A 60,948-nucleotide genomic window follows, 5' to 3' on the forward strand; every position below is an offset into this window, starting at 1 on the left:
TACTTTTTGAGATATACTGCATTAAATAAAATATACTATAAAAATTAAGTTCACCTGTTTCTTATTACTAATCAAAAGTATGGTTACTAGAAGATTTAAAATTCCTTCAGTGTCTTGCACTGGGTTTCTATGGGAGAGCCTGATCTGTGAGGAAAAACTGCTGACGTCTAGAAGTCAAATCCCATGAGCCTGAAAATCCACATTTCCTAAATGCAAGCTGATGGTCCCTTTATTTCAAGTCATCAAGAGATACAGCAGGATTCCATTAACACAAAGGCCCCTTCAGGATTTGACTACTTGGGTTAATGGGGACTTTTGAAGAAGCTTGGCTTTGTTTTCATTCTTCTATCATCTGGCGATGCTTTGCCTGAGGGGCTGAAAGCCCTCCCAGAGACGTACTTGGCCTCCCCCTTGGTTCCTCAGGTGGTTATTGAATTTCCACAGGTCCAGGAACCAGGCAGAATGGGAGAGCATTGGGAGATAGAGGGCGGGCTCCCTGTCCTGTCCCGGAGCCCCTGCCCTGACCAGGTGGCTTGGCGGGAAACCGCTGTGCCCGGGGCAGTGTCGAGGCCAAGGTGGCCCTGCTTACGCTTGCAGGATGGTGGGCACTGGGGGCTGGCCTGCTTGGGCACCCAGGCCAGCAGGTACTTGTGGCCCAGGTCTTAGGCCAAAAGAAAGGGCTCTGTGTAATCAGCATGAATACAAGGGACCTGGAGCTGCTGGGAACTGAGTCTGAGATGGAAATATGAGGCTGTGAGCGAGGGTCAGGAAAGACCAGCTCCCACAGCCTGGGGACATTGTGGAGGCCAGGCCCCAGAAAGGGGTGCCCCAAAATGGGGTCAGGGTGACAAGGAAGACAGAATGAGGGGCTCAGTGTCCTGGAGACCTGGCGCCAGGTGGACGCAAGGATGGAAGGAGGGGCTGGGTTAGGGAGACTTTCTCATGTCTTCCAAAAATCTGTGAAAGTGAAAGAAAGTGAAGTTGCTCTGTTGTGTCTGACTCTTTGTGACCCCATGGACTGGAGCCTACTAGGCTCCTCCGTCCGTGGAATTTTCCAGGCAAGAATACTAGAGTGAGTTGCCATTTCCTTCTCCAGGGGATCTTCCCGGCCCAGGAACTGAACCCGGGTCTTCTGCATTGCAGGCAGACACTTTACCATCTGAGCTACCTGGGAAGGACCACCCCCCTGCTGGCTGTAATTCTGCCATATTGTTTTTATATAATTGGAGAGAGAGGAGAGAGGAAAGATGGTCAAGGAAAGGCAACGTTTCTTGGACACTTGGCCTTGGATATAAGCAATCTGCCCCCGGCCTTGCCTGGCTGTGGTCATTCCCCCCTGACCCAGGGCTGGGGATCTGGACTGGAAATTATCCTCTTCAGTTTCTCATGAAAAGCAAAATAGGATTTCATCCTCTATTTATTCCCTCTTTCTCACTGTGCCAACGGTAGGGGAAAAAAGAGAAAAGGGTATGAAGAGCAGAAAAGGATTCACAAGAGATTGTAAGGCTGGAAAGTGTGTAAGAAAGGAAAACAAGATAATGAGATGTTATTCATAATTTGCTTTAACAGCAACTCAGAAACGCAGGTCAACCACTTACGAGAGGGAAGTGGGCTGCTTTGTGTGAGATACTCCAGGGATGGACTGGCGGGAGGCGATTTAGGGTGGGAGCAGGGAAACCATGTCCCCAGCCAATCCCCCACTGGGTTACGGGGTCTCCTCAGCGGAGAGGGGGTTGCTGGGGGTCTTGCCCAAAGCCCAGAGGAGCAGGGGCTGCCAGTGGCCATGGCCGGGGTGAAGGGCCCCCCTCTTGGAGTTCTTCTTCCATCCTCAAATCATTGTCCACCGGTGAATGCACTTTCATCAGCTGCAAACTGTATTTATGGCTTCTTGGAATTTTCCAAATGAAGTAACTATTTTCTCCAGACCGTTTTCTTCTCAACTGAAATCGGATCCCCACTGTCCATGGAGACAAACAAAACAGCATGACATCACCCACCAGGGAGTGGTCACTTCAGATGCAGTAGCAGCTTCATATTCAACATCAGATGGATGTGATTTGCCTTGGGGAGGTCTTCGCATCCTGCCCTGGCAGAGGAAGAAATGGTCCCTTGAGCTTGCCTTGAGGAGCTGGAAGGGGGGAGGCAGGTGCACGAGGCAGGCTGCAGGGCGGGCCTGGACAGGCAGGGCCTGGCAGAGAGATCGGCCTGCTTCCTCTCTAACTGCAGAGATGCTGCTCTGGAAGTCATCACGGGATTCGCCCCACCTGCCAGGGACACCAGCTCGTGTCCCTCCTCTTTCAGAGTCTGATGCTCAGGGGACGGCAGCTGGGCGCAGAGAACAGTGACCTGGATTCAGCTTCTGTTTTGCCTTGCAGAGTTTCTGAGCCTATTTCCCCCTCTGAAAAGGTGGGGAGGGTAAAAAAAAAAAAACAAAATCCCCGTTCTGCTCCCCTACAGAGATGCTCTTGGACCAAACGAGAGAGGATGAATCGGGAAAGCAGAAGGCATATTGCCCTGTTCTTGCCCTCAGATCTCTAAAACACTCACATGGTGGTGAGCTGTAGCTGGGGGGATTGGCAGGGGCATGGATCCACGTCCTCTTGAGCTGATAATAAAGGTATTATTTAATGAAAGCTCAAAGAAGAGGGGGAGACTGACCAGTCGCTTGGGCACCCGGTCACTCCGGCACCCGGTCACTCACCGCCTGAGGGCCTGCCCAGTCACCAGAGAACAGAGGTAGTCCTGTCTCTCCGCCCGCAAAAGCTTTTTAAAGTGTAGCCCGGGGCTGCCACAGTTCTACGTAGCAGTTGGCCTAAAGGGGAAGCACTCACATAATTATGCTAATGACTGAAGAGTTATTGCCCACCAGGCCCTGGGCTGAGCTGCTCACAGGCACTGTCTCCTTCAGCCTCCAGTTAGGGTTACTATTCTCAGCTAACAGATGAATGGGGCAGGGAGAGGGGGACGGTAACCTGTCCGAGGCCACTCCAAGCTAACTGTGGGCTAAGGATCCAAACCAGGGCTGTTTGACTTCAAGGCCCAGGTGTTTAACCACCACACCATTCTGTCTCCTAGTCACACACAGAAGCTGTCTGTGGAAAGCGGTGCTTTATTTTGTTTTCATGTGAAGCTGGGAAATGGTCAGGCAGGGAGACCAAGTTAGGTGTGTGTGTTTCCCTTGGGTGCCGAGGGTGGGGGCACCTCCCTTCTCCTTTCATATCCATCGTTGCCCCTCAGAAGCACCATGTTGACCTTCTATAACAACTTAATTTATCCAGAAATCAGGAAATGTTCTGTACATGCTCTAAAAGGCTGACATTAAAAATAAGTTGACAATCCATATTTATCCCACAGCTGAGAATGCATGAGCAGTTGGAAGCCAGTCAATCCTAAAGGAAATCAACCTGAATATTCATTGGAAGGATGGAAGCTGAAGCTGAAGCTCCAATACTTTGACTACCTAATAATATGAAGAGCCGACTCACTGAAAAAACCCTGATGGGAAAGATTGAAGGCAGGAGGAGAAGATGAGATGGTTGGATGGCCTGACTGAATAGACATGAGTTTGAGCAAACTCAGGGAGACAGTGAAGGACAGGGGAGCCTGGTGTGCTGCAGTTCATGAGTCTCAAAGAATCGAACATGACTTAGCGACTGAACAACAACAAAGCCAGTGAACCTGTGTCAGGCCACTGTCTGGGTCATTAGGACTCCATTTAAGACAATAAAGAATTTCAATTAGCAGGAGAAAAAAGGTTCAGCCACATAATTTTAGAACCGGAATAGTTTCTTTCTAAAAAGAATAATCCTCTTGATTTAACAGAAGTTGTATTCCCTGTAGTCAAGAGGTTGACTTCCCTGGCAGTCCAGTGGTTAAGGCTCCACCTTTCGATGCAAGGGACATGGGCTTGATCCCTGGTCAGGGAACTAAGATACTGTGTGCCACGTGGCACAGCTGGAGGGGGAAAAAAAAAAAAAAAGCTGTGTTTTGAGCAGGATCAGATGTTTAGCTTGCAGCAAGAGAATTGTGATTTTGGAGAGTGGGAGGTCCCTTCTACTCATGGCTTTCTTTGAGTGAGGGCCAGAGAACAAGATCATTACTTGCCTTCTGAGTCTCAATCTCTCTTCCAACTATAGCTCAAGATGTGGGCAGGGCAGTCCTTAGCAAAGTCTAAGGTTTATCAGAAGGGAAATAAAAGAGCATTGCTTCCTTGCGTTGGAGGCTGGGGCTGCCACTTACTATAATGGGAATTTCAGAATGGCTGAAGGTTTGATGAAGCATCTAATGTGTTCCCATTTCAGACTAACACATGTATTTTGAAGATCCTAAGAAGTACAGGAAGTATAGTATAGAAGTATAGGGTTTCTAGACTCAGCCGTTAAAACATGTTTGTAATTAGGCAAGATGATGTCTTGACAGCGCCAATGTCATCACAGATACAAAAACCAGGAGAGAAAAGTCTTCTGCTTCCTAAACAGAAACCAAGCTCAATTAGAATGAAAACATAAGCTTCGACATTCTCATTTTCAAGTTATAATCAAGGGTACTTCTAACAGAGGAATCCCTTGTAAAGAATTTAGCAAATGTGGTCACCAACATCTGGATCTTTTCTCACGGAACTCAGTGGAAATCACCCTCTTGAGTCTTACAGGGTGTGCATTTGGAATTTTAAAATGTCACAGTTGGTTATAAAGGTATTTCCTTTCCCAGTGTATACTTGAGATGGGACAGTTCAGAGGTTATGAGCTGAGATATTTCCCTTCTCCCTCTCAGTGGAGAGGTTTCTGGATTCAACCGACAGCTGAAAGGCTCTTTCACCAAGGAGGAGCTACCAGAGCAATGAGAGGATGCATGGAAGGTTCTATAAGGCCACTGATATGAAAAATAATGGATGGGGGTTGCAATTAATAAAGCAGTTGTTAAAGCTGCCTCACCAAGTCAGAAATTGCATAATACTGTATAGATCATTTCCTCATAAAAAGTCAGTCAATAAATCACATAATTTATTCTGCTGAGAGAAAAGAAGAAGTAACTTGTATTGAGTCCCTATAAAGTACTAGGTACTTTCAGATGTGGTAACTCAATAGGAGAAGCAAAATGTTCTAATGGCTACATGCAAAATCACTGGAATTAGATTCTTGCTTTGGTTTACTCTATGACCTTAGGAGACATACTTCACTTTTTATTAAGCCTTGTTTTCTTTATGGAGATAACAACAGTATCAACACTTGTAGGGTCTAGTATACATGCAAACACACAGTACTCAAATAAGACAGTTTTATTATTCCTTTAATTTTAAGTATCTTGGGGAGGGTATTATTTCTGTCTTACAGATAAAGAATGACAGAGACGCAAAAAACCCAAATTATTTGAGCAAGGTCAGTCCATATTAAGCAGTTTTGTCCAAGAAATTCTCCAGGCAAGAACACTGGAGTGGGTTGCCATTCCCTTCTCCAGGGGATCTTCCCCACCCAGGGATCAAACCTGGGTTCTCCAGCATTGCAGGTGGATTCTTTACTGTCTGAGCCACCAAGGGAGCCCTAGGTAGAGCTGGGATCTTGTAACTCCAAGTCTACATGTTTTCCAATATAACCATAGCCTGCACCATCTGATCCAAACTGGAACTTAGACTAACAAATGAAGTTGGTGAAATGCAGAACTGATAATCTGATTAAATGTCTCCCTTCCCCAAATCAGGGGCTCTATTGAAGTAAGGGAGAATCATCTAGAACTAAACTTACAGAGTAAGAATTTAGGGATCCTTATATTTTATTTTCTTCTAAATTTGAGTCAGAGTCTAAAAGAACAGCATGTGCTGATGGAATTGTACTAACTAGGACTATCTACAGTAAGTTACAGCTTTTGGACAGCTTTCTGTGCCAGTGACCTAGAAACTATTTCAAAACCTATTTTTGTTTCTTAGGGGCTGAAATTTCAGTAAAACAGTCCAGCCAACTGTGACCCAGAGTCTTCAAATTTAGAAGTTAATCTCCTAAGAAAGGGAATATTAATTTTTATTGTGACAAAGAATAACCTTCTGATAGCCCAATTATAAGAAGAAATAACTAACTCTGCAATGCCACACTTTTAAATACTTGCAATTTATAGCATGAAGATGCAAGAGAATTAGGCTAGCAATTATCCTTGAACCTCCAAAGAGGAATTTGGCTATGGACACACATACGGAGTAAGCATTCTGCAACACTAATATTGCATACCATATCATTTTCAAGGGATACAACTTTAAAAAGAGAAAAAGAAAACAGTTGAAATTTGCTGAAATATATTTACTCATAAAACAAATATATGTATACATTAATTTGCAATGATTCTGTCAAATAAGAAAATTACTCACTTATGTTTTTTAAATCTCAGGAGTATACTTCCTATTGCACATTTCAGGCTGGAATTATCCTTGGTCAGTCAGTGCTTACTATTAAGTTGATCCTTAGACTAATTGAACATGAAAATATAACTCAGAATTAAAACAAAACAAAGGGCTTCCCTAGTGACTTAGATGGTAAAGAATCTGCCTGCAGTGCAGGAGACCCAAGTTTGATCCCTGGGTTGGGAAGATCTCTTGGAGAAGGATATGGCAACCCACTCCAGTATTCTTGCCTGGAGAATCCCATGGACTGAAGAGCCTGGCGGGCTACAGTCCATGGGGTCACAAAGAGTTGACATGACTGTGTGACCGACACTTTCAGAAAACCAAACCAAACCTTTAGGGAAAAGAAAAGGGGAGAAGAATCTAGGCAATATCCCTAAAAAGAGTGATTCCTAAGCAGATACAGTGACAGCGTAATCCTGGTGTGAGTTCTTCTATCTTCACACATTTTTCATTTTAAAAATGCTTCCAAAGATGGGGGAAAGGACACAAAGGAACACACATTGAAGAGCTCAGTTAACACCTGCAAGACATCTCTGATACACTAGGGAACCAGGTACTGAAGAGCCTTATCGAACACCATCAAGCAGGGCATTTTATAACTCCAGGGCTTGAGTTTACAAATGGTCCTGCAACCACTGATCTCCTAACTTGAATGAAAAGCATGCAGCAGTACTGAAGACATCGTTGTTCCAATAAGAAATCGTGGACTTACCAGTGATAAAGTGGTACTTTGGAAACTTCTGTTTACCTTTCTCACAGCATCTCCACAGTGTAAAACACTTCACAGGCTTCCCAGGTGGTGCAAGTGGTAAAGAACCCGCCTGCCAATGCAGGATACATAAGAGATATGGGTTTGATCCCTCCAGGTTTGACCCCTGAAGGAGGACGCAGCAATCCACTCCAGTATTCTTGCCTAGAGGATCCCATGGGCAGAGGAGCCTGGCAGGCTACACTCCATAGGGTTGCAAAGAGTCAGACACAACTGAAGTGACTTAGCACACACACAAGACACTTTATAGATAAAGTCCATCATTTGATGTGGATCTTTTTTTGGTTTGTTTGTTTTTAGAAGTAAAAAGATTTCTCACTTAAAATGTTTGTCAGGGGAAGATGATAGTTGGACTTCCCTCGTGGTCCAGTGGTTAAGAATCCACAAAGCAAGTATCCTCCAATTAAAAAAAAAAAAAAAAAAGAATCTGCCTGCCAGTGCAGAGGACATGGGTTTGATCCCTGGTCTGGGAAGATTTCACATTCTATGGGGCAGCTAAGCCCGTGTGCCACAAATACTGAGCCTGCACTCTAGAGCCCATGCTCTACCACAAGAGAAGCCACTGCAACGAGAAGTCTGCACTGCAACTAGAGAGTAGCCCCCCCAACACTTCCTGCAACCAGAGAAAGCCCATGCGCAGCCAAAAATAAAAATAACACCTTGGGCTTATGACAGTATCAGCCTACAAAAGCAGGTCAATATTTTGGTTATTATTGTTTTGGTTAATTATTAAAATACACAGAACACAATGTGAAGCTTATCTTTATACATCTAGCATCAAACACTTTTTTTAAATCAACTTTTATTGAAGTATAGTTGATTTATGATGTGTTAGTTTCTGATGTATGGCAAAGTGAATCAGTTATACATATATCCGTCCACTCTTTTTTAGATTCTAAATAGAATGGAATTTAGGTCATAGATCATTACAGAGTACTGAGTAGAGCTCCCTGTGCTGTACAGTCGGTTCTTATTAGCTATCTATGTTATTAATGTATATAGTAGGGTGTATACGTCAATCACAATCTCCCAGTTTATCCCTCCCTTCACCCTCCCCCTTGGTAACCGTAAGTTTGCTTCTACATCTGTGACTCTATTTCTGTTTTATAAATAGCTTCATTCATACCATTTTTAAGATTCCACATATAATCGATACCATATATGTCTTTCTCTGTCCAACTTATTTTACTCAGTATGACAATCTCTGGGTCCATGCACATGTTGCTGCAAATGGCATTATTTCATTCTTTTTATGGCTGAGTACTATTCCACTGTGTGTATGCATCTATATGCGTGTATATATATGGTTGGCACAGTGGTAAAGAATCCGCTTGCCAATGCAGGAAACACAGGAGACATGGGTTCAATCCCTGGGTCAGGAAGACTCCCTGGAGAAAGAAATGGTACCCCACTCCAGTGTTCTTGCTTAGAGAATTCCATGGATAGACGGGCTTGGCGGGCTGCAGTCCATGGGGTCACAAAGAGTTGGACATGACTGAGCATGCACATGCACGCATGCACACACACATATATACACTTTTTCTTTTTTATCCACTCCTCTGTCCATGGACATTTAGGTTGCTTCCACATCCTGGCTATTGTAAATAGTACTGCAATGAACATTGCAGTACATGTGTCTTTTCGAATTATGGTTTTCTCTGGATATATATTCAGGAGTGAGATTGCTGGATCATATGATAGGTCTGTTTCTAGTTCTTTAAAGAAGCTCCATACTGTTCTCCATAGTGGCTGTACCAATTTCCACCCCCACCAACAGTGTAGGAGGGTTCCCTTTCCCCCATACTCTCTCCAGCATTTATTGTTTGTAGATTTTTTGATGATGGCCATTCTGACCAATGTAAGGTGATACCTCATTGTAATTTTTATCTGCATTTATTTGATAATTTTACAGATGTTGAGCATCTTTTCATATGCCTCTTGGCCATTTGTATGTCTTCTTTGGAGAAATGTCTGTTTAGATCTTCTGCTCATTTTTTGATTGGGTTGTTTAACAGTGAGATGCATGAGCTGTTGGTGTATTTTGGAGATTAATCCCTTATCAATCACTTCATTTGCAAATACTTTCTCCCACTCGGTTGGTTGTCTTTCCATTTTATTTATGATTTCCTTCACTGTGCAAAGTTTAATTAGGTCCCATTTGTTTATTTTTGTTTTTATTTTCATTACTCTAGGCTGCTGCTGCTGCTGCTAAGTCGCTTCAGTCGTGTCCAACTCTGTGCGACCCCAGAGATGGCAGTCCACCAGGCTCCCCAGTCCCTGGGATTCTCCAGGAAAGAACACTGGAGTGGGTTGCCATTTCCTTCTCCAATGCATGAAAGTGAAAAGTGAAAGGGAAGTCGCTCAGTTGTGTCTGACTTTTAGCGACCCCAAGGACTGCAGCCTATCAGGCTCCTCCGTCCATGGGATTTTCCAGGCAAGAGTACTGGAGTGGGGTGCCATTGCCTTCTCCAATTACTCTAGGAGGTGGATCAAAAAAGATCTTGCTGTGATTTATTTCAGAGCATTCTGCCTCTCTTTTCCTTTAAGAGTTCTATAGTGTCAGGTCTTACATTTATGTCTTTAATTCATTTTGAGGTTATTTTCATATGTGGTGACAGAGAACGCTCTAATTTGTATTTTTAAATAACATTAGAATGGTCTGTGGGGGGTGTGGGGATGGAGACCTCAAGAGTAAGGGATGGCGTACTTGAGCCAAGAGTGGTAAAGTGGGTTCGCACAGCAGTTCTGCCCTTCACACCTGAGGGACCACAGTCACTGAGTCCTTCCTCGTCTTTTACTCTCCCTAGATGACTTCTAATGGTGCACTGTCTCTAAAATTCTTAGTATTTATTAAAGTTTATTTTTCAGGCTTCATTCAAATGATTCATGAAAATGCTAGAATAGAACTAGGACACTGGACTTCCAGGGTTTAGACTACTACCTGCTTATTCAGCGGAACTCAAATACTTTTTGGAACAGAGACATGTAAAGAAGGTAAACACAATTGCAGCAATGCCAAAAACCGTAACTGCATTCTGAATAGGAGGCAACAAACTATTTTTTCCAATTGCAAAAGGTCAATACATTTAATGTCATTAGTTTCCGGAAAATGACAGGTAATTTTGTGGTACTTCTATCAATCTAAACTAATAACTGCCTAATTAACAACCCATTACCTATTATGATCCAAAAATGACGGAGGGCTTAAATAATACAGAATAGCATAAATTCAAAGTGAACATTTAGAATAGGAAATAAAACTAAAGATGAGGCTATCAAATGAATCAGGAATGTGGTCCTAATAAATCACCATAATGACTAATATTACAATCATTTCTGATGGAACTCCCATCTGGCATTAAACTTGACAGCATCCAATGTGGAAGAGGAATTCTACTTGATCAACTACATAATTCATAGAGAACATAAGATGGAAGCAAAGTTCAGCATAAATGCAGTTTTTTGTGGTTGTAAAAAGCACTCACAGATCTTCATACAGAAGAACTGTGCCAACAGCATCCTCAATAACTTTCTTTAGAATAGATGCAGTGGTTAATACAGTGCTAGTCCTAGAGACAATTCAAACCCCAAGACGACGGCACCATGATTGAGGAGAGGGCGGCATCATGGTGCAATGGTTAGAAGAGACCCCAGTCCTATACTGTCTGACTTCAAACCCCAGCTCTGCCAGTTAATAGCTGTGGGACCTGGGACATTGTTCCAACCTGCCTCAGGTGACTGAGTTGCCCTGTGAGGTGGGGCTACAAGAGCAATCTGCCGAGAAATGAGTTAAGAAGCACTGCATTGTGTTACTATTTGTTAACAAAGACCTCAGTAAAAGCAGCAGTGGTGGAAACTGCCTTCATTCCATTCCATAGTTAGTTCTATCCAACCCGAGAAGCCCAAGGGAGATTTGAGAATACTGCTGTCCAAGAGAAGTTTCTGCAAACACTGCCATCCAAGGACTTCCCGGTGGCTAGTGACTTTCCAAGGTCCAGTGGCTAGGACTCTGCACTCCCAGTGCAGGCTGCCCAGGTCAAGCCCTGGTCAGGGAACTAGAGCCCACAGGCGAAACTGAAGAGCTCGTGTGCCACAGCTAAGACCTGGCACAGAGGAAAAAAAGTGTTGTCCATAAAACAGCCTCTTGTGGCTAATGAGCACTAGAAATGTGGCTAGTTTTGTTTTTAAACATACAGTGCATTTGAGTTTCAGGCTCAGATAACTATGCTAATGAAGGACTGAATTTCTAATTTAATTTAAATGAATTTGAGCAGCCACAATGATGAGTGGCTACGACACTAGACATATACACAGAAAATCTCCATTGTTGCAGAAAGTTTGGACAGTGCCAATCTAAAACAGCTTCCAAGCAACACTGTGAATATGGTTATCAGCTAAGTTTTCTGATGACTGTTAGACAACAAGGAACTCCAGACTGTATTCCCTGACATCTAACTAGAGCATGACTAAATCTCTGTTGCCCAGTGAGCGGAGACCCCTAATGCCTGACGTGGAGCTGTCTGTTCATGATGTAAAGTGAGGAGAATGAACGCATGAAGGACTGGACAGAATGCCAGCTACCAGCACTTTGAGGGAGGCCAAGGAGGTATCCACAGCAAGGCTGAGATCCTCCCTAGAAAACTGTTTTGAATCAACTTCAGAGCCCAGAGGAATGGGCTTGATCCCAAAGTTCTACTTCATCTCGCACAGCTGGGATTGTCTCAGTTTGAACAATTTTAAAGGGTGCTTTAGCCAGTGCTGGCCTCTTTTCTTCTCCCCAGTGTTCCACTAACTTTGAGAAATGCTACTTCCTGGTATACCCTCCAAAATAAACTACTAGGAAAAGGTAAACCGAGATGATAAAAGAAGCTGTAGTAGGCATCCCTGATAAAAGTGAGTAACAATTGCTGAAATTAATAGAATGACTTAGTATAAATCATGTAATATAAAGGAAAAATAAAGGGAAAGTAATTGATAACAAAGTGCGTATTTCAGTACGTGAGTGCCCAGGCACAGGCATACTAGAAGAAGCAGTGAAGTCATCAGCGCCCACTCACAGGGCTATGTGGGGGACTCAACCATCATCACTAGCACTGCTGTCAAGAATAAGGTTTTTAGGAAGAGGTAAAGTTCCTGGTCGAGTTTTGAACAAAATAAAGAGTGCTGTGCTTAGTCACTCAGTCGTGTCTGACTCTTTTTGACCCCATGGACTGCAGCCCACCAGGCTCTTTGGTCCATGGGGATTCTCCAAGCAAAAATACTGGAGTGGGTTGCCATGCCCTCCTCCAGAGGATCTTCCCAACCCAGGGATTGAACCCAGGTCTCCCACACTGCAGACCGATTCTTTACCATCTGAGCCACAAGGGAGTAGAATCTCCCCTCAATTATGTTGCAGGTGTATTCTTAGAGAATTTTGGGCACATGAAAACCGTATGAAAAAATACCTTGAAATGTAGAGTTAGGTTTTAGGCTCGGATAACAAACTTAAAAGAAAAACACCCCTATGACGACCAGCAGAACATTCAAGAATCGTATGGAATGTGGAATGGTTCTTCGTTGTGCTAAACTGTCGCAGGTGCTGCAGGACAGAAGACGTCTACGGGCCCTGCCCACTGACTGGCAGCAGCGCCTCCGATCATTTCTAAAACCACTGGTCCAAGCAAATCACATTAATTCCACCAATCTCATCCTCCCCATGATTGATACATCAATACAGGCCTAGTCAACTGGTGCATGGCACTGGCTGGTCTGAGAATAGGGTACACGTTGTAATGTTGGCCAATGATACCAGGAGGAAGTTTGCTGGGCATTTTGCAGGAAAGCTTCCTAGGAGAACACCTAAGGAAGTGTTACTCACTCCGTCATGTCCAACTCTGCGACCCCATGGACTATAGCCCGCCAGGCTCTTCTGTCCACGGGGATTCTCCAAGTAAGAATACTGCAGTGGGTTGCCATGCTCTCCCCCAGGGGATCTTCCCAACCCAGGGATCGAACCCAGATGTCCCTCATTGCAGGCAGATTCTTTACCATCTGAGCCACCAGGGAAGCCTACACCTAAGGAAAGACAGTTTCTTTTCTTATTCTCTACACGCTTACAAATGGATGTGAGGCCTGAAAATTCTGGACTCATCTCAGAACCACCTGGAAAATGAAACCAACAAATGGGAGGACAAAGTGAAAAGCACGGAGGAACTGAGCTAAATTTGGATTCTGTCACCCTTGGGGTCTACTCTACCTCTGGGCTTCCGGTTACATAAATCAATTAATTTCTTATGGTTTAAGCTGCTTTGAATTTGGATTTGACTTCTTGAAGCTGAAAGCACTTTGATACATTCATAAACAACTTCACAAGTCAAAGACTGAGGCCTGGTTAAAATAACAACAACAATAAAAAGAGAATATTGTTGTGTATTTCTATACCAAGTGGTAAAAAAGAAAGCAACTATGTTTTTTTTTTTAAACCTATGGTGTATGTGAGGCAGGCTGTGCTGGTGCATAAGACTACAGCTCTTATGTCAAGGAGCTGTAGTACAAGACTCTAGTCCTTCCATCCAGCAGCAGACATATGGCGGAAGAATGGACAGCACGTTCACACACATGCAGCCTGTTGGAGGAAACGTGTGAAAAGCACATGCTTAATCTGCAAAGAAAAAATACACTTATGATAAAAAAACAGTCTTTGTGTTCAGAGAGTTCTACAGGGTGCACTGTGAACAAATAGGAGAGAAAAAATAGTCTAAGTCCCTGGTCTCATGAAAACTATCATCAAAAAGACCCCCCCCAAAAAAAAATTCAGTTGACCCTTGAACAAGGGTTGAACTGCATGGGTCCACTTATACGTGGGTTTTGTTTTTTTTTATTAAATGTGTACAGTTCTACAAAATCATCTACTGTTGGCTGAATCTGCAGGTGTAGAACCATGGGTACCAAGGGCTCACTATAAAGTTACTCTCTGATTTTCAACTATGCATTGGTCAACGCCCTGAGTCCCTAAACCTCATACTGTTCAAGAGTCAACATACATGTTTACTAAGTATGGTAAGTGATGAGGAAATCACAGGTAGAGAACTGGGCAGTCAGATACAGTTAACTGTGTTAGGTTTTCTGAACGTGCCAGGATCTGAGCTTCAAAATTATGGGTTAGAAACCCTGGGAGGTTACAGAAACATGGGGCATATAGGAGGAGGAAAAGGTGTGTTTAGAAACAGGATTGAAAATTTTAGTAGCATGTGCTGCTGAAATGGCAGTAGGTACGATTCTAGATGGTTCCACCGCCAGACTCAGGTCAGACAGCAGGGTAAAAGCAAAGAACAAACATATAATTGGAGATAGAGCCTGAAGGTGCAATCGCTATTCCACTATGGCCTGTCTGACCTTAAGTAACTGACCAATTACTCAACCCTCACAGTGTCAGTGTCCTCATCTTACAGGGAACATAAGGATGATCATAAGGATTAAATGATAGTGAAGTCGCTCAGTCGGGTCTGACTCTCTGCGACCCTGTGGACTGTGTCCATGGGATTCTCCAGGCAAGAGTACTGGAGTGGGTTGCCATTTCCTTCTCCAGGGGATCTTCCCAACCCAGGGATCAAACCCAGGTCTCCAGCATTGTAGGCAGACGCTTTATCATCTGAGCCACCAGGGAAGTCTCAGGATTAAATGAGATGAGGCTTTAAAGTGACCTGTACAATTGGGAGGTGCTTAATCATGGTAGTTATTATCACTTTTGGGCTTCCCAGGTGGCGCTAGTGGTAAAGAACCCACCTGTCAATGCAGGAGACCTAAGAGATGTGGGTTTGCTCCCTGGGTCAGGAAGATCCCTTGGAGAAGGGTGTGGTAACCCACTCCAGTATTCTTGCCTGGAGAATCCCACTGACAGAGGAGCCTGGTGGGCTATAGTTCATGGGGTCGCAGAGTTGAACACGACTGAAGTGACTTAGCAACACTAGCATTATCACTCTTAAAACCCTAAGCAATTCACCCAAATTAGTGTCAGAACATTTATAAGGCAAACAGAAAGGAAACTTGATACACATATTACATGGGGTTTCAAAAAAAGCTCTTTGCTTTTTTGAACAGCCAACTGGAACCTATTTTTTAAAAATCCTAAATTAAAAGAAAACAATGATAAATAAGAAAATAGATTGTGATTAAGAGATTATAAATATATTTATTGGTAATATTATTGAATACTGAATGCAGAGAACAGAATACAAAGAAATCAACACTTAAAAGGAAACATTAATCTTTAAAAATGCAATATATTTACATATATGTTAACCAATTTTGCACATCTGTTTAGAGTTACAAACAAATACAAAGCTAATTCCAAAGCTTTTAATTTGAAGTGTTCTCCATTCTAACGTCCACTGCTTTTTGCTGTATTTACACCAAGTATGATTAATTTTGTTTGCAGCTAATCTAAAAGCAAGAGGCTATGAGCTGACCCTGAGGCAGTTAGGTACATCAGGAATTTCAGAACAGCTCTTTAAGACAGGATAAAGTCACATGAAAGAAGATGCCTCAATCCTAGATATATAAATTCAGAAGAGAAAATAGAAGCAAAAGGAATCACAGAAATACCAATTCTGTTCTAAATTATAATTTCTAATTCTAGCAACAATTCAATTAGCAGCAGCTTAGAGGACTATGTTCTAAAAAATAAAACCATTAGTTCTTTCACCACAATTTTCTGACTATACCTAATGAATAATTATCAAGTCTTCATATCTTTTTTTTTAATAACCCAATAATATGATATAAACATAGCGGAATCATTAACAAGAGGCCTTCAAACACACTGCAGAAAGCTTCAATATAGTTTTGGGGCCAGATTTCAATTTACATAATATTACCATTCATAAAGACACCTGGTACAATACTGTTCAGCACTGTTAACTCAGAAATGCTCCATCCATTCTTTCCATCAGGGAACAACTGACATGGATGGGATTGTTACGACAATTCTAACAGGGTCTCTAAAGAGGATTGCACATAAAATGAAAAAATTATGAACTATGATATAATCATGACAACACAGCTAGCTTATAGAACTGAATTTTTCACCATAATAATGGTACTACAGAATTACAGTGACATTAAACATCAGAAATATTTATTCCTGCTAACTACTGAGTAGAAAAAGTCTTCCAACTGTATTTTTGATGAATAGGATATCTTTGAAACAAACACTAGGGGGAAATTAAAAGTTTCTCAATTGAAAATTCTCAAGGTCATTTTTCACAGATATTAACAACAAGCAAAGCAACTTACAAAAAAAATCAAGCTTATCTTAAAAACAAATAAATATAAGATCAAATCAATCATTTTTGAGGAAAATATAGCTCCTTTTCAAAAGTTCTGTTTGGTTTGTGACTAGACTTGAAAATATTAAAATAAACCAAAGAGATCCCTTGAAAATATTAAAATAAACCAACAGATCCCAACAATGCTGATTTGCGCTACAAGATCTGAAAAAAGGGCTTCAGGTTTTAAGCTGAAGGTTTCATTTCCCCATACCCTACTATTCCCCAGAGAAAGTAAATAGTGAAAAGCAGCTCTTGTAAAAATACACAAAAACAAAACAAAACTACCAACCACAACTAATCATATAAAACAAACTTTAAACATTTCACTCTAGTTGGTCTTATGTTAGGGTAAGGTTTCTGTAGCAAGGATTTCCTAGTCTCATCCTCTCTCTCTCATTCGTTAGTCAATGCCACATTGTTATCAAACAAGGCTATGCTGAGCCTTTCCCAAGAAGTCAGGCTGAGCTGGAGGTAGCTTTAGGACAGCATCCTTGACTACAGTATGTAGTTAGTTCAAACAGACAGGTTGTTCTAAAAGGATTACAATGTGTAAAAATGCAAAAAGAAACAAAAGTACAGCCCTCACTGCTCTGCACTAAGAGATTTTGAGAAACAGAACGAACACTGGAAGCCAGGACACTGGCATCTGTCTCCTCTCCCAGGAGCTCCTCTAATGCACCAGTTCAGGCTGGTTTTCCACGAAGGGCAGCACCCCACTTACATAGTAGGCGATGCCAAGAGACAGCAGAGCGATGACAAAGATCAAGAGCAGCACCCTCCAGAAGCCCAGATCCTCTACAAACTCCTGCCACGTGGTGCGGAAGCTGGACAGGACCCCCTCCCCCTGCTGCAGGTTGGGATTGAGGAGGGAATGGCTTTCCATGGCGCTGTGAGAGAAGCAAAGGGAAAGAAAGGGCATGAAACAACACATCACCCATTTCAAAAACAAAAAACCAAAGAAACTGCATTGTTTAAGAAGACTAATCTTAAAATATACATTGACGAGAAAAAAACTGACATATATATTCTAACCCATTTATGTACCGATTTAAATACCCATTTATGTACCGATTTAAATATCTGCAAGTATTTGGACAATTTACCTTGAACCATAAATTGCTAAACAATAATGATTATGTTCCTTGGTTAAGTATCTAGAAGAGTCAAAGGTAGAAGCTCCAATACTTAGACTATCTGATACTAAGAGCCGATTCATCGGGAAACACCTTTATGCTAGCAAGATTGAGGGCTGCAGGAAAAGGGGGCAACAGAGGATGAGATGGTTACATGGCATCATCAACTCAATGGACATGAGTTTGAGCAAACTCCAGGAGATGGTGAAGGACAGGGAAGCTGGCATGCTACAGTCCATGGGGTCGCAAAGAGTTGGACACAACTGAACAACAACAAAAACATCCCAACCGTGAAGCAGAAGTCTTGAAAGTGAAAGTGAAGTAGCTCAGTTGTGTCCGACTCTTTGTGACCCCGTGGACGTAGCCTGCCAGGCTCGTCCCTCCATGGGATTCTCAAGGCAAGAATACTGGAGTGGGTTGCCATTTCCTTCTCCAGGGGATCTTCCCAACCCAGGGATCAAATCCGGGTCTCCTGCATTGCAGGCAGATGCTTTAACCTCTAAGCCACCAGGGAAGAAGTCTTGAACAGTGTGTGAATCTTAAAGGCGGATTTTTATCAATTTAGTTCAATAATCTGACCAATGAAGGAATTCCTTCTTTAAACTGAAATACTCTAATAATGGATGCTTACTCTGTTGTACACTTGGACAGGGCTAGCCATTAGTGATTCCTCTTAATAGCTTCTTCCCACTGGTTTTAGCTCTATCTTGTACAATAAAACAAAATAAGTTTACTTCTCTTCTGTATAAAGGCTGAGTCTAGTTGAAAATAAGGTAGTACAAGTACCATAAAAACTATATAAGTGAGAACATGACTGCTACACACAGTATATCTGACACTGGTATTCGAGAGGCTGCACTGTGATGAGTTTGAAGCTCCAAGAGATTAGCACCCACAATTATGTCACAACATGCAGGACCAATAACAGGGTATCATTTAGATTAAAGCCACAATGACCATAATCATAGGTATCAACTAGTGATTGCTGTTATTCTTCTTTCTAAACTTCTTTTCATATTCTTCTGACCATCTTGGGACAGAACAATGGAAACAGCACAAAACAAGGTCTTAGAGTCTGGTTCATCATGCACAGCTGACAGGTTTTTTTGGTAAGTTACAATTTTACTTTATTCACCGACACTGTTAACCACAGACCTTTCAGCTTTTCCTGGCATTAGTGTCTTTTCCAATCCTAGGAAAATGACTTTGTAAAGGGCCAGTCTGTTTGCCATCCAAACTTTTTTTATATGATAAAAAATGTTTATCTTCTGAATAGGAGAAGACATTTTCAATGGGAATTTTTAACAATACAAAAATTTGAAGAAAACTCTAGCAAGTTCAAAGATAAGATTAGAACTCTGAGAAGTTCAGGAGAGGTTAATTTTTTTTTTTTTGGCTCACTTCTCTATTTATTAAATAATCACATGTGGAGAGGCACAAAGCACTTAAGTTTTATATGACTACAAAGTTATCACAAATCCCAAACTTCTTAGCCACAGATATTTCACTTACTCTCTTTAAAAAAAAGGCTTTTAAAACATCTGAGTTAGCTTGATACACAGAGACTCTGAACTACATATTTTTAAATGCTTGTACTTCCTGCTCTAATAATGTCTTCATTTTGACTTACATGAAATTTATTGACTACATCTGATTCAAAATGCTCTCATACTTAAAGGTGTTAGATATACAGGTATCCCCCACTTTTTGAAAGTTCACTTTATGCCACCTCACTTTTAAGAAACATCTACTATACTACCTGTATTTGCTAATTAAAAGAAATTCCGAGAGGATTTTTGCTTTTATAGGAAGAAAGGCATAAAGCAAAACAGTGTTCAGCGTTTGTCTTGCAGCAAGACTGGCACCGCCCAGCTCCTTCCCCAGGAACCTCACAGCATCTCGGTGTCCAGCTGCCCAGCCCTGAACGGTGCTTGGAGCACCTGTGTTTTATCTCAGTTTGTTCTGTGCATCTGTTAGTAAGATGAGTCCTAAGGTTCTTCACTTTATGCCATCTCAACTTAAGGAAAAGTTTCCTAGGAACATTCTACTTTTGGATAGTGGGGGTGGGGTGGGGACCTATAAAATGAGACTTCAGTTGCGCCTTCTCTAAGAGCTCATGAAGTTCTGACACTCAGAACTGTCTATGGTGACTTGATCCAATGAAATATTTTCTACTATCTAGGAAATGTGTGATTCTAGTATGATGGTCTGTGTGTACAATGTTTAATTTTTTTGTACACTGCGTCTACACTGTCTCTGTCAGACCACACCTAACATAAAAAGAACTAAATTAAACTTAGGTTAAATGGTGTAGGGAAATATTTTTCATCAACTTGATTTATAGGCCCTTAAGAAGTTATGCTATGTTTCAGGGAATTATAAAGGAACATGAAAATACTAAATACATTCAAAATCTTGCTTTATCTCCTGTTCTAGAAAAGGCTAATCATCACATAGCTATGCCACAATGCCATGTACTAGCCAACACCTTTAAGCTTCCCCCTCACTTTAAGTTGATATAATTCATGTACCATAAAATTCATCTTTCTAAAGTACATGATTTAGTGTTATTTAGAAAATTCACAAAGCTGCAGAACCACCTCCACTATCTAATTTCATCTTACCTCTATAATGAACACTGTGCCCTTCAGCAGCCACCGGCCCTTGTCCCTTCCCCTGCTCCTGGCAACCCCTCCTGCCTTCTGTGCCTGGCTTCTCTCATGGAGCATGTTTTCAAAGCTCATCAGTGTTGTGGCACATGTCAGTTATTTCATTACTTTTTATAGTGGGATAATATTTCACTGAATGGATAGATGACATTTTGCTTATCCATTCATCAACGATGGACTTTTGGGTGGTTTCTACCTTTTGGCTATTATAAATAAAGCTTCTGTGAAATTTGCATACAAGTTTTTGTGTAAACATGTGTTTTCAGTTTTCTTGGGTATATACCAAAAAGTGGAATTGTTGGGTCATATGGTGACTCTGTGTAACTTTTTGAGGAGTTGGCAGACTGTCTTCCACAGCAGCTACTTTACATTCCCACCAGCAATGTAGGGTGGTTCAAATTTTCCTACATCATTGCCAGTACTTGTTATTGTCCATCTTTTTGACTGCAACCGTTCTGTTGGGTATGAAGTGGTATTTCACTCTGGTTTCAATTTGCATTTTCCCTAATGACCAATGATGCTGCTTTTAAGCTTTCTAATTTAAGCTTCAACCACACCTTCCTATCATGACACTGAAGGGCAGGAGTAAGACCAGGCAACTAGGTAGTACAAGTATTAATAATTCAATTTTTAAAGAACAAGCTTTACCTAATGCTGTCAATAATATGAATCCTCATATTGAAGTGCAATGGCATGTATGTGAAAGAAGCAGGAATAAATATTTTACACTGCACTGCTCAAATGACTAATCACTTCTGAGTTAATAAGGAATCACAACTGAGGCAAAATAAAACATATTTCTAATACAGAGATGTCAAGAAACTGGCTAGTAACAAAATATACCAAGCAAGATCCTGAAAATAGACCAGGAAGAGCACATCTAGGACATTTTTCACGGTAAAGAAGCCCAAAGTCATTATGAAAATAAATTTCAAGTTATTTTGGAAGCATATGCTCTTTAACAAAAAACAGATAACTCAATGTTATTAAATTTCTTACAGCAATCTGACCGCCAATCCAGAGCACACAGGTGAGAGAAGGGCTTGCCAGTGCACCGCTGACTTCTTATTTTATGTACTTGTCAGCCTTCAGTGATAAGTCATGAGGAGCATGCACCATTTTAGAAGTAAAACACTTTAATTTCTTTGGACAATAATAAGTGTTTACCACAAGCAAAATAATCCTAAACCTGAGAGTGGAATTAGTGGTCCCGAAGAAGTACATGAGCAAGTCTATGAAGAGGGAGGAAAGGAATCATGCGCACAGAGGAATCAAATTAAGGGTGAAGTATGAAAGCCAGAGAGGATTTCATCTGGAACTCACAAACAATGATCCCAAAGTCTAAGTGGACCATATGATCCTAATTCTAAGTCCTGGTCAATCTGCTACTGAGTCAGTAGCTAATGAGGGCCCCAGGCCCCTGAAAAATCTAGGAGGAGATTATGTAAGTTCATTATACTTCTTACCTTGCAATATCTGGAAGGCTGAAATTACATGGTGGTCAACCAAACTACAAGCTGGTACAACTAAATCTGGCCTAGAGGCTTTACCTGTTGAGCCCGTGACGCCAAGAGAAAAGATGACTGATCACCTTGTCAGAGCTTCCTGAACTATGTTCTGAATGGCTTTTAGATGAGGAATGAGGAGCTATTTGAGACCATGTCAGTCACTCCATCTTAGCTTCAGTTACATACAGGAGCCCAAATTTCATTTGTTCCAACTCATGGTAAAGTCACTTGCACATCACTGAATTGTGTATGTGTTAAATCTTGTTTTACTCTCCTCCTGTTTTACTTTTCCCTTAGCACTTTAATTCCCTATTTCTGGAACTACCTTTCCTAATATTGTCCAAGTTCTTCTATCTTTCTCTGCCTTTTTTGAAATCCCATTCTTTTTGTGACCTGTACCTAAATTCTCAAACTCCTGTTTCCTTCTCTCCTATTCGGCTCTTCTCTTGTCCTGCCAGTACAGCAGGCTGCCCTCCACAGTGGCCAACAGAACATTCTGTGCATGTGGGCACACAGTGTTTTCTGTTGATGGCTTTTCAATCGTAATCTGGAGCCATAAGGACCAATAGAGAGTTCTAACAAAGTGTCAAGCACTTTACTTGAAAGCAAATAAATATAAAGCTGACAAAAAGTTGTCAAAAAAGATTCACTCAATGTAAGACCAGAAACTATAAAACTCTTAGAGGAAAACATAGGCAGAACACTCTTTGGCATAAATCACAGCAAGATCCTCTATGACCACCTTCTAGAGCAATGGAAATAAAAACAAAAATAAACAAGTGGGACCTGATTAAACTTAAAAGCTTTTGCACAGGAAAGGAAAATATTAACAAGGTGAAAAGACAAGTCTCAGAAAGGGAGAAAATAATAGCAAATGAGACAACTGACAAAGGATTAATCTTCAAAATATACAAGCAGCTCATGGAGCTCAATGTCAGAAAAACAACACCCCAATCAAAAGTGGGCAGAAAACCTAAACTGACATTTCTCCAAAGAAGACACACAGATGGCTAATAAACACATGAAAAGATGCTCAACGTCCCTCATTATTAGAGAAATGCAAATCAAAACTATAGTGAGGTATCACCTCACACTGATCAGAATGGCCATCATCAAAAAATCCACAAACAATGAATGTTGGAGAGGGTGTGGAGAGAAGGGAACCCTCTTGCACTGCTGGTGGGAATGTAAATTGATGCAGCTACTATGGAGAACAGTATGCAGATTCCAAAAAAAAAGAACCTAGAAATAAAACTACCGTATGACCCAACAATCCCACTAATGGACACGTACCCTGAGAAAACCATAATTTAAAAAGACATACGCACCCCAATGTTCATTGCAGCACTATTTATAATAGCTAGGACATGGAAGCAATCTAGATGTCCATGGACAGATGAATGGATAAAGAAGCTATAGAAGATATACAAAAGGGAATATTACTCAGCTACAAAAAGGAATGCATTTGAGTCAATTCTAATGAGGCAGATGAACCTAGAGCCCATTAAACAGAGTGAAGTCTAAGTCAGAAAGTGAAAAATACTGTGTATATTAACACATGTAAATGGACTCTAGAAAGATGGTACTGATGAACCTACTCGCAGGGGAGCAATGGAGAAGGAGACATAGAGAACAGGCTTGTGGCCACAGAGGGGGAAGGTGGGGGCGGGACAAACTGAGAGAGGAGCACTGAAATGTATATATTATCATACAGAAAACAGAGAGCCAGCGGGAATTTTAAATTTGTCTCAGGGAGCTCAAATCGGTGCTCTGTGACAACCTAGGGGGTGGGATGGTGGGGCGGTAGTGTGGGGGAGGCTCAACAGGGAGGGGACATATGTATGCCTATGGCTGATTCATGTGGATGTATGGCAGAAACCAGCACAGTACTGTAGAGCAATTATCCTCCAATTAAAAACAAATAAATTTAAAAAGACAAAAGAAACAAACCACAAAAAAAGATTCACCCAAAGTGACTTGCCTCTTAAAAAAATGAAATCTTAAGTACCTTTCACTCTCAGCTGTCTGCATGGTCTCTAGCTTTGAGTGAGTTCCTCTGTTAAATCCTTTTACCTCCTGTTCTTCCAACGATTCCAGCAATCGGATGACATCTTTATTCACTCCCCTGCGCTTTGCCAGAACTAGGGGTGTAGCACCTTGATGGTTGCTAAAAAGTTCATAAAAATAAAAATAGCTGTTACACTATACTGTTAGTAGCCATTTGTGGGGATCTCAGTGAGGAAGGCATGGGCCCCATTAACTCAAAATTAAAACCAGAACAGAACCAGTGGTTGAGATGGAGCCTGAATTTTGAGTTAACCTTTTTTTTTTCTTTTAGGAAAAAGGAAAAAATATACATAGTCAAGAGTAAATAAATGAGAATAAAGAAAAAAGGGCATCTTCCTAGAAACTAACTGGAAAAGTCTAGATTCTAGATTCATTCTTATCTGACATTTGTTTATATATTATAAAATATTAATATTTTATTATATTTTATTTATATTTATATTTCATGAGAACAGTGTCTATTTTTTTAAATGTCTAAGAACTAAAAGAAAAAAAAAAACCCAAGCTCAAAAGCAATAAAATAATCTGCTTTGGTTCACCTAACCATTTAACAACAGGAGAAAGCCTGACCAACACTGAATCCTGTAGTTAATTCCTAGACATTTTGTCCTATAGTAGCAGAATCATTTACTGTCTTATTCGGATTTAGGGACATTATAGCACCAATAAATTAGGTATAAAAATGTATCTTAAAGGTCAAGGTTTCTTTTTAAAGTGACCTGATATTGTTCCCACTCAAGAGACAAGGTATCACTAAAACAAAACAAAAAACACTACTTCTTCAAATTGTTCAGTATAAGAAGGACTCTTATACTTCATGAGTCCAGAGAGATAATGAAGCTAGTCTGGTATATTACACGATAGAAGTCAAACAAGCTTTGGAACCAGGTGGAACTAGTTTTAAATTCCAACTGTGTTAAGTCATTTAACCCAGAATTCTTGTCTCAACTATTTCATCTATAAAGTGAATACTTAAGAGCTATTCATTCTGAAGATTAAATGAGCTAACACAGTAAACGCAGTGCCCAGGTCATAACAGATTTTCAACAAATGTTAGTTCTTCTTTTTCCCTTGTCTTATAATACATAATTAATTAGTAGCAGAACTTAGCCACTATTTTCATAGAAAACTTTACATTGCTTCAGCACAAATCTAGAAGTCAGGCTCTTGTTCCCTCACTCATTGTCCTCAATACCTTTCTGAGCTTGTCACTACACTTGATCAATGAGGAAACAAAATCAATAGATTCCAAGATTAGACCACTGGCTGAGAGGCTAATGGGAGGAAGTGACGAGACTTCAAAAACCACAGAACTTACCAAATATCAATTTTGAGTCCATTGGAAACCAAGAATTGAATAGTATCCACATGGCCACAGAGATGAAGAGCTGTGTTTCCCTGATAATCAGTGGCCAGGAGATCAGCACCAAATTTATGTAACAACTGGCAGATGTCTACATTCCCTCTGGCTGCTGCGAGGTGAAGGCCTGTTCTGCCCCTGCTGTCACGAATATTTGGGTCAAAGCCACTTTCCAAAAGCCTCTTGGAGTAGTTAAAGTCTCCATCAATACAGGCCTGTAGCAAGGGTACATTAGTCTGAGAAGAATCATTTACAAAAACGTAGGACATTGTTCGGTTGTGGTGGATGGAATGTGCCTGTAAAGAAACATGAGGTGAGTTGAGATTCAGAGAAGTCAAACTAAATCAAGAGAGTGAAGTCATTTAGAAAAGTACTATTTCTTACCTTCTTGGTCTCCTGCCTCTAATAAGTTACTTAACCAAACAGAAACATCAGAGTTATCAATTATATCTTATTTTCCATTAAAATGTCTAAGTTTTCCCATATCTGCTGGATCAAAATTCAATTAAATTATCATAAAGCCCTTTTTCATCATATAAAAAGACTGAGATATTTTTAAAGTAAAGCAAGACATAAGCGCTTAGATTTAGCTTTATTACATTGTCGGAAGACATAGACAGTAAGTTCCTTACACACACACACATACACACACAGCAGTTCTCTTTCATATATTTGTTTCTTATTGAGATATTCTATACGGTAAAACAGAATCATGTGCTCAAAAGTTAACTGAATCAGCATAAAAAAAACAATTAACTTAATTCACACTCAGTAAACACCTGCTCGATGCTGTTTGGGGTTAGATGTGGGTTCGATCCCTGGGTTGGGAAGGTCCCCTGGTGGAAAGCAGGGCAGCCCACTCCAGTATTCTTGCCTGGGAAATCCCACGGACAGAGGAGCCTGGCGGGCCACAGTCCAGGGGGTTGCAAAGAGTTGGACACGACTGAGCAACTATCAGTTTCACTTTCAAATGCTGTTTAGAGCACAAAGGTCAAATTTTAATAGAAAGAGAAAAGCTAAGGAAAGCAGAAAACTAAATTTAAAAACCAGACCTATCATGAAATTAAGAATGTCCATCTTTTTTACAGTATTGATCCTATTCTGCTTTGTTCTATGGTTATCTAGCTACCTGATTTTGCCAAACGCCCACTGTCTGAAGATGGAGAGATGAGGTCTCCATGGGAATAGCTGTGTCCATGCTAATATTGCACCCATCCGAGTAGACTCACTTCACCAAGGGGTTTGTCCACACCTCTTTCACTGACACTCCCCGCCCCTAGAAATCTCTTGGGTCTCTCAGTGTGCATGCATGCATGTGCATCTCCAACCCACCTGCAACCATCTCTTCCTTGAATCATTTAAGAAAAAGTTAAAGCCTGACACGAGAAACTTTACTAAGCAGTTAAAGAGAAAACAAACTGAAAGAAGAAAACAAAGGCAGAGACTAATAATGTGTTTGTAAAGATGGCTCCTAAGGTTATAAAAGTTTAGTCACAAATGAGCTGGCTTGTAATTTACGAGGCAAAGTCTTTCTGGAACACAGATGGAATTGGATGCTAGATCAATCTATTGTGCCTAACCTCACAGGGATTCAGAAAGCCTGGCTCTGGAGTCTGGTGAGATTCTTGGCCGGTACTCCTTTTAGCCTGGTTTCCCACAGAGCCACTGCCCCTCTGGTCCTGGGCCATGTTAAGCTCTGCTGCTGCCATGAGGGCAAAGGGGAAACAGTAAGACAGAGAGAGGGCCTGTTCTGAGCCAGGCACCGCATTAAGGGCTTTTAATGAATTTTATTTAATCTTCCCAATAAGTCCATCTGCAGCTATTCTGGAGCCCCCCAAAATAAAGTCTGACACTGTTTCCACTGTTTCCCCATCTATTTCCCATAAAGTGATGGGACCAGATGCCATGATCTTCGTTTTCTAATGTTGAGCTTTAAACCAACTTTTTCACTCTCCTCTTCACTTTCATCAAGAGGCTTTTTAGTTCCTCTTCACTTTCTGCCATAAGGGTGGTGTCATCTGCGTATCTGAGGATATTGATATTTCTCCTGGCAATCTTGATTCCAGCTTGTGCTTCTTCCAGCCCCACGTTTCTCATGATGTACTCTGCATATAAGTTAAATAAGCAGGGTGACAATATACAGCCTTGACGTACTCCTTTTCCTATTTGGAACCAGTCTGTTGTTCTGTGTCCAGTTCTAACTGTTGCTTCCTGACCTGCATATAGGTTTCTCAAGAGGCAGGTCAGGTGCTCTGGTATTCCCATCTCTTTCAGAATTTTCCACAGTTCATTGTGAGCCACACAGTCAAAGGCTTTGGCATAGTCAATAAGGCAGAAATAGATGTTTTTCTGGAACTCTCTTGCTTTTTCCATGATCCAGCGAATATTGGCAATTTGATCTCTGGTTCCTCTGCCTTTTCTAAAACTAGCTTGAACATCTGGAAGTTCACGGTTCACATATTGCTGAAGCCTGGCTTGGAGAATTTTGAGCATTACTTTACTAGTGTGTGAGATGAGTGCAATTGTGCAGTAGTTTTAACATCATCTGGCATTGCCTTTCTTTGGGATTGGAATGAAAACTGAACTTCTCCAGTCCTGTGGCCACTGCTGAGTTTTCCAAATTTCCTGGCATATTGAGGGCAGCACTTTCACAGCATCATCTTTCAGGATTTGAAATAGCTCAACTAGAATTCCAACACCTCCACTAGCTTTGTTCATAGTGATGCTTTCTAAGGCCCACTTGACATCACATTCCAGGATGTCTGGCTCTAGGTCAGTGATCACACCATCGTGATTATCTAGGTTGTAAAGATCTTTTTTGTACAGTTCTTCTGTGTATTGCCACCTCTTCTTAATATCTTCTGCTTCCGTTTTAGGTCCATACCATTTCTGTCCCTTATCGAGCCCATCTTTGCATGAAATGTTTCCTTGGTATCTCTAATTTTCTTGAAGAGATCTCTCTTCTCCAAAATCACTGCAGATGGTGATTGCGGCCATGAAATTAAAAGACGCTTACTCCTTGGAAGGAAAGTTATTACCAACCTAGATAGCATATTAAAAATCAGAGACATTATTTTGCCAACAAAGGTCCATCTAGTCAAGGCTATGGTTTTTCTAGTGGTCATGTATGGATGTGAGAGTTGGACTGTGTAGAAAGCTGAGTGCTGAAGAATTGATGCTTTTGAACTGTGGTATTGGAGAAGACTCTTGAGAGTCTCTTGGACTGCAGGGAGATCCAACCAGTCCATCCTAAAGGAGATCAGTTCTGGGTGTTCATTGGAAGGACTGATGTTGAAACTAAACTCCAATACTTTGGCCACCTCATGCGAAGAGTTGACTCATTGGAAAAGACCCTGATGCTGGGAGGGATTGGGGGCAGGAGGAGAAGGGGACGACAGAGGATGAGATGGCTGGATGGCATCACTGACTCAATGGACATGAGTTTGGGTAAACTCTGGGAGTTGGTGATGGACAGGGAGGCCTGGTGTGCTGCGATTCATGGGAGTCGGACACGACTGAGTGACTGAATTGAATAAGCCCATGGTAAGATTTACTATACTTGATTTTAGTAGGGGTCATTGAAGCATTCTAAGTCAAGGAAATGGCATAGTCTTAGTATATCATTCTTTCAAAAAGATGATTTTGTTGGCAATATAAAGAGGTTGGATTGGAGGGGCTCAAGACTGGAGACAGGGAGATCAATCAATAACTCATTGTAGAAATCCAGGCAAGAAATGAGGATAGCCTGATCTAATACAGTGGCAGAGAGAAGGGGGCATACTGGAGGGATAGCCTAGATAGAATTAACACAGATATGTAGGGTGAGAAGGAACTGTTAAGGGTAATTCTAAATAAGGGAGAAATCTGCTTATGATTAAGAATTACAGAAATCAAGATAAGATAAACTTCAGATTATGATATTATATAATACTTTTAAAAGAAACTAACCCAATGGGAAGATGTTAATCAAAAAACAGTCAAAAATTCTCGTTCAAGGTAATCTCCCTATTTTCCCCTATAGTATTCATTAACTGGATCATAAAAAAAGACAGAGGTATCACAAATGTCTTAAAAATTAAGATACCACGTATCAAGGATTTTTCAAGAGGTAATGTGCTTTGGTTAAATTCTCTAAGAATAGATAATGAAAAACAATCTACTTGGTGTTTTTGAACCAAAAAACATAGTGTTTTTTGGTTCTAACACAGTAAGAATTCTTGTGGTTTTCAGACTGGGATTCTTTTGAATATTGGCTCAGTAAAAAGGGCAAGACTTTCTTGTCTATTTTTTGAGTGAGAATAAGCATGGTATATTATGTGAGTTTCTCTGTGTCCTTAAGAAACTACTAACCTCCAAATTGAATAAGCCTAAAGTCTAACGATAGATCATATTTTTCATCTTGATTACAGAACTGAATATACCCAAATTCAAGACCACAGTTCACTGAAGTTTTTGCATATTGTGAAGAAGTCCACAGTAGAAAATACTCACGTAAGCCTTAAGATTGGATCTTTCTTTATCACGTGACAGTTTCTCTGAATTCTTAACAAAGTTCACCAGAATATCCAGAAATGTGCCAGCAAGGATCTACAGTAAAGAGAAAATTCAGTTATAACAAAGGACCTGCTGTTCTACTAAACCTAGACAACGTAGAGGGACCTGTAAATACTTCCTAGACCATCAATGGGTAAGGCATCCACTTATGAAGTTGGTAAAGCCACTGAGGAGTAATAAAGTGGCAAAAGGAGCCCACAAACACGGTCAGAAAGACGGAAGAGTCAGATAATGTGCCACCAGCAGTGAAGAAAATTCACTGGACTGTGAAAATTTGCTCTAATGTACCAGAATTTGAAATGCATATTTTTCACATTAGAAACGGTGGCTGCATCTCAGGTTAGCCCACCAAAGCAATTTCAGAAATAAAATCCTATTTGCAGTGGGGGAAAAAAGTAAAAACAATCCAATATTTATGTTAAACCAAATAGGTACGGCTGTGTGGGCGCAGGAGGGCCAAGAGGAGCTACTCCACATTCAAGGTCAGGAGGGGTGGCTGTGAGGAGATACCCCTCGTCCAAGGTAAGGAGCAGCGGCTGTGCTTTGCTGGAGCAGCCGTGAAGAGATACCCCACGTCCAAGGTAAGAGAAACCCAAGTAAGACGGTAGGTGTTGCAAGAGGGCATCAGAGGGCAGACACACTGAAACCATACTCACAGAAAACTAGTCAATCTAATCACACTAGGACCACAGCCTTGTCTAACTCAATGAAACTAAGCCATGCCTGTGGGGCCACCCAAGACAGGCAGGTCATGGTGGAGAGGTCAGGCAGAATGTGGTCCACAGGAGAAGGGAATGGCAAACCACTTCAGTATTCTTGCCTTGAGAACTCCATGAACAGTATGAAAAGGTAAAATGATAGGACACTGAAAGAGGAACTCCCCAGGTCAGTAGGTGCCCAATATGCTACTGGAGATCAGTGGAGAAATAACTCCAGAAAGAATGAAGGGATGGAGTCAAAGCAAAACCAATACCCAGTTGTGGATGTAACTGGTGATAGAAGCAAGGTCTGATGCTGTAAAGAGCAATACTGCACAGGAACCTGGAATATCAGGTCCATGAATCAAGGCAAATTGGAAGTGGTCAAACAGGAGATGGCAAGAGTGAACGTCGACATTCTAGGAATCAGCGAACTAAAATGGACTGGAATGGGTGAATTTAACTCAGATGACCATTATATCTACTACGGTGGGCAGGAATCCCTCAGAAGAAATGGAGTAGCCATCATGGTCAACAAAAGAGTCTGAAATGCAGTACTTGGATGCAACCTCAAAAATGACAGAATGATCTCTGTTCGTTTCCAAGGCAAACCATTCAATATCACAGTAATCCAAGTCTATGCCCTAACCAGTAATGCTGAAGAAGCTGAAGTTGAACAGTTCTATGAAGACCTACAAGACCTTTTAGAACTAACACCCAAAAAAGATGTCCTTTTCATTATAGGGGACTGGAATGCAAAAGTAGGTAGTCAGGAAACATCTGGAGTAACAGGCAAATTTGGCCTTGGAGTACAGAATGAAGCAGGGCAAAGGCTAATAGAGTTTTGCCAAGAGAACGCACTGGTCATAGCAAACACCCTCTTCCAACAACACAAGAGAAGACTCTACACATGGACATCACCAGATGGTCAACACCGAAATCAGACTGATTGTATTCTTTGCAGCCAAGGATGGAGAAGCTCTATACAGTCAGCAAAAACAAGACCAGGAGCTGCCTGTGGCTCAGATCAGGAACTCCTTATTGCCAAATTCAAACTTAAATTGAAGAAAGTAGGGAAAACCACTAGACCATTCAGGTATGACCTAAATCAAATCCCTTATGATTATACAGTGGAAGTGAGAAATAGATTTAAGGGACTAGATCTGATAGACAGAGTGCCTGATGAACTATGGACAGAAGTTCATGACACTGTACAGGAGACAGGGATCATGACCATCCCCAAGAAAAAGAGATGCAAAAAAGCAAAATGGCTGTCTGGGGAGGCCTTACAAATAGCTGTGAAAAGAAGAGAAGCAAAAAGCAAAGGAGAAAAGGAAAGATATAAGCATCTGAATGCAGAGTTCCAAAGAATAGCAAGAAGAGATAAAAAGCCTTCCTCAGCAATCAATGCAAGGAAATAGAGGAAAACAACAGAATGGGAAAGACTAGAGATCTCTTCAAGAAAATCAGAGATACCAAGAGAACATTTCATGCAAAGATGGGCTCGATAAAGGACAGAAATGGTATGGATGGACCTAACAGAAGCAGAAGATATTAAGAAGAGACAGCAAGAATACACAGAAGAACTGTACAAAAAAGATCTTCACGACCAAGATAATCACAATGGTGTGATCACTCACCTAGAGCCAGACATCCTGGAATGTGAAGTCAAGTGGGCCTTAGAAAGCATCACTACAAACAAAGCTAGTCGAAGTGATGGAATTCCAGTTGAGCCATCTCAAATCATGAAAGATGATGCTGTGAAAGTGCTGCACTCAATATGCCAGCAAATTTGGAAAACTCAGCAGTGGCCACAGGACAGTTTTCATTCCAATCCCAAAGAAAGGCAATGCCAAATGATGTTCAAACTACTGCACAATTGCACTCATCTCACATGCTAGTAAAGTAATGCTCAAAATTCCCCAAGCCAGGCTTCAGCAATATGTGAACCGTGAACTTCCAAATGTTCAAGCTGGTTTTAGAAAAGGCAGAGGAACCAGAGATCAAATTGCCAATATTCGCTGGATCATGGAAAAAGCAAGAGAGTTCCAGAAAAACATCTATTTCTGCCTTATTGACTATGCCAAAGCCTTTGACTGTGTGGCTCACAATGAACTGTGGAAAATTCTGAAAGAGATGGGAATACCAGAGCACCTGACCTGCCTCTTGAGAAACCTATATGCAGGTCAGGAAGCAACAGTTAGAACTGGACACAGAACAACAGACTGGTTCCAAATAGGAAAAGGAGTACGTCAAGGCTGTATATTGTCACCCTGCTTATTTAACTTATATGCAGAGTACATCATGAGAAACGTGGGGCTGGAAGAAGCACAAGCTGGAATCAAGATTGCCAGGAGAAATATCAATATCCTCAGATACGCAGATGACACCACCCTTATGGCAGAAAGTGAAGAGGAACTAAAAAGCCTCTTGATGAAAGTGAAGGAGAGTGAAAAAGTTGGCTTAAAGCTCAACATTCAGAAAATGAAGATCATGGCATCTGGTCCCATCACTTCATTGGAAATAGATGGGGAAACAGTGGAAACAGTGTCAGACTTTATTTTGGGGGGCTCCAAAATCACTGCAGATGGTGACTGCAGCCATGAAATTAAAAGACGCTTACTCCTTGGAAGGAAAGTTATGACCAACCTAGGTAGCATATTTAAAAGCAGAGACATTACTGTGCCAACAAAGGTCTGCCTAATCAAGGCTATGGTTTTTCCAGTAGTTATGTATGGATGTGAGAGTTGGACGGTGAAGAAAGCTGAGTGCCAAAGAACTGATGCTTTTGAACTGTGGTGTTGGAGAAGACTTGAGAGTCCCTTGGACTGCAAGGAGATCCAACCAGTCCATCCTAAAGGAGATCAGTCCAGGGTGTTCATTGGAAGGACTGATGCTGAAACTGAAACTCCAATACTTTGGCCACCTATGCGAAGAGTTGACTCATTGGAAAAGACCAATACTGGGAGGGATTGGGGGCAGGAAAAGGGGATGATAGAGGATGAGATGGCTGGATGGCATCACCGACTTGATGGACATCGGTTTGAGTAGACTCCAGGAGTTGGTGACAGACAGGGAGGCCTGGCGTGCTGCAGTTCATGGGGTAGGAAAGAGTCAGACACGACTGAGTGACTGAACTGAACTGAAGTGAAATAGGTACATTTAAGGAAAAAAAAAATTCTAATTTGAATGCTGGTATACTTAAATTTCTGAGATTGTTCCCCCATCTTTTCTCTTCAGTGTGAAAGAAAACTGGCTCAGCTCTAACTGCAGTCTTTTCCACCTACCTGACCTCACCCCTCTTGCACCTTGGTGGTGCCCCATCTCTGTGCTTTCACTGGGAGCCCCTCAGGTTTCCCCTCAGGGCACTGAGAGACATTTCCAGAGACTTCTTTTTGACTACTCTCTCCTCTTGAAGGAACATGGAAGGGAGGGAGGTCATGGACAGGAAGTATGGACCACAAAAAATCCATAGTAATTTGCTAGGTAAACATTTCTGTGTGCCAAAAATGTTCTAGATACCATGCAAAGTGGTAAAGTTGGAAAGTAAAGTCTAAATTCCAAATTTATAGCTCCAGCTGAAATTCATGACTTTTACTAGTCATTCGTGCTGTTATCAAGTCCCCTTAAGTAAACTTATATAGGAAAGTAATTAGTGGCATTTTATGAAGCTCCATTTACCAGTGTAAGTTAGGTTGTATCATAAAGGCTAACAGTGCGAGGCTGGAAGTGAAGACAAGGGCTGACAAGCTGCATGAGAGGACCAGTCCCATAATAGTTCAGCAAATACCCTGATGACACAGTAATACTCAAAACATCCACCCTTCTTGACTGTTTCCTAGTTTTCTGTCGGTCTGTAATAGCAGTTTAGACAAACTTCATTTATCACTGATTTATCAAATCACTCAATTGATTTCCTTGAACAAATAATCTGTGTTTACCCAAAGCTTACTATTTTCCTCTCTTGTCCTGCCCACTGGAGCTGAGTGTTCATGACTAAAGCCTCTAATATATTAATATAAAATCTTCCTTTTTCAATGTTAAAATGGTACAGAGGTTATTTTGAAGTTTGTAACATTTATATTGGGTTAGCCAAAAAGTTCACTTGGGTTTTTCTGTACAACCTTAATAAGAAAACCTGAATGAACTTTTTGGTCAACCCAATATTATGAAAAGGACAACTGCTGCTTTGTGATTGGAGACAGAATTATAGATTATATAGTTATGCACCCCCAAAGTAATCCAAATGTTTCCTTAAATTTACAAGAAAGACTATTTTCTGCGTTTATTTTGATATGACAAGGCCCAATAAGAAAATAAACTTGATCATATTACAAATTTACAATTTCAAACTAAATATTTTATAAATGCATTAGACTTACTAGAAACCTGCCAAGAAAATGTCAAAGACCCTAAATAAATCACTAGAAAGCTATTAATAGCTTCCACCCAAAATAATAGGAATGAATAAAAATCAGGATATATATTAACTGTAGTCCGAAGGGTGAAGAGGACTCAAGATTTTTTTCAGTTAAATTTTTTGAGATAATTGTACATTCAGCTTCAGCTGTAAGAAATAATACAGAGAGATCCTGTGTGGCATCCAGTCAGTTTCCCTCATGATAACATAGAGTAAAATTGTAGTACAACATCAGTCAGGATATTAACTGACACTGATAAAGTCAGGACACGGGCCCAGAACCTCTCCATCCCCACCAGGGTCTTTGCCCACTTACAGCCACACCTATTCCCCTCCTGCCCCCACCTTCCCTTAACCCCTGGAAACCACTACCGTCTTCCATTTCTAGAATTCTGTCATTTTAAGAATGATACATAAATGGAGCCATACAGTATGCCACCTTTGAGGATTTTTTTTTTCCACTCAACATAATTCTCTGGAGATTTACCTGGGTTGTTGTCTGTATCAACAGGTTCTTTCAACTGCTGAGTAGTATTCCATGGTATGGATGTACCACAGTTTAACTGTCTACTTACTGAAGGACATCTGATTATCTCTAGTTTGGGGTGTTATGCTAAAGCTTCTAAAACATTCAGGTGCATGTTTTTTATGGGAATATAAATCTTCATTTTTCTGGGATAAATGGCAAGGAGTGCAATTTCTGAGTCATATGGAAGCCTAAAGATTTTGATGAAAATATTGTTGAGTCTGAAGGTATTTATTTTCCCCATGTAAGGGAAAAGAAAAAAAAGGAAGAAAGAAAGGTCTTCTTTGAGGTCATTTCTCTGGGTGCTAGAAGAGTAACCAGAGGTTACTTATGGAAGAGGTTATTTATGGAAGAATTTGTAGAACTCACCACGTGGAAGGGCTCAGGTGGAAGCCCTGGTATTTACCAAAGGGAAGGTGTCATAAGAACCATTTCACAAGCATTAATGTGTGATATCTTTCAAGACTCACAGAAGGCTGAGTCTGTCACCTTGTGAAAGGATGTGGGCACACTGGAGGCGGCCTTAGAGGTGGGGAATGCAGGAGGGAGAGGGATGCGATGCAGTCAGACTCTCCTGCCAGGGGCTGCTTTCAGGAGCGTACAGGACTCTAGAGGCAGTTTCTCTACAGTCAGATGTTCAGAGGGCTTGGCTGCTCCACCCAGAATGTATCTGGAACTGGAACACCTAGGCTTGAGCCCCACTTCAGTTACATAATAGCTATATGACTCAAGTACCCAAAATGTAAGTTACCACCCTCCAGAGGCTGGGCACAGCTCTGAGACCAGTCCTCAACTGTACTCTAGCTTGCATAGAGCACTGATCCCCTGTTAACACAGCAGTTTCTAACAACTGGGTGACCTCTAGTGGGGAATAAAGACCTCGAAGAAAGAAAAAGAACTGGTTCCTCCTCACAGAGGAAAAACCACAAAAACAGCCAATACTGGGAATAGTCAAGCCCCAGAAAGCCCTCAGGTTGTTCACCATGGCCTAGTTTTGATTCCTAAGGGACAGTGTTCAACGACTGGTTCAGAGGCCAACTCCCTGGGATTGTTAGAAGCAGGACTTTAGGGGTCAGGTCTTAGAGGGCTGGTATTAGCTTTAAAACTTCCAACTCCATGCTCTGTTATACTGCACAGGAATGATGAGGATGGAGTCACTCATTCTCTGGGACAAGGCAGTCACCCAGATCTCAGTAACAAGAGCTCCTAAAGCCAAACAGCGCTTGTATAAACCCACATAACAAAGAGTAAGTAGGTTTCAGTGAAAACTTGTGAGTCGCCAACTTGTTTTATATTTTATAGTTTTATTTTACATTAATTTTAGGCCAATCTCAACAGCTTTAAGTATTCTTGATGGTTAAGAAATAGTGAAGAAAACATGTTCTATTTTAACATATACTTACTATACCATAACTTTAAATTGGTATTCTATATCCAATATCACCAACCATACATAATGTATTGATTTATTTTTCATTTTGAAAAGTCACTGGGAAAGGCAAGACCAAATGCTACATTCTTGGTTCAAATGGACTGACAGCCTTATGCCTACATAAGCAACTTTGATCAGAGATCAAAGTACCAAACACTCAACAAAATTCAAGGAAAAATGGCATACCTGAAGAGATACGCTATCAGATCTTATCACCTGCATTTTCTAATGTCAAGGGAAAGTACTAAAACCGAGAATGACGTTAATGGAACCCCCGAATCTGGATTCACTATACCTCACCTGATTATTCTTACCCTATTAGAAGGATACAGTTGTTTTTAAAACATAAAATGATCTCAAAGAGCCATAAAACAAGAATGTCCAATGAATTTATTAAATCCTAACTGCTTGCAGTTTAAAATTACCTTTCATAAAACCTAAGCAATGTATGGATCCACAGATATTAGACAAGGGGATAAAAAGCCCTATGTAAAAGAAATTTAGCTGTGAGCAAGTAAAAATTTAAACAGTCTTTAAACCCTTTCCCAAAACACAGATAATATATTTCTCCATCTATTTATCTTTAGCAGCTATATTTCTCTAATGTTGTTGTTTAGTCGCTAAGTCATGTCCAACTCTTTTGCAACCCAATGGACTATAGCCCAGCAGGCTCCTCTGTCCGTGGGATTTCTCAGGCAAGAATACTGGAGTGGGTTGCCATTTCCTTCTCCAGGGGCTCTTCCTGACTCAGGGATTAAACCTGCATCTCCTGCCTTGCAGGGGGATCCTTTATCACTGAGTCCTCCCTGGAAGCTCCGTATTTCTGTAATAGAGTGGTCTTGATAAATTTCAAGACTTAGAAACTTTAATGTGTCTAAGTTTATTATTGTCAGAGTGGATTTCAAATTTAGTCTATAAGATTTCCAAAATGCCATGCAGCTTCTATACAATTATCAAGATAATCAGGAGAAAATGGTTTATACAAAGCTTTGTTGCTTGTTTACAACTGTTTTTTATTTTTTCCTGGTGGTTCAGATGGTAAAGCATCTGCCTGCAATGTGGGAGACTTGGGTTTGATCCCTGGGTTGGGAAGATCCCCTTGAGAAGGAATTCCATCACCTCCAGTAGCTTTGTTCATAATGATACAACTGTTTTTTAAATTCCTGACAGACCATGCCTCTAAGAAGACAAAAAACGGGTCTGACCTGTCTGTGTATCCTGGCAGATTACACAGTGCCTGGCACATTGTTTCTTAAAACCTAGACATGGGGGGATTCAATAATTCTTTGCTGAATGTACACTCAATTAAGTTCACTATAACAGGATTTTGAAGTAACATTTTTCTTATGACTAGTTCTATAGTTCATTGTAAAATTCTTAAGAAAATAAACGTGAACAAAGAGAAGAAAGTACATTATCATAATCCTAACAACTAGAAGTAACTATCATTAATATTTTGACGTTACAGTTTCACAGCTTTTTTCTCTATATGAATGTTTAATTAATACTATACATACTAATGTTAAACTTTTTTATTATCTTGTGAACATGCTTCCATGCTACCAGTCTTCTAAATTATTTTTAATGGTATATTCTATTGTTTGCATGTAGCATAATTTTATTATTGAATTTCCTAGCATATTAAAAAAGAATCCGCCCTATAGTCTTCCAATTATTACCCAGATTCAAATTCACTGACACTGAAGATAGTCTAAGAGAATTTTTAAATAACATTTTTGGACAAAATGTGACTATCACAATAAGTTTTCAGGCAATGTATTTAAAAAATGTGACACAGATGAACCTGACTATAATGAAAGGCTGTGGAACGAGCTTCATTTCTTACTGGCAAATGGTGTTACTGTGATAGCAATCTTAATGCAATGCTTGCTTTGCTCACTGTAAAACTTCCAAGATTCTTATTTACCGTTCATCTTAAACTAAGTTAGATTTTGGATCCTTTTGCTGTTGTTCAGTCGCTAAGTCGGGTACGATTCTTTGCGACCACATGGGCTATAGCCTGCCAGGACCCCGTCCTTCACTCTCTCTTGGAGTCTGCTCAAATTTATGTCCATTGAGTCAGTGATGCTATCTAACCATCTCGTCCTATGCTGCCCCCTCCTCCTGCCCTCGTGATGCCTTTCCTAGCATCAGGGTCTTTTCCAGTAAGTCGGCTCTTCCCATCAGGTGGCCACAGTACTGGAGCTTCAGCCTCAGCATCAGTCCTTCCAATGAATATTCAAGGTTGATTTCGTTTAGGATTGACTGGTTTAATCTCCTTGCAGTCCAAGGGACTCTCAAGAGTCTTCTCCAGCACCACAAATCAAAAGCATCAATTCTTCGGTGCACAGCCTTCTTTATGGTCCAACTCTCACACCTGTACATGACTACTGGAAAAACCATAGCTTTGACTACGCAGACCTTTGTTGGCAAAGTGATGTCTCTGCTTTTTAGTCTGCCTGCAATGCAGGAGACTTGGGTTTGATCCCTACCTTGGGTTGGAAAGATCCCCTGGAGGAGGGCATGGCAACCAACTCCAGTATTCTTGCCTGGAGAATCCCACAGACAGAGGAGCCTGGTAGGCTACAGTCCATAGGGTCACAAAGAGTCAGAATGAAGCAACTTAGCATACACACATCATTTCAGGCTATTTCAGTACCATGAAGAATACTTAAAGTAGGAAGTTTAAAAGTAGAACCTTCTGAATTTTACTTCCAAGGCTCAAAAATAATTAACAGAAGTTCAAAACAGTACTTTTTAGATAGAGCTGGACTCACAAGATATAATTTTAGTTTATATTTAAATTTGTGAAGCAGACACATTTTATGGTATTCCCAAGTCGAATTTAACTAAAATTTTTTAATTTTGTGATTTCAACACCAAGTTATCAATTACTTCATTATTAAAAATCTTTCATTGCAGTAAAGGGGAGGTTAATTTCAAATGTGTGAATTAGAGAATGCTACTTTAAGAAAGGCCAGTACATTGTGCTTAAGCTCATATATTGATATTAATTAAAAGTGGGCTAATCGAGTACTACTTAGGTGATATTCTTAGGGAACAAATAATTTATGTTTATAAATATTTATTATGATTATTATTTATAATGGAAAGGGCAAAATTATTTGTATGTTTGCTATTACTTTGCAAACAACTGCTTAGCAACATGTGTAACATTTATCAAGTTATTATACACCAGGCACTGTTTAAGTATATTTCTAGTAATAACTGAGTCCTCATGAAAAAGACCTATACTGTGAGTACTATTGATATCATTATTCTCACTTTTATAGGTGAAAAAACTATGTCCCTAAGTTTGTTTTCATAAGATTCTTTTTAATATAATGAATTAGTTTTTAGCAAATCTTTTCATCAAAGGTTATATAAAGGGAAACATTAGTCTAGCCTACACACTTTGAATTAAATCTTAGAATCATTTCACTAAAAGTAAACTTTATTTAAACTGTGGCAAAACAATAAACATCTGGAAATGTTTCTTACTTTATAAGAAGTGTCAATCTAGCACATATCATTCTGATAAACTCTCTGCAATCATCTCACACAAATTAGACTTTTTTAAGAGTAAGAAAAATAAAAATAAAATATTTGGAAGTTTTTTCCACTTACAGGAAGTGACCATGTTCCTGGACTCAATATTCTCAAGCATTTCTTACTTGTTGGGATAGTGAGAAAATACTTGCCTAAAATTTTATTTCTCCATCAGGAAATCACAACAAACCAAACAAGAATTTCTAAAATATATATCCTGAAGTATTTATATTACTTAACCATTATTTTAAAATTATTAAAATTAAGTGGGACTTCCCTGGCATCTCAGTGGTTAAGATTCTGTGCTTCCAATGCAGAGGACACGGGTTTAATCCCTGGCTCCAGAACTGAGAGCTCACATGCTGCCTGGTGCAGCCAAAAAAAATTTTTTTTAGTTATAATTCAAATTTCAGAAAAATATTGGCTTAAGATAGATAAAAATTAATTTTTTACAAAGATAATATTATCTTAGATATTTTATTCTGATGCCTTTTAGTATTTTCTATAAATTTTTACTGTGTTCACCATGTTAAAAATTCTTAGCAAGGGACTTCTTCCCACTGAAATTTCCAATTTTTAATCTGTAATAATAAAATAAAGACATCAAATTAGTACTGGGAAGTCAATGTGAAGTATATTACTTTTGCAATAAAGTTATTTGATTTTTTTCAAACAGTTTTTCCTAACTACCTCAGTATTTTACTTATGTGACCTAATGGTGCCACCTTGTGGCCCACCTGGACTTCAAGAGCAATGTGAGCATCTAGCATTGGAGAAGGAAATGGCAACCTACTCCAGTGTTCTTGCCCGGAGAATCCCAGGGACGGAGGAGCCTGGTGGGCTGCCGTCTATGGGGTCGCAGAGAGTCGGACACGACTGAAGCGACTTAGCAGCAGCAGCAGCAGCAGTACTGGTAGACAGCCAGAACGAGGGCCTCTGAAGTTTTCCTTTGTCACATGTCAGTCACTTATTGTCATTCTTACTAATTTTGAAATTATTCAGAATTGGTCTGAACTTCAATTTTCCTTAGAAAAGAAAAGCTTACCTAATATAATGTGTGTCAATTATACCTCAAAGAAGAAAGAAAAGAAAGAAAGGGAAGGAAGAAAAGAAAGGAAAGGGAGGAGGGAGGAAGGAAGGGGAAATCCCTGGCGGTCCAGTGGTTCGGTCTTGGTGTTTTCACTGCCAAGGGCCTGGGTTCAGTCCCTGGTCTGGTGGAGGAACTAAAATCCCATAAACCAGGCAAAGCAGCCAGGGTAGGAGAGGGGAGAAGAGCTTACTAGGCAAATAAATAGCATAAATATGATTCCAGGCCTTTTAAAAAATCTAAACCTCATTAAGCCCACCTTTGATATCAGACTTCATATACACAGAATTGTTAAAGTGCTACAAAAATGACCTTCTCACTTACTCATTTATTCAGTGTTATTTTAAAATATAGGAATTACAACCTTTTATAAATTATTCCTTATTTTCTAAATGGGACACAAATTTTAACCAGACTTCACTTCAAATCATCTGAAAGCAAAAGACTGTTCTTAGGAGTATTTCTATGAAATTTTTACAGCTGAAGGGTGATCTAGGATCACCTAACAGATTATCTAACCCAAGCTCCCAGGTTTATAGACGATACTGAGAACCAGAGAGGCTGTAACTTTTCATGTCAACCCTCACCTCTAGGGTTCTAGCCTTATTCATGATCTATGGTAGAAATACAAGGTACATCATCTTCAACATAACAGGTTTTCACAATTCTATAACCTGCTCCCATTCATGCTCTGAATTATGTGCTAGATGGAAGCTAGTGTGTGTGGCATCCTTAATATAAAACACCCATTCTAGTGACAAAGGGTGGAATAGGACACTCCCTAGTCTACACAACTCGAGAGGACTGGTCAGCACCACAGTGGACCCTGCTCACAAGTAACTGTCAATGAGGGACCATTAGGGAAGCAATTCAGCCAAGGGTCAATGGTGTGGTGGTCGTCAGGTAGAGTGAGTACGAGGCAGATTCAAGCCTTCTCCTGGAGACCCTCCAGCTCATCCAGGCTTGGGCCTGCAGGTGAGCTGGAGGGCCCAGGGAACAGACCAGGAACTACATTCTGAGGGCTCCAGAGCCGTCAGTAAGGCCCCCCACTAGCCATGGCCCAGGCCTCGAGCAGCAGTGAACCTCTCCCCCATCCCTACTCTGTGACCTGATAGCAGTGCCGTCTGCCTGACCTGTGAGGCCTGGTCTCCTCGTTTGGGCGACCTGAGGAGACTGAGGACCAGTTGGGTTGGATGCCTGGCTCCCTCAGGGATGAGCTGGGAAGAGTGTGGGAACCTGGCCCTGAAGGAGCTGCCAACTGAGATCCGCCTCCTCTTAGCCAGGACTGGGACCTTGGAGGGTGAGTTGTGCTTTGGGATCTTGCCCTTTTGGGTCAGGACAGAGACTAACATTCATCTAGTAGAGATTTACAGGATCATCATTACCTGACTATTACCAGACCTTAAGAAGCAAGGAGCTGACACTGAGAAGTATGCAACAACTCACCACACCCATCCGTCACCTTTTGCTTTTAAAGGGGCTTGCTGAAAGCTTTCGGTAACTTTGGAGTTCTTAGGGCATGAGCCACCCATCTCCTTGTACGAACCTGTAACAAACCTTTCTCTGTTCCAAACTCTGTTTTAGTACTGACTGGCCTCACTGTGCGTTAGGCACACAGACTTGTGCTTTGGTAACAGTGAGGCCACGTGAACCACTCCAGTCTAAATCACACTTAGAGCTCCAGGATGTTTACACTTATGGCCCAGGTAGACCCTTAAAATTCAGGAACTCCTCATATATCATTATTAGACCTACCTCCTACCCTACTTGTTCCAACCTTTAGGGACCTTGGTAAATAAGCATATGCCATGAAGAAAATGACTGACAACAGGCTGAAGGGGCTAACTTAGCCAAATCTTTAAAAATGGCATGTTTGGACTTCCTTGGGGTCTAGTGGCTAAGATTCCACCCTTGGAATGAAGGGGCCGTGGGTGTGATCCCTAGTGGGGGAACTAAGATCCTACATACTGCAGAGTACAACCAATAAATCAATAAATATTAAAAAAATAAAAGTGGCATGCTTATACATAGAAACCACATGGGGTAACAGGTATTTCTGCCCAATGGAAACAGTTAAGGGTGACATCTTTGGTAGGAAGAAAGTGCAGTTTTAGTAAGAGAGTTGAGTGTGTAAGGCTTTAAAGGGAGCCTTTGGTTCCTTCCCTGCTGTCTCTCCTTTGGACTGTGGGTAACCTATTTTGGGGAAGCATCTTTGATACCCAAAGAAAGTAGTGAATTACATGCTTAGAAATGGCTCTAGGTTCAAGAAAGAGAATTTTGCCCACTTTTTTTTTTTTTTTAACCCCACTTAGGAGGATAAAAATAAGTATAGGATTTCAAGCAGAAGTTTTATTTTTCAGCTGGAGCTTTCTTTGTGCTGCCACTTAGGAACCTAAGATGTGGGGCAAGAAGTAGGAAATGCCAGTACTATAAAGCAGGATAGAGTAAGCAGTCCTGGTAGCTTCTTTAGTGGGACAGTAATTCCAAATGGACAATGAATCATAGCAATCCCCTTACTGCCTGAGACCTGGCCCCCATGTAGCCTCTCCTAGTAAAATGGCAGATCTGTGAGTTGGCTCAGTTTACATCTGTGTACTCAGAGTCTATGGTATCTTTCAGAAACAGGAATAGAGGCTGGCAAAACTCTGTATCACTTTCCTGTGGAACTATTTTTATAGACTGCCCAAAGACCTACCAGGCCATTGTGACCAACAGGGGAAAGAGTGGTCAGTGACTAAGGTCTCAAGACCATTCCATTTCATGATTGTTGTCTATAGATTTTATCTTTAAAAATTTTTTTTAAAGAATGGTTAACTAAATTATCAACATTTTATCAATCAGACCACTCTTTTTAAAAAAAATTCCATGCCTCTCTCTGCTGAAGTTCGTCCTTCAATTCTTTTAGTGAGGATCTGTAAGCAGTACAGTCTTTCAGTCTTCTGACAGTGGCTTTATTTTTACTTTATTCTTGAATAATAGTCCATGTGATTACAAGGCTGTAGCTGCCAGTTACTTTCCCTTAGCATTCTGAGGCTGCTAGAAGACATCTGCTTTATTCTAATTGTTGCATAAGTCTTTTTTTTCTTTGGTTTAAAAATTTTCACTTTATCCTTAATGTTAACAGTTTCGCTGGGATCTATTTAGGAGGATTTATATATCCTGCTTGGAATTCTGAGTTTTTATAATTTATAATCTAAGGACCGTAGCCTCTTGAATTCTGGGGAATTCTCACTTACCTCTTCCAGCTACTGCTTTTCAATCATATCTTCCTATTAGATATATGTTGGAAACTCAATTTATGCTTTTCTTTAAAAAAAAAAAACCAAAACTTTTCTACACTGTAGCTGCTAGGTACAGTTCTCAGCACTATCTTCTAATTGATTTATTATCGCTGGCTGGATTGAGTCTAAGTTTATCACACATCCAAAAAAAAAAAACACCCTCAACTACTGTACTTTTTCACTTCTAAGAGTTCTAATTTTGTCGTCATCTCCATCTGCTCTTGTTACTTTTTGTTTCATAATTTACCATTTTGAATAAATGCAAGTGCTTTCTCTACTTGAGCATAAGGACACTGAAAGTCTTTGTTGGAGCAACAAGTATATACTGTATGAAGAAGGAACTATAGCCATTATCTTGTAATGACCTATAATGGAATATAATTTGTAAAAATACTGAATTGCTATGCTGTACCCCTTAAAACATTTAAAGCAACCACACTTCAATAACAAAAGGGAAAAAAAACTTTGTTGGATAGTTTCCTAAAATTACTTACACTAGGACTGAGTTTGTGTTCCAATGCAACATTGCTGGATGGATTTTTCTTGACACTGGATCTTTTTCATTCATTTTGGAATCTCTGCTGTAAGCTTATTTTGGGAGAAGGGTTTGTTTTTGTTCTCCATTCCTCCTACCACATGCTTACTCCTCCACATGGTTGCCTCCGACTTGCCACCTGACAATGAGTTCAGAACCAGGTCTTATAAAAGCTGAAGATCTTATATACTGGCCAAAACTAACCGTGCTTTTCATTCCCTTGGAGGCCCAGTGCCACCGTAGTGGACACAACTGGCTGCCTACCATTCATGCCTTTTTCTGTCCTATGGTACCCAGCACTATCACTCCTGGCTGTCCCTAAGTATGTTTTGAGGAAATAAGCTCTGATTCCAAGCCATGTAACATGTAACATAGTACATTCTTCTAGCTGCAGTGGTTTATTGTTTTTTAATATTTTTATTGAAGTGCAATTGATTTATTAATACAATGTTATCTTAGTTTCTGCTGTACAGCAAAGTTAATCAGTTACACATATATCCACTCTTTTTTAGACTCTTTTCCCATATAGGTCATTACAGAGTATTAAGTAGAGTTCCCTGTCCTCTACAGTAGGTTCTTATGCAGTGGTTTTATTTAGAAGTAAGGCAATGGCACCCCACTCCAGTACTCTTGCTTGGAAAATCCCATGAACGGGGGAGCCTGGTAGGCTGCAGTCCATGGGGTCGCTAAGAGTCGGACACGACTGAGCGACTTCACTTTCACTTTTCACTTTCATGTGTTGGAGAAGGAAATGGCAACCCATTCCAGTGTTCTTGCCTGGAGAATCCCAGGGACAGGGGAGCCTGGTGGGCTGCCGTCTATGGGGTAACACAGAGTCGGACATGACTGAGGTGACTTAGCAGCAGCAGCAGACATACTTCAGTCCAATAAGACCCTTTACTTACTGTGATATATAGTCAGTTCAGTTCAGTCGCTCATTTGTGTGCGACTCTTTGCGACCCCATGAATCGTAGCACACCAGGCCTCCCTGTCCATCACCAACTCCCGAAGTTTACTCAAACTCATGTGCATCGAGTCAGTGATGCCATCCAGGCATCTTCTCCTCTGTTGTCCCCTTCTCTTCCCACCCCCAATCCCTCCCAGCATCAGGGTCTTTTCCAATGAGTCAACCCTTCGTATGAGGTGGCCAAAGTACTGGAGTTTCAGCTTTAGCATCAGTCCTTCCAATGAACACACAGGACTGATCTCCTTTAGAATGGACTGGTTGGATCTCCTTGCAGTCCAAGGGACTCTCAAGAGTCTTCTCCGAAACCACAGTTCCAAAGCATCAATTCTTCGGTGCTCAGCTTTCTTCACAGTCCAACTCTCACATCCATACATGACCACTGGAAAAACCATATAAAGTGATATATTCTTTTTTTCTGATAATAAGGTGTAAACAGAACATCTAAAATTGCTTTAGTCATTTTGACATGTATTTCAGAAGGGACAGAGGGAGAGAGAGAGAAACAGATAAAGAGAAAGGTAGGGGTGTTGGAGATGAGAAGCACACAGGGAAACAGAGCCAGACCTTGATTAAACCTCACATGAAGCTCATACTAACTATGAACTTTTCAAATACAGGCATCAATAAATTCCTTTTTATTGACAGTTTAAATTAGGTTTTCTGTTACAACCAAATATTTAAATGATACAGAACCTAAAGTCTTACTTCCTTGGTGGATCGGAGGAAAAAGAATCCACCTGCAATGCAGGAGACTGGGGTTCAATCCCTGGGTTGGGAAGATTCTTGGAGAAGGGAATGGCAACCCACTCCAGTATTCTTGCCTGGAGAATTCCATGGACAGAGGCTACAGTCCGGGGGATCACAAAGAGTCAGACACAACTGAGCGACTAACACTTCCTTTACACTTTCCTTGAATCTAAAGTAGTCATTACCACTTGATTCCTACTGCTGTGTGCTTCTGCCACTGCTTTCTAAGAAGGAAAATATACTGCTTGTGTTACATGTTTCAACAAAAGACAAAGATCAAATGAAGGGTGGGAGCAATGATATCAAACTCTCTTCAAGAAGCTGAATTAACTAAGGTCTAAGAAATCTCATTTGAAAATGGAATAAATAGCACAGCAGGCAGGAAGCAGACTGAAAGCTGGGTAAATTCTAGGCGCTTACCAAGGAGATAACTTGAAGTACAAGTTGAACAGATCATCTGAATAGATGAGATAAAAATAAGCTCACTGTGGGGAAAACACAGACAATACCAGTTTTTGTTCTATTTTTAAGAAAAACAACCAAGAGGCAAACACAGCCCCAAATGGGGAAGCGGCAGAAAGAGATTTAAATGAAAGAATCTGTGCCATCTGGCTTTTGGAAAAAGACATATTCGGGCTAAAAATGCCACCAAAGTTAGAATGCCTAAACCGTTCTGACAATGCCACACCCAGGACATTAAAAAAATTTTAACTTAGACTAAAGAAAAAAAGACACCATAACAGAAAATACAGGTTTCTTAGCTCGTTTTAATATACTTAGGTTAAAAAGTAAAACAGGGACTTCCCAAGTGGTCCAGAGGTTAGGACTCTGTGTTCCCAATGCAGGAGGTCTAGGTTTGATCCCTGCTTGGGGAGCTAGATCTTTTATGTCACAACTAAAGATCCTGCATGCCACAAGTAAGACTTTTTTTTTAAAGTAAAATACAACAGGAACTTCATGAAGAACCAATGTCGAAAAAATAGCTAAATAAACCATGTGTGTTCTTGCATTTGCTTCTATATGACTTGGCACCATCCCTAAATAACAATGTGCACATATCTTTTAATTGATTGTATTCAATTGGATAAATCTGTCAAAAGTACTACTACTTACTGGATAGTTCCATGAGTACACAGAAGCATCAGTATTTCTTTGGCATATGTGTGTTTATGGCCACGTGACCAAGAGCTGGGAACAAAAAAACCATCAAATTTTTTTTAATCAAATGGGGGTATGCCTATCTTTATTGAACATAGTTTAGTCTAGAATTGTTTTTTTTCTCTAATAATTACTGGCAAATCAAAAGTTAAATTATATAAGGTTTCTAAATACTGCAGTGAACAAAGAGGTCTAGAAAAACTGAACAGCACTAACAAGTTCTTCTTCAAGTTCTACACTTCTTTAAGTTCTAGAATTCTGGGTATATAAACAAAGGAAGTGAAATCTTATCTCCAAGAGACACCTGCATGTTCACTGCAGCATTATTCACAATAACCAAGGTATGGAAACAACCTAAGCGTCCACTGATGCTGAGGTTGAGTGAGTGGATGAGAGTGGATGAGAAAGATGAATATACATGACGAATATTATTCAGCCATAAAAAGGAGGAAATTCTGCCATTTGTGACAACACGAATGAACCTGGATGATACCACGCAAAGAGAAGTAAGTTAGACACAGAAAGACAAATACCGAATGATCTCACTTACATGTGATATGGAATCTAAAAAAGTCAAACTCACAGAACCAGAGAGCAGAAGGGTAGTTGCCAGGGGCTGAGGGACAGGGAAATGGGAAGGTGTTGGTCAAAGGGTACAAACTATCACTCATGACATGGAGCTAATGTTCAGCAGGCTGATTACAGGTAATAGTATGTGTTGTGTACTTGAAATTTGCTGAGCAGATCTTGTGTTCTCATTACATACGCACACAAAGGTAATTATGTGAGGTGATGGATGTATTAATTGTAACTTGCCTGGGGCAATCATTTCAAATTTATGAAAATATTAAATCATCACACTGTATGCCTTTTAAAAAATCAGACTGCATAAACATTTATGTACAATTTTTATTTGTCAATAATATTTCAATGAGGCTGGAAAGATCCCAAAAGATGACACTGTGAAAGTGCTGCACTCAATATGCCAGCAAATTTGGAAAACTCAGCAGTGGCCACAGGACTGGAAAAGGTCAGTTTTCATTCCAATCCCAAAGAAAGGAAATGCCAAAGAATGCTCAAAGTACCACACAATTGCACTCATCTCACACGCCAGTAAAATAATGCTCAAAATTCTCCAAGCCAGGCTTCAGCAATATGTGAACCGTGAACTTCCTGATGTTCAAGCTGGCTTTAGAGAAGGCAGAGGAACCAGAGATCAAATTGCCAACGTCCGCTGTATCATGGAAAAAGCAAGAGAGTTCCAGAAAAACATCTATTTCTGCTTTATTGACTATGCCAAAGCCTTTGACTGTGTGGATCACAATAAACTGTGGAAAATTCTGAAAGAGATGGGAATACCAGACCACCTGACCTGCCTCTTGAGAAACCTGTATGCAGGTCAGGAAGCAACAGTTAGAACTGGATATGGAACAACAGACTGGTTCCAAATAGGAAAAGGAGTACGTCAAGGCTGTATATTGTCACCCTGCTTATTTAACTTATATGTAGAGTACATCATGAGAAACGCTGGGCTGGATGAAGCACAAGCTGGAATCAAGATTGCCAGGAGAAGTATCAATATCCTCAGATACGCAGATGACACCACCCTTATGGCAGAAGGTGAAGAAGAACTAAAGAGCCTCTTGATGAAAGTGAAAGAGGAGAGTGAAAAAGTTGGTTTAAAGCTCAACATTCAGAAAACAAAGATCATGGCATCTGGGCCCATCACTTCATGGCAAATAGATGGGGAAACAGTGTCAGACTTCATTTTTGGGGCTCCAAAATCACTGCAGATGGTGACTGCAGCCATGAAATTAAAAGACGTTTACTCCTTGGAAGGAAAGTTATGACCAACCTAGACAGCATATTCAAAAGCAGAGACATTATTTTGCCAACAAAGGTCTGTCTAGTCAAGGCTATGGTTTTTCCAGTGGTCATGTATGGATGTGAGAGTTGGACCATAAAGAAAGCTGAGCACTGAAGAATTGATGCTTTTGAACTGTGTTGTTGGAGAAGACTCTTGAGAGTCCCTTGGACTAAAAGGAGATCCAACCAGTCCATCCTAAAGGAGATCAGTCCTGGGTGTTCTTTGGAAGGACTGATGTTGAAGCTGAAACTCCAATACTTTGGCCACCTGATGCAAAGAGCTGACTCATCTGAAAAGACCCTGATGCTGGGAAAGATTGAGGGCAGGAGGAGAAGGGGATGATAGAGGATGAGATGGTTGGATGGCATCATCAACTCGATGGGCATGGGTTTGGGTAGACTCCAGGAGTTGGTGATGGGCAGGGAGGCTTGGTGTGCTGCGGTTCGTGGGGCTGCAAAGAGTCGGACATGACTGAGTGACTGAACTGAACTGAAGCTGGAAAAAAGGAAAAAGGAACAAGCATCTACTTAATTTGGAAATTAGCTATTCCTTTGTCACTGATTTTATTTATATATTACATATACTTTATGCATAAGATGTAAGTTGATCATTCTTATGTCTGTATGCTGGTTTGGAAAATGGGATTTTATTACAAAGACATAAACCATAAATTTAAGTTCTAATAATACCGAAAATAATTTTAAATAGGTAAATCTTTTTCAAACACCACAATACAATCCTTTATAAAATATAATTCTCATTAATTTTCCTTGTAAGAAATCTAGAAAAAGTCTTTAGTAGAATGGTATGGAACAAATTTGGTATGATATTTCTATAGTGACAATCTCAAAAGTTCTTCCATTTTTAAAGGATGAATAGAGTTAATGAAAAACCCTGCAGCATAAGAGAAGAGGTTCATTAGTTCTACACAGAAAAATATACCACTGAAAATTATTTACAAGAAATGAAAAAAAAAAAGAAAAGAAAAAGTCTGGCTTAGGAATATACCAAAAAAAAAAAAATTAAGAACTCAGGTTATGGGGAAAAAAAAGTACCATATGGAAACTGGGATTATAAAAAAGACTATGAATTAGATAAAAACATTAAAGAAAATTTAAAATTCAAATTGTAAGCAGAGAAAGTGTTAGTCACTCAGTTGTGTATGACTCTCTGCAACCCCATGGACTGCAGTCTGCCAGGCTCCTCCATCCGTGGGATTCTCCAGGCAAGAATATAGGAGTGGGTTGCCATTCCCTTCTCCAGGGGAAACTTCCCAAGCCAGGGACTGAACCTTGGTCTCCCACATTGCAGGCAGATTCTTTACTGTTTGAGCCACCAGGGATGTCCCTGTAAGCAGTAAAGAACATAACAAATATTACAAAAAATCAAATCGGTGATGGAAAGGCCTAACTTAAGAAACTCTGCAAAAGAAAAGTTAACAAGGACGTGTGAAATGATTATGACAACTAGAGAACAGAGCCAACCCATGAAAAACTGCCAGAGGGGGAAAAATGAGAAAACAACAAAAGACAAACTTAAGAAAGTACCTCCCTCAAATTAAAAAGATTTCCATCTGTAGACTGAAGGAAACATCATCTTCCAGATAAAACTAATGGATTAAAACAATCACTAGATATAATCCTAAACTTCAAAAAAATTTATTTAAGCACCTTTAACCTTTACAATGCAACTGTGAGCTGAACTTGTTATGGAAAAGGCACAAAACAAGACCATGGAAAGAGTTTATATCCACAGTAAAGATAGTATAAATCTAGTATACACTATATACCTTGTAGATTATTTTATATTTGGGCATTAATTTACTGAGGGCAGAAACAAGGACCTAAACTCATGTTGAGATAAAAAGACAACATATTTCAAAATAAATCCTGGTTTTCAACTTTCTTGAGTATGTATTTTGTTTTAAATGCACAGTTTGTAACATCTCTAAGTTAATTTTAATCTGAGGTAAGAACAAAAATAAGTGACAAAGGAACATCTTCCACCAAAGGGCTTTTATGAGCCCTGAAATGAATTATGTAAAAAAGGACAAGCTTTTCTGTGTATGGGTTTTGGAGGTTAATAACACATTATCATTTTCAGTATAGTAGTACGGTTATTTTACTTCCACCAATCATTGATAAAGTGATCCAAGTCTGACTGCTAAATAGGTGGAGCTAGAAATAAAATTATTTACTGTGAGGACGACTGCACTGCTTTCAAATAAGAGTTTACAGCTAACCTCCTCTAAAAAGCTGTCCATACTTGCTGACTCCAATCCCTTTCCCTTGATTCTCTCTTCAAACCACACCAATCAGATTTTCTTCCCACTCTTCTTAGAGTGCTCTTGCATCAACACCAGTGACCGCCACATTGCTAAGTACAACATTCATTTCAAAGTCCTCATCTTACGATGTGTCGAATCAAAGACTTCTCCTTCTCAGTCTCCTCTGTGGTTCCAACCTCTGAACATGGAAAGAAAATCCCAGAGCTCAATCCTTACTTCTTTAGACCAGATCTCATATAATCTCAAGGCCTGAAATACTACCTATTTGCTAATGATTCCTAAGTTTCTATTTTGAGTTGAGACCTTTCCACTCAACTCCAGTCTGATATAACATCACCTCAACAGGCATCTCAAACCTGACTCGTCTAAAGCTGAACTCTTGATTGCTGCTCCACCAACCTCCCCATCTTTCTCATCCTCAAGTCTTCCCCATGTCAGTAAGGGCAACTCTATCCCTCCACTAGCTTAGGCCAAAGGCCTCGCATCATCCTTCCTTCTTTTACTCTCATACTCCACACCCAATCCATTAGCAAATCCTGTCAGCCATACCTAGAAAACAGCAGCTTCTTACTACACTATTGCTACCACTTGGTCTAAACTCCATCTCTCATTCGGATACTGACCCAACCTAACTGGGCTCCCTGCTTCCATCCTTGCTCCTACTGTCCATTCTGAACACAGGAGTAAGAGTGATCTTTTACACCTGTTAAGTCAGGTCCCCCCACTCCCCTCTCAACCACCTCCCTCCTCACTCAGGGGAAACGCCATGGTCTTCACCAGGACAGATGAGCTCTGGAGCTTACCTCACTCTTCCTGCCTCTGCTCAAACCCACTGGCCTCCTTGCTGGCCAACAAGCCTAGCGGCCTCTGGGCCTGGGCCCTTGCCTAGTGCACCCGACCCCTACACAGCTGCAGGGTTGTCTCTGACCCCTTCAGGTTGTACTCAGGAGCCTTCTCTATGAAGCTGTTCCTTATTTCAAAACTGCTTCTGCTCCTTCCCTGGATCTCCCTATCCCCCTTCACTGCTTCATTTTTCTTCTAAGCACCTGACTGGATAGATTTTAATTTTTAATTTTTAAATTTTAAAAAAGTATTTTATTTATCATCCCCATCCCCACCTTTGTCCAGTGGAATGTTAGCTCCAGGAGGACAAAAATTCTGTTTTGTTTTGTTCCTCTTGCATCTCCAGGGATGAGAACCATGCTTGGCTCTGGGAGGCACTCTGTATACATTTGCTACAGGAGTGCTGAATATGCAAACTCTTAAATCCTGATAAGGCTAAGGGATTTAGCACACTATAGTATCCAACTTCTCTCCACAATGGGAAATACCACTTTACAGGAACTGGAAATGCCTTTCTCTTCTATATAGTAAGTAATACAATTTGCTTTAAATAGCACGCCCCAAATTTCTTAATTCCTCTTTTCTACAGTCTTTCAAATGTCTTTCCTACATCCTCTAAAATATTAACTTGCGTGCTAAGTTGCTTCAGTCATGTCTGACTCTTTGCAACCCTATGGGCCCTATGGAACCTGCCACGCTCCTTTGTCCATGGGATTCTTCCGGCAAAATTACTGGAGTGCGTTGCCATGGCCTACTCCAGAGGATCTTCCCGACCCAGGGATTGAACTCGCGTCTCTTAAGTCTCCTGCACTGGCAGGTGGGTTCTTCATCACATGGACAAATCTTTCATTCCCCTTTAGCATTACTGTCATAATACTGCAAAGCCAAAGTGAATTCACTAAAAATGCTATCAAAATGCAAATAATGATGAAAAGTAATGAAGCTCATTAACAACCAAATAAGCCCAACCGTACTTCAAATCAAACTGTATCAGACTGTGAGGGCCCTAGTCCATGCTTAACTTTATTATCACTATACTCCTTAATAAGCAAACATTTTTCTAATTAAATTCCCTTTTAAGCTAAAAAGCAGTTGATACAGGATACTTGCATTTAACCATAAGAATTAAACCTCAGGGAAATCAGTTCAAGCTATTAGGCTGGTGTGAAAGTAATTGCAATTTTACACTGTTGAAATTGGCCATATGACACTGGAATACATTCTTAAATAAATGTGGTTATGTTATACATCATTTTAACGTGCATTTATTGCTTTATGTTTTTTGCTAATGACTTATTACTTGTTTATATTTATTTTAGACTATGGAAATGACGTTAGACAAAATGCAAATTTGAGCGATTTTTTTTTTTATTCAAGTTCAAAATGGGTTGTAAAGAAGCAGGGAGACAACTCGCAACATCAACAAGGCATTTAGACCTGGAACTTCTAACTACGAACGTGCAGTGGTTGTTCAAGAAGTTCTGCAAAGGAGATGAGAGCCTTGAAGATGAGGAGCATACTGGTTGGCCATCGGAAGTGGGCAAAGACCAACTGAGAGTCATTATCAAAGCTGATCTTACAACCACACGAGAAGTTGTCAAAGGACTCAACGTTGACCGTTTTACAGTTGTGTGGCATTTGATGCAAATTGGAAAGGTAAAAAAGCTCAGTTAGTGGGTGCCTCACAAGCTGACCACAAATCAAAAAAATCATTGTTCTGAAGTGTCATTTGCCCTTATTCAACAACAATGAACTATTTCTCCATTGGACTGTGACATGCAAGGAAAAGTCGACTGTATACGACAACCAGTGACAACCAGCTCTGTGGATGGACTGAGAAGAAGCTCCAAAGCACTTCCCAAAACCAAACTTGCACCAAAAAAAGGTCATGGTCACTGTCTGGTGTTCTGCTGCAGGTCTGATTCATTACAGCTTTCTGAATCCCGGTGAAACCATTACATTTCAGAAGTATGCTCAACAAATTGATGAGATGCACGGAAACCTGCAACACCTGCGGCTCGCACTGGTCAACAGAAAGGGCCCCATTCTCCATGACAACACCCCACCACACGCCACACAACCAACACTTCAAAAGTTGAATGAAATGGGCTAAGTTTTGCCTCATCTGCCATATTCACCTGACCTCTCACCAACTGACTACCCCTTCTTTAAGCATCTTGACGACTTGTTGCAGGCAAAACGCTTCCACAACCAGCAGGAGGTAGAAAATGCTTCCCAAGAGTTCGAGGAATCCCCAAGTAGGTTATTTTTACACTATAGGAATAAACCAACTTATTTCTCATTGACAAAAACATGCTGATTGTAATGGTTTCTATTTTGATTAATAACGATGTGTTGGCACCTAGTTACAATGATTGAAAATTCACGGTCCAAAATCGCAATTCCTTTTGTACCAACCTAATACGAGTCAAATTGATAAGTAAACAAAAGTCTTATGGAATAGGTTTGTATAGGTAACAAGCAGGAACACTGGAGTAAGGAGATGAGGTTCAAATCCTTTACTAACTGTTTGACCTTGGACAAGTTAATTTAGACTCTGTGCCTCGGTTTCCTTATCTGTAAAATGGAAATGGTACCCCCTGCTGTTGCTACAAGGATTAAATACAGACACAATACGATTTAAAGCATCCAGCACAATGACAATATAGTAAGCACTGAAGACTGACTGCTCTTACTGTAATTCCCGCCCCACTAGCAGAGCTCTTTAAGCTCCTAGGTACCATTCTTTAGAATGAGAAGTGATACTATTAAATGATGTATTTTTTTCCCCCTTCGTTATATTAGGTAGCCAATTCTAAACACCGTGGGCCGTTTTGAAGAATAAATGTCATTTTCTAGAGGCAGAGCCCTGTACTGCAAGATGATCTGCCTCCTGCATTGCACATTTAATAAGGAGCAGTCCTGTCTTTGAACCCAGGTACCCGGGGCCATGTAATATCGGGACAGTTCGCTCACATCTCAGCAGCTTCTCTTCACGCCTGGGTTCCGAGTAACTGGCCGCATACTGTCCGTGTTGAAAAGGTCCAGTGCACCTTTTCTGGCGGAGTGACGAGACGCCGGCCGGGGTGGCTCCGGCTCGGACCGTCGACCTCGCGAGGCCCCACCAGGCCGCCCGCCCCGGCCACACCCGCCGCGTGGCCGTTACCCTCAAACCAGCCCCCAGAGCCCGCGCCGGCCCTCCCAGCTCCCCCGGGCAGCACAGACCCGAGGCCGGTCACCACGGGTCTGGTTCCCCGCGGGCGGCCTCGCCTCTCAGGTCCCTAGACCAGGCCCCAAGCTGGGCCCTCCGGTTTTCGGGGCCACCGAGGGGAGGTGTCGGTGGCTTTCATCCCGGGGCTGCCCGCGGGCCGAGGCCCAAGTACCTTCCAGTCAGTCGAGGAATGGCGGCAGCGGAACCACCTTCCTCCCGGCGACCGCGGCAGAGGCGACGGCTGCGGACCGAGAGGAGGGGACGGGCTGGCCACTAAGACGAGCGGGCCCTAGCTGGCCAGAGAGGCCTCACTGCGCCGCGGCTGGTGCGCCCCCTGGAGGCTGGAAGTCGCACTAGCGGCTCGACCAGCTCTCAATCACTACGCAAAGTAAGAAAACTGCTGCGGGGGAGAAGAGAAGACAACTGAGAAAGGTTCCATAGATCTGAGTCAAGGAGCATTTTGCACTTTTCAAGGCCTTTTCTAAACAAACATCCCACCCCTCTGCTAAATGAAGGCTTCACAGGCCAGGACAGTCTTACCAAGAGCTATGTTGTTTTTCAGTCTCTAAGTTGAGTCGGACTCTTTGTGACCCCATGCGCTGCAGAAGGCCAAGCTCCTTTGCTGCTGCTACTGCTGCTGCTAAGTCGCTTCAGTCGTGTCCGACTCTGTGCGACCCCATGGACTGTAGCCCACCAGGCTCCCCCGTCCCTGAGATTCTCCAGGCAAGAACACTGGAGTGGGTTGCCATTTCCTTCTCCAATGCATGAAAGTGGAAAGTGAAAGTGAAGACGCTCAGTCGTGTCCGACTCTGCGACCCCATGGACTGCAGCCTACCAGGCTCCTCCATCCATGGGATTTTCCTGGCAACAGTACTGGAGTGGGGTGCCATCTCTGTCCTCCAATATCTTCCACTTCCTCCACTATAGAGTTTGCTCAAATTCATGTCTTTCGAGTTGGTGATGCTGTCTAACCATCTCATCCTCTGCTGCCCCCTTCTCCTCCCTGCTTCAATCTTTCCCAGCATCAGGGTCTTTTCCAATGAATCCAATGAATTCCAGTCAATTCCAGTTGAATCAGGTGGCCAGAGTATTAGAGCTTCAGCTTCAGCATCAGTTCTTCTGAAGAATATTTGGGGTTGATTTCCTATAGGATGCACCGGTTTGATCTCCTTGCAGTCCAAGGGACTCTCAAGACTCTTCTCCAGCACCACAACTTGAAAGCATTGATTCCTCGGTGCTCACCCCACTCCGGTACTCTTGCCTGGAAAATCACATGGCCTGAGGAGCCTGGTAGGCTGCAGTCAATGGGGCCGTGAAGAGTTGGACACGACTGAACGACTTCCCTTTCACTTTTCACTTTCATGCATTGGAGAAGGAAATGGCAACCCACTCCAGTGTTCTTGCCTGGAGAATCCCAGGGATGGGGGAGTCTGGTGGGCTGCCGTCTATGGGGTCGCACAGAGTTGGACACGACTGAAGCGACTTAGCAGCAGCAGCAGCCGCCTTCTTTATGTTCCAACTCTCACATCCGTTCATGACAACTAGAAAAAACATAGCTTTCACTATATGGACCTTTATCAGCAAAGTGATGTCTCTGTTTTTTAATACACTGTCTAGATTTGTCATAGTTTTCCTTTGAAGAAACAAGCGTCTTTTAACTTCGTGGCTGCAGTCACCATCTGCAGTGATTAGGGAGGCCAAGAAAATAAAATCTGCCACTGTTTCCACTTTTTCCCCATCTATTTGCCATGAAGCGATGGAACTGGGTGCTATGATCTACCAACAGCTGTAGGCATCAATTAATAGTTGCTGGCCTTCAGATAAGTCTTCTCTGTAACCCAAATTGATATATTAGTAATAGCAACTGGCTGCTCTAATTTTCAAATATGAACCTAAGTTTTTTCAAAAAGGGTTTGACTACTTACATCCCACTTTTTAAAATCCGTAGACGAAATGCAACATGTGCCTAGCCAAAACTATAAAGATGGTGGGTGGTGAGAAGTACATTTACTGCAACTTTTTTTTCCTGAGTTTACCAACAACTCCAGTCCTGTAGCCAAGAAGACTTAACCCTGCACAGAGATCCTCTCTCCCCTGAATTTTAGCATACTCACTCAGCCAATCCACCTTTCCCCTCTAGGGGGTCTCATGTCCACCCATTCCTTGGCTATTACTAACAGTGTGTTCCTGGAAATGTCATGTTAATGTTTGGGATTTTTGTCAAATTTGAGAAAGACTCTATCAAATCTCTTTCACATAAGAATAAGATTTCAGACATTTCACATTTTCTTGTGCAGTGACTATCATAAATATTAAATATTCTTTGAATTGATGACATTTATTAACCAATTTGTTATTGATATTCTCCTTGAGGTTGTGTGTTGAGTTTATAATGTCTTCATTGATGCCAGTAAATTGTGTCAAATCAGCAAAGAATTTCTCCAGTGTGTTCTTACAATTTCCTCTTTTTTATTAATTGGTTAACAAACAATCCAAGACCTTAGTCATTACTTCTGTTCAAATGAATCTTTCCATCTTCATGATTTGCTTTTGTTTGATCTGAAAAAGTGTAGCGACTGCGAAGTGTAAGAAGTACAGCATTCCTCCTGGAGGATCTGAGAACCCATTTCCTTGTTTCTCCAGCTTCTAGAGGTCACTAGAATCCTTGGCTCATGGCGTCTTCCATGTTCCAAATCAGCAGTGTAGCATCTTTTCTTCTCTCTGACTTCTGCTGCCAACTGTGTATCCTCTCTAACTTTGACCCTCCCACCTGTTTATAAGGACTCTGGATCATGTTGGGTACATCTGAATAATCCAGAACAGTCCCTCCATTTCAAGATCTTTTATTTTAGTCCCATCTGAAAAGTTCTTTTTTACTGCACAAGTTAACATAGTCACGGATTCTGGGGATTAGGACAGGGACACCTTTGGAGGAAATGTTATTCAGCCCACACAACGGCCCTGATGCTTAAACTCCATTTCCTTCAGGGAAATCTACCTTTTCTTCCTCATTAGCAAAATCTGTTTGGTCCTGAGTTCTGACTGTGAGAGTTCCAACAAGAGGAATACCTGTAATTATAACTAGGGTAAGTGTTAACGAAGGAAAAGAAGGGAGATGCTATATGAGGGCAAACAGTACAGGACCTAATTTAGATGGAAGAGCAGCAATGCTTTTGAATAAGTGGTATTTAACTGAGATGCAAAGGAGGAGGAATTAATTATACAATGAACAAGGGGAGTGATTTAGACAGAGGCAGCAGTATGTGTGGCCTGGGAATGGGGATGTCAGCGGGTGACTGAGTTGTGTCCCTGCCATCAAATCCTTAGCACCACCACGGCGAGGGACACATCGCTGGTCTTAGCCCTGGCAGCACACTTCAGTCACTGCAGGGCCTTAAAGATACCAACACCCTGGCCAAGACCGAGTCAGAATTATTTGGAAGTATGGCCCAATATCCATAGTTTTTAAAGAGAATACTAATGTGCAGACAGGGCTGAGAACCCACTCTGTTAGATACAACCACAGGAGTAAGAATAAAAAAATGACAAAAAATATTTGCTTGGGGTAGGATTTTCTCTTAAGAGGTTTTCTTCTGTTTAAAGAAAAGAAGGGTTTTGCCATCTTGATTATACATTCCTCTTCAGTCTTAGAAAATGCAGAAAAAGTTTCAAAAACTTTGTTAAATAAACTACAAGTTTATATTGTACAATACAGAGTATATAGCCAATATTTTATAAATGACATTTACAATATAAATGTAGTATAACCTTTAAAATTTGTGGATCGCTATGTTGTACATCTGTAGCTTACATAATATTGTACATCAACTATATCTCAAATTTTTTTAAGAAAAGACCACTTTGTGACAGAATGTTTATCAGAAGACCCTCAAGTGATCCAGCAACCATCCAGTAACCAGTTGTCTCTGTAGAAAAGAGATGTGTGTTTTAAAAACACACCATATCTACAAAGGAAACGGTGTTTCTTGGTTTTGAGTTCTGTTTCCCAGGTGTTTCAGTTTTTTGTAGTACTAATGAATGACCATAAGGGGGAGACATGCTCCCAGAAAGCGTGACTTCCCCTGTCTCCAGTCTCTCGCCCAGGCTAACGAGACTCGGGTATTGTAACACTGAGAGTTCTCAAGGCATAATCGTGGAGAGAGCAAGTCACAGAATTAGACTTAAATACCATATATTTATCTACACCAGAGTTCCGTTCATTTCAGTTCTCCAACAGTTTACACATTTAAACCACTGGAAAAATAAATAAATAGCTTATGTGTGCCAGGCATTATATTTACAAAATTAAGGGAAAAAATTGAAACCTAGGAAGATATTTTCCTTCAGCAGCCAACGCAATTAGAAATGAAGCAGCAAGCAAATCTTTCGAAAAGGGATCTCTCTTCTTTTGTTAATTGAAAAGTAAACCTCTTAGGTCTCCTTGAATTTCCGGAGTTACTAAGACAAAAACAGCTACACCCCTGGGAAGAATAAAAGAGCTTGGCTGCTTGTTGAAAACTCAATTTGTTATTTTTCTTTGCACTCAACCTGCATGTGGCAGAACCACACAGGTTTTCACGT

At 41.0% G+C, this 60,948-nt stretch overlaps 1 protein-coding gene across 2 annotated transcripts; it reads right to left on the reverse strand.

Moving 5' to 3' along the window:
* Positions 1–15,310: 15,310 nt before the first annotated feature.
* Positions 15,311–56,688, reverse strand: ANKRD46 (ankyrin repeat domain 46). Of its 2 annotated transcripts, none has more exons than XM_006055232.4 (5): positions 56,540–56,688; positions 29,697–29,792; positions 25,164–25,501; positions 23,787–23,945; positions 15,311–17,355 (listed from the first exon to the last, which is right to left on the reverse strand). In XM_006055232.4, exons 3-5 carry the CDS (start codon positions 25,472–25,474, stop codon positions 17,139–17,141), a joined length of 687 nt encoding a protein of 228 aa, XP_006055294.1. In that variant the 5' UTR covers positions 25,475–25,501; positions 29,697–29,792; positions 56,540–56,688; the 3' UTR covers positions 15,311–17,138. The 2 variants fall into 2 exon arrangements, with proteins under 2 accessions (XP_006055294.1, XP_044784508.1); XM_044928573.2 differs by lacking the exon at positions 56,540–56,688 and adding an exon at positions 56,133–56,489.
* Positions 56,689–60,948: the final 4,260 nt, after the last annotated feature.

Source organism: Bubalus bubalis, chromosome 15 (genome assembly GCF_019923935.1).
Source record: "Bubalus bubalis isolate 160015118507 breed Murrah chromosome 15, NDDB_SH_1, whole genome shotgun sequence".
Taxonomy (NCBI): Eukaryota; Metazoa; Chordata; class Mammalia; order Artiodactyla; family Bovidae; genus Bubalus; species Bubalus bubalis.

What these genes read in the sequence shown, in the direction of transcription:
- ANKRD46 (XM_006055232.4), bottom strand. Translation starts at nt 25,474, where the DNA reads ATGTCCTACGTTTTTGTAAATGATTCTTCTCAGACTAATGTACCCTTG. An exon ending in GGACTCAAAATTGATATTTG is followed by an intron (nt 23,946 to 25,163) that starts GTAAGTTCTGTG and finishes TGAACTTTTTAG; the next exon opens with CAACCATCAAGGTGCTACAC. An exon ending in CAGACAGCTGAGAGTGAAAG is followed by an intron (nt 17,356 to 23,786) that starts GTACTTAAGATT and finishes CTTCTCTCACAG; the next exon opens with CGCCATGGAAAGCCATTCCC.